Source organism: Ranitomeya imitator, chromosome 10 (genome assembly GCF_032444005.1).
Source record: "Ranitomeya imitator isolate aRanImi1 chromosome 10, aRanImi1.pri, whole genome shotgun sequence".
Classification (NCBI taxonomy): Eukaryota; Metazoa; Chordata; class Amphibia; order Anura; family Dendrobatidae; genus Ranitomeya; species Ranitomeya imitator.
In genome coordinates, this window is record NC_091291.1 from 137954824 (window position 1) to 138026707 (window position 71884).

The window sequence follows — 71884 nt, forward strand, 5'->3', positions numbered from 1 at the left end:
CCAAACAGTTCCAGTTTGATTTCATCAGACCATAGGACATTCTCCCAGAACTCCTCTGGATCATCCAAATGCTCTCTAGCAAACTTCAGACGGGCCCGGACATGTACTGGCTTAAGCAGTGGGACACGTCTGGCACGGCAGGATCTGAGTCCATGGTGGCGTAGTGTGTTACTTATGGTAGGCCTTGTTACATTGGTCCCAGCTCTCTGCAGTTCATTCACTAGGTCCCCCCGCGTGGTTCTGGGATTTTTGCTCACCGTTCTTGTGATCATTCTGACCCCACGGGGTGGGATTTTGCGTGGAGCCCCAGATCAAGGGAGATTATCAGTGGTATTGTATGTCTTCCATTTTCTAATTATTGCTCCCACTGTTGATTTTTTCACTCCAAGCTGGTTGGCTATTGCAGATTCAGTCTTCCCAGCCTGGTGCAGGGCTACAATTTTGTTTCTGGTGTCCTTTGACAGCTCTTTGGTCTTCACCATAGTGGAGTTTGGAGTCAGACTGTTTGAGGGTGTGCACAGGTGTCTTTTTATACTGATAACAAGTTTAAACAGGTGCCATTACTACAGGTAATGAGTGGAGGAAAGAGGAGACTCTTAAAGAAGAAGTTACAGGTCTGTGAGAGCCAGAAATCTTGATTGTTTGTTTCTGACCAAATACTTATTTTCCACCATAATATGCAAATAAAATGATAAAAAAACAGACAAAGTGATTTTCTGGATTTTTTTTTCTCAGTTTGTCTCCCATAGTTGAGGTCTACCTATGATGTAAATTACAGACGCCTCTCATCTTTTTAAGTGGTGGAACTTGCACTATTGCTGACTGACTAAACACTTTTTTGCCCCACTGTATATGCTGGGATCCTCCACTAGATATTGCGAGCAATTACCCCTTCTTCTATTAAAAAGCCGTGAATAAACAAATTAAAATTAGTAAAAATCTGACAGGTGTGAAGTAGGACCAGGACCTGAGCTGCTGGGATTTGTCAGCTCCCGTTTCTCTTTTTATACAAAAGAAAATTAAGTTATCTCCAATCTCCCGGCGGCTGATTTCTATAAAATTGGATCTTGGGAACCATGCAAAGTAGGGGCTGACGGCTTTTCTTGTAATTTCCAACATGTACTCCCGCCATACAGTGCCAAGATAATACACAGCAAATAAAAGGCACGGCCAAAGAAATAAAAGGAACTTTAAAAATTCCCAAAATAATTCAATTAAAGACATATCATACTATTGCATTATTTTTTACTATGTCTTTAAGATAATACACAGTCCGCATAATACAGGCATACAGTGCCAATATAATAGACCGCCCTTACCACAATGCCATATAGAGCCAAGATAATTATACAGCCACTTAATACTGCCATATGGAGCCAATATGATATACAACCACATAATACCAGCATATAGTGCAAAGATCATCTACAGCCTCATAATACAGCCTTATATTTCCAAGTGAATACACAGCCCCTATAACAACACCATAGAGTTCCAATATAATATACAGTTCGCATAATAGTGCCAAGGTAATATACAGCCCAAATATTAGCCATGGTATTATACCACCACATGTAGCCCACATAATGGTGCCATATAATGTCAAGATATTAATATACATCCATATAGTGTGCATATAATAAAATACAATCCACATAATCGCACCATATTGAGCCGAAAAAAATAATGTTCAGCCCACATAATACCGCCATATAGAGCCAAATGATTATGCCGAGCAGCACTAACATTACCAGCAGAAAATGTCCAAAGAAAGATTGATGAACACAAGACGCAAGTCCCGAGATTATGTATAGAGCTTTCCCCTCCCTGGACACAGAGCCTTCTAATACCGCCATGACGGGATAAAAGCTGAAATCAGAGTCACGTGGAGATATAGTGTAGGGCCCGTTCACCTCTATGGAAAAACCTTTTATGACTGTACAAGCCAGAGCCAGAATACAGCCATGTGCAGACCCTGAATATACAGCATGCAAAGACTACTGCGGTATAAAGAGTCAACGTATTACCGCCATATAGTTCCGCTATACCACTGCAAATCAGTAACATTCCCAATCTCTCCATATATTGCTGGGTTTAGTTTTGCTCGTTTCCCATCACTATCTGGACCAAGGACGATTATTTAGTCTCAACAGTTCTTAAAACTGTGTTCACACTGCGCGTCAATAAAACGCACCTCCACCGCAACGCGTGAACACCGCCTAATACCAGCATAATAAACGCACCAAACAAAGAACATTCCATAAAAAAATGCCATTTATATTTAACACACGGACACGGGGCAATAAAAAAAAATTACATACCAAAATATGTTTGACTTAATTCTAATTTTTTTTTTTTAAAAAAAAGGTAAAATATCGTCATTAAATATTTATAGGGAAAGGAAACCACATGCGCTACTTTATTCTGCAGAAACAAATATACGGTATATATTTTTACTGTATTTTTAAAAAATAATTCTAATATTTTTTATTTATTTTTTTTAAAAATACAGTAAAAATATATACCGTATATTTGTTTCTGCAGAATAAAGTAGCGCATGTGGTTTCCTTTCCTATAAATATTTGATGACGATATTATTTTTACCTTTAAAAAAATTTAAAAAAAAAAGCAAAAGTCAGCGACTGCCGGAGCCCAGATCCTCTTTCCCCATCTCCTGAATCAATCCTCCCGGTGTCTCGCCCGTGGCTGATAATTACCGCAGCCCGTCTCTTATCGGGAGGTAAAATAATAAGGCCACTCGTGGCTTCTCTTCACCGTCAGCTGTCAGAACGGCCAAGAAAATTGCTCATTACACGGCCAACGTGCTGAATACAATGGACTGGAGCAGCCGGGGGAAGGGGGATCACAGGGAGATTTTACCAATTATTAGGATAGAACAAGACAGGAAAGGTGCACACTCCTGTCCTCCCTGTATTGGTACAGAATAAAAAAAAACTTAGTTAAAAATTAATTTTTTAATAGCCATTGTGTGTTAGAGTAAACCTGCTCATGCCATAAAATTCAAAGAAAAAATTGTTATAAAAAAAAAGTAATAAAAAATCAAGTATTTACTTTAAAAAAAAAAAAAAGGTTTGTTTGATCTAGAAAACCCCTTTTAATACAGATTTTTTTTTTTTCAACTTGGATACGAAAGTGAATCAACTTCGAAATCCACATCCAAAGAATATTTTGAAGCTTTTTTTGATGCAGATTCTGAAGCGGATTCCTTATAAATTCCACACTTCTTTTTTTTTTTATTTTTGCTGTATGAAAAACGCTGCGAACAGTACGTGTATGTTTTATGCATTTTTTTTTTTAATTTTCATTTTTTTTATGCAATCAAATGCTTTTGAAAAAGGAGCAGTAGCCAGACGTCCGTCATTATTCCTTCCGCTCTTGATGGCGCTGTCGGAGATGGCCGCGCACTGGTCTCCCCAGTGAGGATGAATGGAGCTTGTCGGTGTCCCAATGTCGGGGGCGAGCAGAGCTGGCGACTCTCCGGGATCAGATCAGAAACCTCTCCTGAAGGTTTTGGCTTGGGACATAAATCAATATCTGACAACTTGACAGCAATGCAGCTGTAAGTAACGCACATTTATATGCATAGATGCAAGAATTCTTACATAGACTTTTCTCTTTAAAAAAAAAAAAAAAATCCACTTCCAAAAACTGCAGAAAATTATCTTTTTTTTTTTACCCTTTTTTGTGCCCGGGGCATTTTTTTCTGCAATCGATGCAGAAGCAAAATTTTCACATTTTTTTTTTTTCTTTCAGGCAGAAATGCCTCAAGAATTGACTTGTTGCTCTTTATGGAATGTTCATACTGATCGCTTAAAATTTCACAAAAAAACCTCTCTGTATATACCATAGGGTGAGGGTATACAGTTATATGATTGGGGGTCTCTGTGTATAGACCATAGGGTGAGGGTATACAGTGATGGGAATAGGGGAATCTGTGTATATACCATAAAGTGAGTGTATACGGTTATATAATGGGGGGGGGGTGGTCTCTGTGTGTATATACCATAGGGTGAGGGTATACAGTTATATGATTGGGGGTCTCTGTGTATAGACCATAGGGTGAGGGTATACAGTGATGGGATTAGGGGAATCTGTGTATATACCATAAGGTGAGTGTATACGGTTATATAATAGGGGGGGGGTGGTCTCTGTGTGTATATACCATAGGGTGAGGGTACTACAGTTATATGATTGGGGGTCTCTGTGTATAGACCATAGGGTGAGGGTATACAGTGATGGGAATAGGGGAATCTGTGTATATACCATAAGGTGAGTGTATACGGTTATATAATAGGGGGGGGGTGGTCTCTGTGTGTATATACCATAGGGTGAGGGTATACAGTTATATGATTGGGGGTCTCTGTGTATAGACCATAGGGTGAGGGTATACAGTGATGGGATTAGGGGAATCTGTGTATATACCATAAGGTGAGTGTATACGGTTGTATAATAGGGGGGGGGGGTGGTCTCTGTGTGTATATACCATAGGGTGAGGGTATACAGTTATATGATTGGGGGTCTCTGTGTATAGACCATAGGGTGAGGGTATACAGTTATATGATTGGGGGTCTCTGTGTATAGACCATAGGGTGAGGGTATACAGTTATATGATTGGGGGTCTCTGTGTATAGACCATAGGGTGAGGGTATACAGTGATGGGATTAGGGGAATCTGTGTATATACCATAAAGTGAGTGTATACGGTTATATAATAGGGGGGGGGGGTGGTCTCTGTGTGTATATACCATACGGTGAGGGTATACAGTTATATGATTGGGGGTCTCTGTGTATAGACCATAGGGTGAGGGTACTACAGTTGTGTGATTGGGGGTCTCTGTATGTATGTACCATAGGATGGGGGTATATAGTGGTGTGATTGGGGGCTCTGTGTGTGTATATACTATAAGGTGAGGGTATACATTGGTGTGATTGGGGGTCTTCAGTTAGTGAGGGGTCCGCCTCTCCTGTCTGTGGTAGTACATGCCCAGTTTGTCTCTGACCAATCACAAGCCGGTGGACGGCCCGGTGCCACCTGCACAGCGGCCATTGTGCATAGTGTAGAGCTGCCTGTGGGCACCGGATACATGAGACGGCCGCCATGTTTTGTTTTCAGAGCTGATCATACTTTTTTCTCCGAGATTAGCGGCGCCTGTGTTCCTGTGTTGTCCCCACCACTTATCCTCTGGGTATAGCCAGTCGGTGTTGTACGTGGCCACTGCCGCCGGCTGCTCCAGTATCCTCTGTGCCCCGCAGATGGGCGCTGTCACCCTGTGACTGTGGGCGACGTTCTGCTGACTGATTTTACTTTCACATCCTAATAATAAAAATGTTCCTTTTTTTCCTCTCCCATAAAACATATATAATGTGAGTCCTGCCTCCATCACATCTTTATTCTCCTCCTCCCTTCATGGCGCCGATTCTGTCATCTGCATGTGATTGGGAACCTCACTGGCTCTCACAAGATCAGCAGATTCCCCTCCTGAAATACTCTGTGCTGCAGGGTCCGATATCCCTCCTCCCACTATGGCTATAAAGTCTCAGAGCCCTGTGCTCTATGATATATCTTCTATATATATAATTGTCTAAGGGTTTTTCTGTCTCTCTGTCTGTCCTGGAAATCCCGCGTCTCTGGTCGAGGCCGCCAGGCCTCGACCAATCAGCGACGGGCACAGCGACGATGATGTCATAAAGGACGTAGACATCCCGCGTCTCTGCGACCAATCAGCGACGATGTCATAAAGGACATAGACATCTTGCATCTCTGATTGGTCGAGGCCGCCAGGCCTCGACCAATCAGCAACGGGCACAGCGACGATGATGTCATAAAGGACGTAGAAATCCCACGTTTCTGATTCAGCGACGGGCACAGTATCGACGTAGATGTCATAATGGTTGCCATGGCAATGATGATGTCATAACAGTTGCCTCGACCAATCAGCAACGGGCACAGTCTGCCGCGAATTCTGGAATCATCATTATCCATATACTACGTGGACATGCATATTCTAGAATACCCGATGCGTTAGAATTGGGCCACAATCTAGTATATCTATAATTGCCTAAGGGGTACTTCCGTCTTTCTGTCGGCAACTTCCGTAACGGAAATCCCGCGTCGCTGATTGGTCTCGCCAGCTGCCTGTCATGGCTGCCGCGACCAATCAGCGATGGTCACAGTCCGATTAGTCCCTCCCCTACTCCCCTGCAGTCACTGCCCAGCGCCCGCTCCGTAATCCCCTCCAGTCACCGCTCACACAGGGTTAATGCCAGCGGTAACGGACCGCGTTATGCCGCGGGTACTGCACTCCATTACCGCCGCTATTAACCCTGTGTGTCCCCAACTTTTTTTTACTATTGATGCTGCCTATGCGGCATCAATAGTAAAAAGATGTAATGTTAAAAATAATAAAAAAACAAAAAACCTGCTATTCTCACCCTCCGTTGCCCAACGATGCGCTCGCGCCGGCCGCCATCTTCCATTCCCAGAGATGCATTGCGAAATTACCCAGAAGACTTAGCGGTTTCGCGAGATCGCTAAGTCATCTGGGTAATTTCGCAATGCATCCTGGGAACGGAAGATGGCGGCAACAGCGTGCGCATCGCCAGAGTTTCGCTGGATCCCAGGTGGTGAGTATATAACTATTTTTTATTTTAATTATTTTTTTTTTACAGGGATATGGTGCCCACACTGCTAAATACTGCGTGGGCTGTGTTATATACCGCGTGGCTGCTATATACTACATGGGCAGTGTTATATACTCCGTTGGCTGTGTGATATACTCTGTGGGCTGTGCTATATACTACGTGCCCTGTGTTATATGTTATGTGGGCTGTGTTATATACTGCGTGGGCTGTGTTATATACTGCGTGGGCAGTGTTATATAGTATGTGGGCTGTGCTATATACTGCTTGCCCTGTGTTATATACTGCGTGGGCAGTGTTACATACTGCGTGGGCTGTGTTATATAGTACGTGGGCTGTGTGATATACTGCGTGGCCTGTGTTATATACTACGTCGCCTGTATTATATATACTGCGTGGCTGCTATATACTGTGTGGGTTGTTATATAGTATGTGGGCTGTGTTATATACTGTTTGGTCTGTGTTATATACTGCTTGGCCTGTATTAACACATCAGGTATTCGACAATATGTATGTATGTATATAGCAGCCACATAGTATATAGCACAGGCCACGTAGTATTTGCTATATACTATGTGGCCTGTGCTATATACTATGTGGCTGCTATATATATATATATATATATATATATATATATATATATATATATATATATATATATATATATATATATATATATATATATATATATATATATATATATATATATATATATATATATAGAGTAAAACTAATCCCAAACTGTTCTTCAACTATATCAATAGTAAAAGAATAAAAACTGAAAATGTAGGCCCCTTAAAAAATAGTGAGGAAAGAATGGTTGTAGATGACGAGGAAAAAGCTAACATATTAAACACCTTCTTCTCCACGGTATTCACGGTGGAAAATGAAATGCTAGGTGAAATCCCAAGAAACAATGAAAACCCTATATTAAGGGTCACCAATCTAACCCAAGAAGAGGTGCGAAACCGGCTAAATAAGATTAAAATAGATAAATCTCCGGGTCCGGATGGCATACACCCACGAGTACTAAGAGAACTAAGTAATGTAATAGATAAACCATTATTTCTTATTTTTAGGGACTCTATAGCGACAGGGTCTGTTCCGCAGGACTGGCGCATAGCAAATGTGGTGCCAATATTCAAAAAGGGCTCTAAAAGTGAACCTGGAAATTATAGGCCAGTAAGTCTAACCTCTATTGTTGGTAAAATATTTGAAGGGTTTCTGAGGGATGTTATTCTGGATTATCTCAATGAGAATAACTGTTTAACTCCATATCTGCATGGGTTTATGAGAAATCGCTCCTGTCAAACCAATCTAATCAGTTTTTATGAAGAGGTAAGCTATAGGCTGGACCACGGTGAGTCATTGGACGTGGTATATCTCGATTTTTCCAATGTGTGTAATGTGTGTAAATGGGTTAGTAACTGGCTTAGTGATAGAAAGCAGAGGGTGGTTATAAATGGTATAGTCTCTAACTGGGTCGCTGTGACCAGTGGGGACCGCAGGGGTCAGTATTGGGACCTGTTCTCTTCAACATATTCATTAATGATCTGGTAGAAGGTTTACACAGTAAAATATCGATATTTGCAGATGATACAAAACTATGTAAAGCAGTTAATACAAGAGAAGATAGTATTCTGCTACAGATGGATCTGGATAAGTTGGAAACTTGGGCTGAAAGGTGGCAGATGAGGTTTAACAATGATAAATGTAAGGTTATACACATGGGAAGAAGGAATCAATATCACCATTACACACTGAATGGGAAACCACTGGGTAAATCTGACAGGGAGAAGGACTTGGGGATCCTAGTTAATGATAAACTTACCTGGAGCAGCCAGTGCCAGGCAGCAGCTGCCAAGGCAAACAGGATCATGGGGTGCATTAAAAGAGGTCTGGATATACATGATGAGAGCATTATACTGCCTCTGTACAAATCCCTAGTTAGACCGCACATGGAGTACTGTGTCCAGTTTTGGGCACCGGTGCTCATGAAGGATATAATGGAACTAGAGAGAGTACAAAGGAGGGCAACAAAATTAATAAAGGGGATGGGAGAACTACAATACCCAGATAGATTAGCGAAATTAGGATTATTTAGTCTAGAAAAAAGACGACTGAGGGGTGATCTAATAACCATGTATAAGTATATAAGGGGACAATACAAATATCTCGCTGAGGATCTGTTTATACCAAGGAAGGTGACGGGCACAAGGGGGCATTCTTTGCGTCTGGAGGAGAGAAAGTTTTTCCACCAACATAGAAGAGGATTCTTTACTGTTAGGGCAGTGAGAATCTGGAATTGCTTGCCTGAGGAGGTGGTGATGGCGAACTCAGTCGAGGGGTTCAAGAGAGGCCTGGATGTCTTCCTGGAGCAGAACAATATTGTATCATACAATTAGGTTCTGTAGAAGGACGTAGATCTGGGGATTTATTATGATGGAATATAGGCTGAACTGGATGGACAAATGTCTTTTTTCGGCCTTACTAACTATGTTACTATGTTACTATACATACATACATACATACATACATATTCTAGAATACCCGATGCGTTAGAATGGGGCCACCATCTAGTATAATTATATGAGAGGATTGGTGAAAAAATACCTAAATATTCGTATGAATGAAGCAGCGGCCATGTTATAGCCCCGTTCAGCACCCCCCTCTGATTTTAGAACACGACCTGATGAAATATAAGTCTTACACCTAAACATGTGGTCTTCATAGTGAGGATCGGCCTCTGTGACCAGTCACCCGTTCTTAGGTTACCCCGGACTCGAGTTACTTGTTGAAGCCGTGGACAAGAACAATCGATGAAATCCAAGCCACAAAACGTCCATGTTAACTTAAACTTTTGACTGAGCAAAGAAGCTGAAATTACCGGCGGCGCACAAAAGGCTCCGGCAACACAAAACCCTTCATGTTGTCCTCATAATCAAGACGGAAGAGTCAGGAGCCGCAGACCGGTGCAGGGGGACGACCACAAGTGGGGACAAGACGGCTTCCCCATTTCTAGATGTGCACTGACCTAATACCGTAGTGTGACAACTTCTTGAAAAACCTCCAGAAGTGTCAGTGTAGGGGGCACAGGGACATCTAATTCCTGATACCTGAGGACCACAGAGACTCTGTCCAGAAGAAGTCACAAATGGTTTCCATAATAAATAATCACCTTATTCCACCACAATCCGTATATTGTACCAATTTCTTACCCTACAGGCACCGCCATGGGGCAAATACTTGGTCCATGATTTGCTACTTTAGAGGCAGCAATGAGATTACAATAGGGTTCCATACTGTGCACTGTACAGGATAAAATCGGCATTGGTCTTCCAAAGTACGTGGCCTGGACTTCTGGCCTGAAGCCTCAGGTGAGCACCACTGCCTGTGGAGACCCACGTGAGCACCATGCCTACAGACCAAGGTGAGCACCATTGCCTGTGGAGACCCACGTGAGCACCATGCCTACAGACCAAGGTGAGCACCATTGCCTGTGGAGACCCAAGTGAGCGCCATGCCTACAGACCAAGGTGACTACCAATGCCCACAGACACAGGTGAGCACCACTGCCTGCATATTCAGGTGGCCACCACTGCCCGCCGGTCCAGGTGAGCACCACCACCAGGGCTGTATTTGCCACTAGGCACTTGAGGGCACGTGCCTAGGGTGGCAGGATGCGGGGGGGTGCACTTGAGCAAGGTTTTTTCTTTTTTTTTCATAAGTCCGGGGTCAAGTGCCTGCCTCCTCCCTCCCTCTTCCAGCCTCCCTCCTCCCCCCCCCCCCCCTCCTTGAAGACCCATACTCACCTTCCTCCAGCGGTGGCTGCAACTCTCTCAGCGCCGGCAGCGCGTCCTGTGTTCAGCGGTCAGGTGGTACCGCTCATTAAGGTGATGAATATGCGCATATTCATCACCTTAATGAGCGGTACCACGTGACCGCTCATACAGGAAGGAAGACGCTGCAGAGATGCCAGGAAGTTCTGCACCGCGCGGTGAGTGGTGGGTATGACGGGAGGAGGATGGGGGAGCCATGCACGCAGGGTGAGAGGATGGAGGAGCCATGCACGCAGGAGAGAAGGATATGGTAGCCATGCACGCAGGGGAGGAGGATAGAGAAGCCATGCACACAGGGTGGAAGGATGGGGGAGCCATGCACACAGGGTGGGAGGATGGAGGAGCCATGCACGCAGGGTGGGAGGATGGGGGAGCCATGCACGCAGGGTGGGAGGATGGAGGAGCCATGCACGCAGGGTGGGAGGATGGGGGAGCTACGCATGCAGGATTGGAGGATGGAGGAGCCATGCACGCAGGGTGGGAGGATGGGGGAGCCATGCACGCAGGGTGGGAGGATGGACGAGCCATGCACGCAGGGTGGGAGGATGGAGTATGAATACTGGGCCCTATAGGGGGGACACAATGTAAGAGGACAGTGTGAAGAGGGGGCCGATATAGAAAGGAGAGGTCAGTGTGAAGAGCATGTACCATAAGTGGGACAGTGTGGGGGTCATATTTTGTGCAGACAATATAGTGAGGGGCAATTTTTCATTCAGGAGCATTCTAATGACACTTGTATCTTTAAGGGCGTCATGTGGAGATTTTCTGCAAAAGAATGGAAAATATGGAAGTCTGCAGAGACGGCTGTGGATGACAAAACTCATCATGGGATCTGGACAAGATGAAGAAAAGAAGAACGGCTCCAGAGACGACGTCATCTATAAGGTACCTTGATGTAAATGTTATTTGTGATACTAACACTCATGTTTTTATTTGTTAGGAGCATTAAAGGGGATGTCCAGGTTTGCAATTAGTCTGCAGTCATTATTTGTGACTGCAGACTACTGAGTTCTCACAGTGCGCACTGCATGCTGTCAGGATTCTCTTGTGCCAGCGATTTACATTAATGCGGTCACGTGCTGACTAGACATATGTGACCTCAGTCAATGAAAATGAACTGATCGAGGCCGGGCACGTCTAGTCGGAATATGGCCAGAAGTATACAAATCACATGCTTGTGCTGACATGACTGTCCACCGGCAAGGGAGAATCATAAGTGTGCAGTGCATGCGTTGCGAGAATTCAGAAGCTGCGATGTCAGGATTTAGCTCTGCAGGTTCCAGTAGTCGTCACATGGACACTTCACTCATATGTGACTTTCATACTTATGGTCCTGTGACAACGAGCTTCTCTTCTGCTTCTCTGTTTTTCACTGATCATTGAGAGCATTGGGGAGAGGAGCTCGTGGGCACATGACTAAGTCTGAATTCTTGCCCCTGGTGCCAGAAACCCTAGATACACCTCTGCCGGTATGCCACTGCGAGTGGTGATTACCGGATTCGGTGGAGGGATGTGTGTGTACAGGCAGTGAGGCAGGGACTGAGGGTGTGCACAGCCAGAATGGAGACCCGGAGACTGCCCGTCCCTGTCTACGCCGTAGCCTGGAGCCTCATTATCATAGGAATATGTCAGGTAATTGTTTTTCTAAAGCTTTATAGTGTAGTTTTAGGTCAGAGAGGGATTTTTAGGGATGAGCTAGGAAGGTGCATGGACAGGTAGTGATGGCTACTTGCGGACGTGCAGAAATTGCGGTTTTGCACTTGCGGTGAGACACAAACACTGCTGGCAGTGTTTTTTTCCATTTCTGCAAGTACCGCATTTGCCGGATCGCGGCAAAACCACAAGTGCCGCACATGTCCGCAAGTCCCATAGGGAATAAATGAGGCCGAACGCACTGTTGCCATAAGTGATCCGTTACACGGCAGATGCGGAAAAACTGCCGGATCTGCTGCAAAAGGCGACTTTCACATCAGCGATTTATGGCAAAGTCACTGCGGATAGTGTCATACTCACCAAAGGGGAGGCAGCGCTAAAAGTGCCTAGGGCAGCAGAAACTCTAAATACGGCCCTGACCACCACCCATCAACCAAGTGGCCATCTTTGCCATATGAAGACTCAGGTGTCCGCAACACAATGGGGCAGAAGAGACCTCAGTTGAAGTGGGATGAGGGTTAGGTCAGTATAGGGTTTATATATTTTTTTCTTCTCTTTGGGGCACAAAAGTGGCAATGTGTGGGCAGAAGTTAATGTTTTGGAGTGCAGGTGGAGCAGCATTATTACATTTTAGGTGGCCTAATAAGCTTTAAAGGGGCACAGATATGCCCGTATTACAGCCTAGAGGGCAGAACGAGGGCACTGCTACTATCTATGGATCATTATTAATATGTGGGGACACAATCAGTAGTTACTATGTGGGACACTACAAGACGCACTGCACAGGTCACTAGTACTCGGTGGGGTTCAAAAAATAGCAGCGATGTTTGGCAGGACATAAGAATGGGCCATAAAAGTGTGTTTGATCACGGAGGATGTGGTGAAAGTGAAGACCCCTCAATAATTAGAAGAGTCATCCAGCCCCCAGCATTGTCCTCATCCATAAAGGTGCTGTCACACTGCGGTCAGGCACCCGTTCAGTGGCCGCATCGGGACTTAGGTCCGAACCCCCCGCAAAATGGGATTCAGACATTTGCGCTGACATAGTGAAGGTGCGCTCTGCCGAGCAGGATTTTCGGGCGTTTACGCCTACTAGAGGCGGACACTCAGAGTAGAGCGCACATTCACTCTGTCAGCACCATTATAGTCTATGGCCCTGTCGGCGCATACGCCAAAATCCTGTTTTGCGTGTGGGTTCGGACGCAAGACCCAACGGGGCCACCGAACTATGGCCGGGACGCAATGTTAAAGCACCCTGAGTAACCTATATTTATAATACAGGGGAGTCGGGTTAGACCCCAGGGGAGCAAACAATGGTGCCCGATATCTAGAACAGACCAGCAAAGTGTCTCTACCGGAGACCCTGGGGGTGAAACGAAACATTGGTGTCTCTTCAAGGAGATTTCCATCTGACAGCGCCCCTGGTGTGCTTTATTGATTGCCGATAATCTGATCCCAGATATTTGGAGACCTCCACTAGCTCTCGCCCCTCCAGGGTTTAGCACCAGGAATACGATGCTTCGCCTTTCATGGATTTTATGTAAATAAGTTGGTTTATAATCCATGTGAGGAAAGAAAGTAAATGAGCGACGAGAAGCAGATGGTCCGAAAATCATCTCACCAAATTAGTGTAATCTGGTTAAGTGACCCATTAAAGTAAGAATTGTGACCTCCAGTCCACAAGGGGCACTAACAAGTCCAGACAATCGATGGAGAAACAAAAGATCTATCTACATCCAGCCTGAATGATAAACACCTGACAACGTGGAATTATAGTTATATTCTTGTACATAGGGGCAGTATTATAGTAGTTATATTCTTGTACATAGGGGCAGTATTATAGTAGTTATATTCTTGTACATAGGGGCTGTATTATAGTAGTTATATTCTTGTACATAGGGGCAGTATTATAGTAGTTATATTCTTGTACATAGGGGCTGTATTATAGTAGTTATATTCTTGTACATAGAGGGCAGTATTATAGTAGTTATATTCTTGTACATAGGGGCAGTATTATAGTAGTTATATTCTTGTACATAGGGGCAGTATTATAGTAGTTATATTCTTGTACATAGGAGCAGTATTATAGTAGTTATATTCTTGTACATAGGGGCAGTATTATAGTAGTTATATTCTTGTACATAGGGGGCAGTATTATAGTAGTTATATTCTTGTACATAGGGGCAGTATTATAGTAGTTATATTCTTGTACATAGGGGCAGTATTATAGTAGTTATATTCTTGTACATAGGGGGCAGTATTATAGTAGTTATATTCTTGTACAAAGGAGCAGTATTATAGTAGTTATATTCTTGTACATAGGGGCAGTATTATAGTAGTTATATTCTTGTACATAGGGGCAGTATTATAGTAGTTATATTCTTGTACATAGGGGCAGTATTATAGTAGTTATATTCTTGTACATAGGGGCAGTATTATAGTAGTTATATTCTTGTACATAGGGGACAGTATTATAGTAGTTATATTCTTGTACATAGGGGCAGTATTATAGTAGTTATATTCTTGTACATAGGGGCAGTATTATAGTAGTTATATTCTTGTACATAGGGGTAGTATTATAGTAGTTATATTCTTGTACATGGGGTAGTATTATAGTAGTTATATTCTTGTACATAGGGGACAGTATTATAGTAGTTATATTCTTGTACATAGGGGCAGTATTATAGTAGTTATATTCTTGTACATAGGGGACAGTATTATAGTAGTTATATTCTTGTACATAGGGGCAGTATTATAGTAGTTATATTCTTGTACATAGGGGCAGTATTATAGTAGTTATATTCTTGTACATAGGGGCAGTATTATAGTAGTTATATTCTTGTACATAGGGGACAGTATTATAGTAGTTATATTCTTGTACATGGGGTAGTATTATAGTAGTTATATTCTTGTACATAGGGGCAGGATTATAGTAGTTATATTCTTGTACATAGGGGACAGTATTATAGTAGTTATATTCTTGTACATAGGGGACAGTATTATAGTAGTTATATTCTTGTACATGGGGTAGTATTATAGTAGTTATATTCTTGTACATAGGGGCAGTATTATAGTAGTTATATTCTTGTACATAGGGGACAGTATTATAGTAGTTATATTCTTGTACATAGGGGACAGTATTATAGTAGTTATATTCTTGTACATAGGGGCAGTATTATAGTAGTTATATTCTTGTACATAGGGGCAGTATTATAGTAGTTATATTCTTGTACATAGGGGCAGTATTATAGTAGTTATATTCTTGTACATAGGGGCAGTATTATAGTAGTTATATTCTTGTACATAGGGGCAGTATTATAGTAGTTATATTCTTGTACATAGGGGCAGTATTAGAGAGATTTTCTTTAAACTAGGATAACCTGCAGTTCTAGACTTGGTCCACAGCTTTAGCAGCCAAAGGAGTTGCTCGCCCCGTTCTGAGTACTATGTGACTTTTTTCTTTTGCTTTAACTACACAAGGAAGTGAATTCTACAACGGTTTCATTTTCATAGAAACAAGTTGAGTTTAGTTCCTTATCTGGTGTGAAAGTGCAATCTGGATCAATCGCTGCTGTCCTCCTCAGATGAGTTTTGGGCACAGGCCCTCGATGATGCGGCCGGTGCGGTCCCTGCTCTCCGGTGTCACTGCGTAAATCTAAGTAACGCCGGGAACATCCACTAGAGGGCACTAGACCCTGCAAGAGTTTTCTGGCCTCGTAAACAAAGTTCTGTAACTTTTTGTTTGTTTCTCATGGTTTTCACCATCCCGGCTTGTGGTCAGTAAATGAGCACATTACATTAAGTCTTGCAAGGATTGTGTGGTCCTGTAGGAGTGATGGAGGGGGAGGTTCCTTGAGATCTCACATGGTTTAATGTGTTTTATATTAATGCATGTCGCCAAGGGTAATACCCACTGGGGCTGCAGTCTAGCCTAGGTAGGGTTAATTGTAATGGCCGGCCCAGTTGGGGAGGGAGAACTGAGAGGTCGTGTGAAGTGACAGCAGCGGTCTCATGTAATAGGGACAATGTGGTTCTAATACTTGGGGCAGCGGATTGCTGACAATCCCCTTCTCTGATTCCATTTACTGGTTGGGGAACCTTGAGACAGATGTCGGGGGCCTTGGGAAGACTCGGCCTGTGAAGCTACAGGATAAGATGAACTCAAACTCTTAGAGGCCGGTGGTGATGGAGAAGAGTTCCTAGTGCTAGGGAAGATAGCAAGAGGGATACTCTACCCTTACCGAGAACCAGGGCTGAAGTTGTGACTGGTACCTGTGGGAAAGACGACAACCCGTTGGGCCTTATCCTCTATGCCTGTTTGTAAAGACTGACAGTTGTCAAGAGTTTGATTGTTTTATGAGTCTGGTGTCCTCTGGATTTATTGCTTCTGAGGTTCCAGAAGAGAAAATCCTGGAGCTAGTAGAGGCCTGTGTGCCAGAAGTGTGACGCACACGGGGACACGTGTTGCCTGTAGAGTGCCATAGCCAGTGGGAGCAATCGCTCGCCCACCACTACCTCCCATGGAACCTTTACAGTCTGGTCTGCAAAACACAAGTACACCCGCCTATACTTGTTGGAGCACAAAACGCAACCTGAACAACAGTGACACCTTCAGGAAATAGAGTAGTATTACAAGCTCCAGCCAGGGCACAGGATCACAATATGGGATAAGGACTGGGACCTTTACCTTTTACGATTTGGTCGGCCTTGTTTTCTATAGAATTTGTAATAAAGATTCTATTGTTTCTCTGGACTTTTGCAAGCCAAAACATATGTATAAACACAAAAAAGGGAAATAGAACTCTTAAAACAAGCAAAGATGCAAGACTACACATCCTGCTTCCCCAGGACACTGTGGACAGGTCATAGTCGGACAATATGATAAAAGAACCGGCCAGAGAGGTAAACGTGGAGAAGCTTCACGTGGAGTTGGACACCTTGTCCTGCATACAGTACAGAGCAAAAGTTTCGACACACCTTCACATTTAAAGATTTTTCTGTATTTTCATGACTATGAAGATTGTACGTTCACACTGAAGGCATCAAAACTATGAATTAACACATGTGGAATTATATACTTAACAAAAAAGTGTGAAAAAACTGAAATTATGTCTTATATTCTAGGTTCTTCAAAGTAGCCACCTTTTGCTTTGATGACTGCTTTGCACACTCTTGGCATTCTCTTGATGAGCTTCAAGAGGTAGTCACCGGGAATGGTTTTCACTTCACAGGTGTGCCCTGTCAGGTTTAATAAGTGGGATTTCTTGCCTTATAAATGGGGTTGGGGACCATCAGTTGTGTTATGCAGAAGTCTGATGGATACACAGCTGATAGTCCTACTGAATAGACTGTTAGCTGCTTTTTTCTTGCCATAATACAAATTCTAAGTAAAGAAAAACAAGTGGCCATCATTACTTTAAGAAACGAAGGTCAGTCAGTCCGAAAAATTGGGAAAACTTTGAAAGTGTCCCCAAGTGCAGTGGCAAAAACCATCAAGCGCTACAAAGAAACTGGCTCACATGAGAACCGCCCCAGGAAAGGAAGACCAAGAGTCACCTCTGCTTCTGAGGATAAGTTTATCCGAGTCACCAGCCGCTCAGATTAGAGACCAGGTCAATGCCACACAGAGTTCTAGCAGCAGACACATCTCTACAACAACTGCTAAGAGGAGACTTTGTGCAGCCGGCCTTCATGGTAAAATATCTGCTAGGAAACCACTGCTAAGGACAGGCAACAAGCAGAAGAGACTTGTTTGGGCTAAAGAACACAATGAATGGACATTAGACCAGTGGAAATCTGTGCTTTGGTTTGATGAGTCCAAATTTGAGATCTTTGGTTCCAACCACCGTGTCTTTGTACGATGCAGAAAAGGTTAACGGATGGACTCTACATGCCTGGTTCCCACCGTGAAGCATGGAGGAGGAGGTGTGATGGTGTGGGGGTGCTTTGCTGGTGACACTGTTGGGGATTTAGTCCAAATTGAAGGCATACTGAACCAGCATGGCTACCACAGCATCTTGCAGCGGCATGCTATTCCATCCGGTTTGTGTTTAGTTGGACCATCATTTATTTTTCAACAGGACAATGACCCCAAACACATCTCCAGGCTGTGTTAAGGGCTATTTGACCAAGAAGGAGAGTGATGGGGTGCTACGCCAGATGACCTGGTCTCCACAGTCACCAGACCAGAACCGCAGAGTGAAGGCAAAAGGGCCAACAAGTGCTAAGCATCTCTGGGAACTCCTTCAAGATTGTTGGAAGACCATTCCCGGTGACTACCTCTTGAAGTTCATCAAGAGAATGCCAAGAGTGTGCAAAGCAGTCAAAGCAAAAGGTGGCTACTTTGAAGAACCTAGAATATAAGACATAATTTCAGTTGTTTCACACTTTTTTGTTGAGTATATAATTCCACATGTGTTAATTCATAGTTTTGATGCCTTCAGTGTGAATGTACAATTTTCATAGTCAATGAAAATACAGAAAAATCTTAAAACGAGAAGGTGTGTCCAAACTTTGTCTGTACTGTACGTTGGATAGTAAATCATCCAAAATTACTCACTTAGAATAAGGTTCATTAGCCTTCTGACTGAGCACTCCGCCTGTTAGCCACAGGTGTTTTTAATCCCAGCAGAACCCTCCCCCTCCACAGAGATATAGATTTTAGTCTAACAGAGGATCCATGTTCCCATACAGATGAAGACTTTATTCTAAGTGAGGAAAGGCATTGCTAGGCCCTGGTATACGAGAAATACCTTATCGTGGCTACCAAGTACACATGAATTGGCCAATTTATGCGCTAAACTCTCAATTTTTCATATTTCTAGTGCAGTAATGCAATTCAATTTTCATTTTTTATGTTTGCAGTTTTGGAGCTACAGTGTGCTGACTTTTTTGTTTGAGTGACCGTGAATGCAAGTCCCATCTTTTGATCTTAAGCAGAACGTCGTGCTGTTCTCCTTCCCATCGTAGGGTGGACGATCCTTCAGTAGTTGGATACAGCAGTCGGACCCTTTTCATTCTTCCCGTGGTTCTCCGGGCTGGTGGCATCCAAAGCCGACCACCACTGAGTTTCATGAACTGCAGAATGCGTTTTTTTTTTGTTTTTTAAGAGTTTATTTTTTTTTTTAAGAAAGCCAATTTTTGCCATAAATTTTCGATTTCATGTCCTAATGTAGTAGAGGTAGCAACAGCCCCCATGATAAAAGGCAGAGGTAAAGCCACATGGGTCACCTGAGCCGCTGAGGATCAGGTAAAGGCCCCGGGGCTGCAGCCATCAGTCTTTATGATCCAATACAAAAACATTAGTTCTTCATACACCTGATTGAAAACCAATTTCTGATCCGTCCTATGTGATAATGAGCTTATATAGATACAGGAGGTTCTCCTACAGTATAGAGGACGGAGGCGGCCATCGGACGCCTATAGATAAGTGCACTGCGCTATAGGGATCACCTACTGACACGGAGACTGTTGTACAGCAGAAGCCGGGGATATAAATACGTAAGAAATCCTAAGAAAGTGCTAAAAATATGGTGAAGATATTTAAGGGACAGTAGAAGTTCATATACACTGTATAGACGGTTCCTCTGGACTTCAGGCTGTAGTGTCAGGATATACAGGGGTAATGCCTGGAGTATAACGCCCCCTGTGGGCTGGGGGTGGACATGCTCTTCCATAATCCACGAGGTAGCAAGCGCGGTGTCAGAGGTCCTACAGTCACTGCTCCGTGGGATTATCCAGTTCTTGGAAAGTGTCCTCGATCACCTGCCACAGGCAGCTCTCCAGAGGGAAATCATTGTCCACCAGGTTAACCAAGAAGTAATTATCATGAATGTACTGGATGATCATGCGGGACGGAGACTCCTCTTCATACAGTTTAGCCCACTGCTCGATCCACAGGGCAAAAGCTTCATCCTGGAGACAGGAAACAATTACAAGGGATTACTGATCCTGTATTATACTCCAGAGCTGCACTCACTATTCTGCTGCTGCAGTCACTGTGTACATACATTACATTACTGATCCTGAGTTACCTCCTGTATTATACTCCAGAGCTGCACTCACTATTCTGCTGGTGCAGTCACTGTGTACATACATTACTGATCCTGAGTTACCTCCTGTATTATACTCCAGAGCTGCACTCACTATTCTGCTGGTGCAGTCACTGTGTACATACATTACATTACTGATCCTGAGTTACCTCCTGTATTATACTCCAGAGCTGCACTCACTATTCTGCTGGTGCAGTCACTGTGTACATACATTACATTACTGATCCTGAGTTACCTCCTGTATTATACTCCAGATCAGCACTCACTATTCTGCTGGTGCAGTCACTGTGTACATACATTACATTACTGATCCTGAGTTACATCCTGTATTATACCCCAGAGCTGCACTCACTATTCTGCTGGTGCAGTCACTGTGGACATACATTACTGATCCTGAGTTACCTCATGTATTATTCTCCAGAGCTGCACTCACTATTCTGCTGGTGCAGTCACTGTGTACATACATTACTGATCCTGAGTTACATCCTGTATTATACTCCAGAGCTGAACTCGCTATTCTGCTGGTGCAGTCACTGTGTACATACATTACATTACTGATCCTGAGTTACCTCCTGTATTATACTCCAGAGCTGAACTCGCTATTCTGCTGGTGCAGTCACTGTGTACATACATTACATTACTGATCCTGAGTTACCTCCTGTATTATACTCCAGAGCTGAACTCGCTATTCTGCTGGTGCAGTCACTGTGTACATACATTACATTACTGATCCTGAGTTACCTCCTGTATTATACTCCAGAGCTGCACTCACTATTCTGCTGGTGCAGTCACTGTGTACATACATTACATTACTGATCCTGAGTTACCTCCTGTATTATACTCCAGAGCTGAACTCGCTATTCTGCTGGTGCAGTCACTGTGTACATACATTACATTACTGATCCTGAGTTACCTCCTGTATTATACTCCAGAGCTGCACTCACTATTCTGCTGGTGCAGTCACTGTGTACATACATTACATTACTGATCCTGAGTTACCTCCTGTATTATACTCCAGAGCTGCACTCACTATTCTGCTGGTGCAGTCACTGTGTACATACATTACATTACTGATCCTGAGTTACCTCCTGTATTATACTCCAGAGCTGAACTCGCTATTCTGCTGGTGCAGTCACTGTGTACATACATTACATTACTGATCCTGAGTTACATCCTGTATTATACTCCAGAGCTGCACTCACTATTCTGCTGGTGCAGTCACTGTGTACATACATTACATTACTAATCCTGAGTTACATCCTGTATTATACTCCAGAGCTGCACTCACTATTCTCCTGGTGCAGTCACTGTGTACATACTTTACATTACTGATCCTGAGTTACCTCCTGTATTATACTCCAGAGCTGAACTCACTATTCTGCCGAGTTTCTACCAATAGCAGACAGACACCGCACCAACACCTGAGCTCCTATAATGGAGGGGCAGTTCGGTTGATATACACCTGATGACCACTGTAGATAGTGGACACTGAACCACCGGACCCCTCAGTAACTCAGCAGCGCCCCCTTACCTTCCAGAACATGAAGCTGACCGGATCCACCACTGTTGGCTGTATAATCTCACGGCCGGGAAAAATGCCCCAGGTCACAGCGTTTGGCTGCAGGTCGGTGGAGTTTGTGATATTTTTCCCCTGCAGAGATAGAAGAGTTAGTTACCGTTTGTCTCCTCAGTCGGGGCACAGTATTATTGCGATGGATGGAGCCGTACCTGCACGTTCACTATGTGGTAGTTGACACGAGGTTCGTATCGTTTCAGCACTTTGATGAGAGCAGTCACCGTCTCACTGGAGGTGAAGAACTCCATATACGCCTGTGCCGAAAAAAAAGAAGAATCATCGAAAAGCCACAGCCAAGAAGATCTCCAGAATGGCCTAATCCCACCCAATGCCAAGCAGCTGCAACTAAAGCTGGAACATCAGACGATGGGGAATCCACTGCCCTCTACTGCCAATCACAGTATACGGACCCCACCAGCATTTTATAACCTTTCACCCCATCAGCCCCTAAGAGAACACGCAGGTATCAGAATAATCTCTATATTTAATGGCCACAATCCAGAACTAATGGATAGTGCACTGCATGACCACTAGTGATGACCAAGTACACTCATTGCTCGGATTTCCCCTAAGCATGCTCGGGTGGTCTCAGAGTATTTGTGACTGTTCGGAAATTTAGTTTTTGTAGACGCAGCTGCATGATTTACGGCTGCTAGCCAGCCTGAGTACATGTGGGGGTTGCCTGGTTGGTAGAGAATCCCCACATTTATGCAAGCTGTCTAGCAGCTGCAAATCACGCAGCTAGGGAGACAAACTAAATCTCTGAGCAGTCACAAATACGCGGAGACCACCCAAGCGTGCTCGCGCAAACCCGAGTAAAGAGTATACTCACTCATCACTAATGACCACCTCTCTAAAAACTTCTACAGAAGTGGTAGCGTGCATGCTCAGCAATAGAGCATGGATGATCTGGAGTCCAATCACTGGATCTCCCAGCAATCTCAAGAACAGACTTCCTAAAGTCCTACATGAATGGAGCAGTGAAGCGCATGTGCCTTCACAAACCGTGAATGAACAGGTAGTCGCGCATGCGCACTAATGCTCCCCGTTTTTGTGGCTGGTTGGAATGCCACCAATCATATTGCACAGGTGAGAAAGGCCGATAGTGGACTGTCACCCTACCTTCTGGAAGACGTAGCCTCGGCTCGGCCCCCATCCTACCACAGGGTCTGTTGAGGGTTTCCCGTTCACATTCGGCTGGGAGTTAATGGTCAGGATCCCCCTTTTATTAACTTTCTCCAATTCATCCTTTAGTAAATTGGTTTCTGGAGCCAGAGGGTCGTCGTTCCAAGGAAGACAAGTCACCTGGAGAGGACGGAGGGCCACGTTAGAGGTCTCCTCCACCACAAGGACACTGACCTCGTCCTTAGGATCAGAGTTTCGGGGCCTGACCTCACCTTGTGGCCGTTCCGGTTGGGTTTTCCAGTAATGTATGAGGTGAACACCTCGAAGACGCTCTCCTCGCTACTCTGCTCCTCGCCCCACATCTTCAGTAACTGATCCCGAGGAGACTTGCTCTTCAAGTAGAAGAGGTAGTAATCCTTCAGCTCCCCAAAGGCCGGAGAGGAAGAGTTTCCCCTAAAAAAATAAATAAGAAAACTCAGACTGACCTCCCGGGAGGATGGAGAAAATTGGCACTCTCTTTGGTCAAGATACAAACCAACGTCCATTGGGGAAGTCATCCCACTCCTGTGTCCGGTGAATATAGCTCTTCGGGCGAGAGGCCCAGAAGATCGGACGCACGTCTTCTTCCCTTCTCTTGGGGTGAGCGCTCACCGCCCAGGGCAGGGGTCGTCTGTGGAGACACAACCCACAAGGGTAATCCACTGTTACCTTATATCGTAGTGCTAGAGGATCCAAAAATAAATGACAGCTCAGGATTTGGGCAGCACAGGTTGGCCAACAACAAAAAAACAAGTTATCCCTGATCCACAGGAGAGGTAATAACTTGCTGGTCGGAGGGTGATCCGCGACATGGTCTGCCGGAAAAAGCAGAGCACAGCATCCCATAGGCAATGAGAGGAGTGGAGGAGTCTCCGTACACTATCGCAGTATATAGCACAAGTCACGTATTATGTACCGACCACCTACCGCGGATCCTCCTGCCACAGGCCCAGCCGCCGGAGAACATCGATGGTGGCCACCTCCCGGTTGAGTGTATAGAAGTGTAAGCCATGCACCAGGCCGCTGTCCAGCAGTTCCCGGCACATGGATACGACAAGGTCAATGCCGTAATTCCTGATGGCCGCGTCGTTATCTTTAATCGGCTCAATCACATCCATGATTTCTTGCGGTATTTCCAGTTTGGAAAGTTTAACCAATTGTCGCAAGGAACCATATCCCTGTTGGAGAGAAGGGCAAAATGTGTTACATATGGAAGGGGAGAACACGTCATCTAACAACTCAACATGCAAAAACAAAAAATAAGAAAGGACACCTGGATTGGAAATATTCCCGGCAGGATAGGACATGCGATGCCGATCACCCGGCAATCCTTTACGAACTGTAGGAAGGTCTCTGACCGGAAGAACAGCTGAGTGATGATGAAGTCGGCTCCAGCGTCCACCTTCTCCTTCAGGTGTCGGAGATCAGAATCACAGCTCTCGGCCTCAGGGTGTCCTTTAGGATAACCTGTACAGATAGAGACAGATTCTAGTAACACCGCCACTCACCTTCTACACCAATAAGACCTTATACGTAGGGAAGTACCGGCCACACAGATGTCAAAGTAGTCATCAAATTCATTGCGGATGTGCTTCACTAAATCCACCGCGTAATTAAATCCTTCAGCTTCTTCTTCCCACTCCTCACCAAGAGGATCTACAACAGAAAAGGTTCACGATCAAACAGGAAAATGTTATATTAGTTATATTCTTGTACATAGGGGCAGTATTATAGTAGTTATATTCTTGTACATAGGGAGCAGTATTATAGTAGTTATATTCTTGTACATAGGGGCAGTATTATAGTAGTTATATTCTTGTACATAGGGGCAGTATTATAGTAGTTATATTCTTGTATATAGGGGCAGTATTATAGTAGTTATATTCTTGTACATAGGAGCAGTATTATAGTAGTTATATTCTTGTACATAGGGGGTAGTATTATAGTAGTTATATTCTTGTACATAGGAGCAGTATTATAGTAGTTATATTCTTGTACATAGGAGCAGTATTATAGTGGTTATATTCTTGTACATAGGGGCAGTATTATAGTAGTTATATTCTTCTACATGGGGGCAGTATTATAGTAGTTATATTCCTGTACATAGGGGCAGTATTATAGTAGTTATATTCTTGTACATAGGGGCAGTATTATAGTAGTTATATTCCTGTACATAGGAGCAGTATTATAGTAGTTATATTCTTGTACACAGGAGCAGTATTATAGTAGTTATATTCTTGTACATAGGGGCAGTATTATAGTAGTTATATTCTTCTACATGGGGGCAGTATTATAGTAGTTATATTCCTGTACATAGGAGCAGTATTATAGTAGTTATATTCTTGTACACAGGAGCAGTATTATAGTAGTTATATTCTTGTACATAGGGGACAGTATTATAGTAGTTATATTCTTGTACATAGGGGACAGTATTATAGTAGTTATATTCTTGTACATAGGGGCACTATAATATATAACAAGTTATCGGTATATACCCCCTCGTAGAGCCATTATGTTCTTCAGCCCGTTGCGTTTCGCCTTCTGGAGATGTGCTGTAATCTCCTCCTTGGTTTGGGTACAACACGTCATGTGCAGAATGGTCTCCAACCCACAGAAATTCACGGCTGTACTTGCAATGATCATGGAGGAGGTTTCTTTGTCAGAACCAGGGTCCCCAGCGGGGTGCCAGGTCACATCGATGAAGAGGGGGCCCCCAGAACCCATGCGATCAAACCTGTAATGTGAAGAACTTATAAGATGAATCCAGATACAACCCCCCCGGAGGATCACCCCGCAGTGCGGCCATTTCTCTCACACCTGGAGATGAGGTTGACAGCGCCACTTGCTGTTCGCGGTGGGAAGAATTCCAGCGAAAACCACTTGTCTCCCGCTTCGACGCGCCGGCGCATTTTATCCCGCAGACGCTCGTGCCGCTCTACGTCAAGGACTGGAGTGGAACAGCGGGAACTCTCCTTGGAGTTTTCGGTGCTGCTACAGCTGGCGCTGCCGCCATCAGCACTGTTCGCCTTCACCATGGTGGGCACCAGAGAACAGACCTACAGGGGGCAGGTTAGTGAAGAAGAAAAAAAAAAAAAAAGTTTTATCCCAGATCTCTGTTACTGGAAAAGCTAGGAAAGTCGTGTGACCCCGTAGAGCATAGACTGTTTCCAAACTATGGGAATCTCTGAGCGCCTCACACTCCGGCACGGCGCTGACTCCCGGGGATGGTGCACACAGTGATGTGATGATCGCCTGATGCAGCGGAGGACGATATCACCAATCTCAGGTTCATCTCCCGCACTGGTGGTGTTAGACTTTAGCCCCTGAGTCATCACTACGCCGGGGTCCTGCGGTTCATACATAGCCGACATGTGAGAACTTTCACTGAAGCGGAAAGTCAGGAAGCCGGACTGAGCGCTGTCTGTAGATAGGACCTGATAAGGGGCCACAGGTGACGTGTCCCAGGCACGGACCGGAGATTTGGGGGAACCTCCACCATTACATCAGACATGGCCAGGAAGAAGCGCAGGGACCGGAGATTAGGGGGAACCTCCACCATTACATCAGACATGGCCAGGGAGCCGTGCAGGGACCGGAGATTAGGGGGGAACCTCCACCGTTACATCAGACATGGCCAGGGAGAAGCGCAGGGACCGGAGATTAGGGAGAAACCTCCACCATTACATCAGACGTGGCCAGGGAGAAGTGCAGGGACCGGAGATTAGGGGGGAACCTCCACCATTACATCAGACGTGGCCAGGGAGAAGTGCAGGGACCGGAGATTGGGGGGAACCTCCACCATTACATCAGACGTGGCCAGGGAGAAGTGCAGGGACCGGAGATTAGGGGGGAACCTCCACCATTACATCAGACGTGGCCAGAGAGAAGCGCAGGGACCGGAGATTAGGGAGAACCTCCACCATTACATCAGACGTGGCCAGGGAGAAGCGCAGGGACCAGAGATTAGGGGGGAAACCTCCACCATTACATCAGACGTGGCCAGGGAGAAGTGCAGGGACCGGAGATTAGGGGGAGAACCTCCACCATTACATCAGATGTGGCCAGGGAGAAGCGCAGGGACCAGAGATTAGGGAGAACCTCCACCATTACATCAGACGTGGCCAGGGAGAAGCGCAGGGACCAGAGATTAGGGGGAAACCTCCACCATTACATCAGACGTGGCCAGGGAGAAGCGCAGGGACCAGAGATTAGGGAGAACCTCCACCGTTACATCAGACGTGGCCAGAGAGAAGCGCAGGGACCGGAGATTAGGGAGAACCTCCACCATTACATCAGACGTGGCCAGGGAGAAGCGCAGGGACCAGAGATTAGGGAGAACCTCCACCATTACATCAGACGTGGCCAGAGAGAAGCGCAGGGACCGGAGATTAGGGGGAAACCTCCACCGTTACATCAGACGTGGCCAGGGAGAAGCGCAGGGACCGGAGATTAGGGGGAAACCTCCACCGTTACATCAGACGTGGCCAGGGAGAAGTGCAGGGACCGGAGATTAGGGGGGAACCTCCACCATTACATCAGACGTGGCCAGGGAGAAGCGCAGGGACCGGAGATTAGGGGGGAACCTCCACCATTACATCAGACGTGGCCAGGGAGAAGCGCAGGGACCGGAGATTAGGGGGAAACCTCCACCGTTACATCAGACATGGCCAGGGAGAAGTGCAGGGACCGGAGATTGGGGGGAACCTCCACCATTACATCAGACGTGGCCAGGGAGAAGCGCAGGGACCGGAGATTGGGGGGAACCTCCACCATTACATCAGACGTGGCCAGTGAGCTGTGCAGGGACCGGAGATTAGGGAGAACCTCCACCATTACATCAGACGTGGCCAGGGAGAAGCGCAGGGACCGGAGATTAGGGGGAAACCTCCACCCTCACATAAGATGTGGCCAGGGAGAAGCGCAGGGACCGCCGCCGAATTCTGTGCCAATAGCGACCAATGAGTTCTGCTTCCTAGCAGTCACTTGTGCAATGAGATTGTCCCAGACCCCTAACAAAGACCACCAAGGCTCCGATTCATTAAACATTTTTCTGACACAAAACAAACAGCTCAAACTACTGAACATTTTTGTAAAACTTTTTGGAAGAATGGGGGAGGCCTAGGTGAAATTCATCACAACTTATGTCAAAAACGGTAGAAATCTGCTCCAGCCCCAGAGCGGAGTGAGGGTCCTGCGGAGGAAGCCAACATCTTCGTGAATTCGGTGCCTCGCTCTCCCTTCATCAACACTGGGGTACAAGACACCAGCCTGAAGAATTGGGGCCGAAAAGGTTAATATCAAAGGCCCACCATAGAAAAAGGGAAAACCGCTTACATAGCAATTCCATAAAGCAATTTCTTCCATTAGATGCTGGAAGAAAACTCCATGTGGCTCTAAGAAGCATGAAACCTACAAATGCGGCCCCTTAGGAAAAGTATTGGGTGGGCATCTTGCATCTGCACCACCAGTTGTATGGGGGAACCTATTGGGGTCTGGCTGCACGTGGCATCTAATGCCAGCAACACTTCACAATTAGGGGTCCCAAAATGGAGCGGAGAGAAGGGGCTGCTATTTAAAGCGCCGGCGGTGACACCTGATCTTTCTGTCCTGAGGTGTTGAGCTCCTGATCTGGGTGACAGGGACTTCTAGGGACTTCTGTGCTCAGGTACTTAGCAGGTTGTGAAGGACAAGAGAGGAGGGAAAGGGTTAATCAGACAGCCCCATTACGCAACCACTACTTGTACCATATGTGGGTCACAGGTGGCGGCACATTTAACCATTTGTAGTGTGAAGCAAAGCTGCGCAAGAAGACGAGGGGCCGGAGCGGGGGACAATTACTAATAGTGCAATTACTCGGTCAAGTCACAAAATCATCTCCAAGAACTACACCGTGCAATTCAGGGCAGTGCGCTGCTGTGAGGGGACGCTGGGGGGCTTCCCAGGATAGATTGAAGATTTGTGATTGCTGTCAGTGAATGGAGGTCTTAATCACGGCCGTCTGACACCGCTTGTTACAGTAACTTACCATCAGCGGAATCTGGGAACCCACCATACTGGACATCTCAGGATGGGGGGCACAAGGTGGGCAGCAGAAAGCACAATTAAAGGGGGTATTTAAGCCGCAGACATTTTTGGCATATCCATGTCTGATCGATTCAGGAAAAGTGAGAAATGAGACATATATGTGCACCGGACACTACTACTACCACCAACAGATACCAGGGAATCACCGCAGAGTACGGCAGACCCCACCATAGCCACACTCACAGCCGCAGACCCCACACGCAGCGTACCTGCAGAGCCCACCATAGCCGCAGACCCCACACACAGCATACCTGCAGAGCCCACCATAGCCGCAGACCCCACACGCAGCGTACCTGCAGACCCCCACCATAGCCGCACTCACAGCCGCAGACCCCACATGCAGCGTACCTGCAGAGCCCACCATAGCCACACATACAGCCGCAGACCCCACACGCAGCGTACCTGCAGAGCCCACCATAGCCGCACTCACAGCCGCAGACCCCACAATAGTCGCACTCACAGCCACAGACCCCACACGCAGGGTACCTGCAGACCCCACCATAGCCACACTCAGCCGCAGACCCTACACGCAGCGTACCTGCAGACCCCAACCATAGCCACACTCACAGCCACAGACCCCACACACAGCGTACCTGTAGACCCCACACACAGCATACCTGCAGACCCCACTATAGCCACACTCACAGCCACAGACCCCACACACAGCGTACCTGTAGACCCCACACACAGCGTACCTGTAGACCCCACACACAGCGTACCTGTAGACCCCACACACAGCGTACCTGTAGACCCCACACACAGCGTACCTGTAGACCCCACACACAGCGTACCTGTAGACCCCACACACAGCGTACCTGTAGACCCCACACACAGCGTACCTGTAGACCCCACACACAGCGTACCTACAGAACCCACCATATCCGCAGACCCCACACACAGCGTACCTGCAGACCTGACACTACTACTACAAGTAGCTGCAGATTCTGCGAGAAGAATTCTTCGCCCCCGGGGTTTATCTCGGGATCTCCTGCTGCCAGTGGGATGAGCGCCTTTCAGAAGAATACCCATACTACGAGTCTACAGGTGAGGAACGAGGACACTACAAGTCACAGGATCCACCTGCTCCCCCGCTATATAACCACAAGTAATCCAGGCGGCCGCTGGGGAAAGTAGGTGAGGAGTCAGCCGAGTCCTGGGGCCAAGTCATCAGGTGTGGTGATAGGATTACACGGTCACAGCCGAGCGAGCCTGAAAGGAATGCTGCCAACAGCGGGCACTGCGCCACTCATCAGGGCATCGATCACACGTCTAGACGATCCTCTGGGAACTTCACATCCGCTGCCCAAACCGCGCTCCTCTGCTGTTTGCTACAATGTGTCAGTATGGAGAACAGAACCATCAGCTGTAGTAAACAAGGATTAGTGGCAACATGTTGATCAGTGGGGCCCAACTGCTGGGACCACCGGCACTGACCAGGGCACTTTTACTCCGTGCGACCTCTTCTCCATGGTGGGCTTTTCTCTGCAGCCCCGTAATGAATGGCGCGGTGGTTGGGCGTCAGACCTGCGGTGCCATCCCTATAAGTGCAGGTCCCAGATGTCGGACCCCCACTGATCAGCCAATGATAAAGGGGATGTCTAATGAGAACAAGCTAGTCTGCATGCGGACTTATTCTGGATGTGACCGCTCACATTTACTGACAGCAAGCAGAGATCTTACACTGAGGAATTGGACAGTTTGATAATGTAAGCAGAGCACGTAATACAAGACGCCGACTGGGAGAGTCTGCAGACACGGTGCCGTGGTCGCCCTCCTGCTAAGCATTTTGGTCTTACGGGAAAAAAAGAATAATATACGATATATTATCTCCATGCATGTAAATGTCGCTGCAATGGCCCTTTAAAAATGTGTATAAACCTGCCTGGGAGGGACAAAGCCCTTTAAGAAAAAATAAAAATGGAAAAAATGCACACAGGAGCTTTCTGCTGGGACTTGCTGATTTTTAAAGGGCCAGGAACCCTAAAATTGGCAGCTTATGATGGTGCAAGTGTCCCAGCACTGCAGATAGAGGACATAGATCATAGATGTATGATGGAGTCTCAGCCCAGCCTCGATATGGCGGATAGCACAGGACAACACACTGCACTCACCGCAGGACAAGTGACATTTACTATCCCTTTAAGAAAGGGACTACTATGAAATCTGTGTATTTTTATGGCAGCTCTTGTTGTGGCGCTTTGGTAATCAGGACTCTGCCCTGGCATCGATGCCCGGCGCCAGCTGCCAAGTGTGACACAAGGGAAAGTTTTCATAACGGAGTTGTACAATGCTGCCGATCGGAGATGGTGAAGGTGCCGCACACGACCAGGGCCCCGACACCTATATATAATGGGGTCTGTCAACAGCGCTGCATGGAAACATGGATGAATCTGACTCCAGCAGTTTTATCAGTCTGCAAAGATGGAGCAACTGGTAAGTGAACGGCAGCCAGATACAGAGAACCTGTACTCACTTAAAGGCTGCCGTCACACTAGCAGTATTTGGTCAGTATTCTACATCAGTATTTGTAGCCAAAACCAGGAGAGGAACAATTAGAGAAAAAGTATAATAGAAACACATGTACCACTTCTGCATTTATCACCCACTCCTGGTTTTGGCTACAAATACTGATGTAAAATACTGACCAAATACTGATAGTGTGACGGCAGCCAAAGGGGTTGTGGCGGTGTAAAAAAAAAAAAACAAACAAAAAAAAAAACAAACCTACCCCCCGTGCGCCAGCTCTGCCTCCAGTCTGCAGCCAGAGTCGGGGATCTTGTACGCCTACATTGGCATCACCGCTGAGACTAGCGATTGGCTGCAGTGGTCATGTGCACCATAGGATGTGACAGCTACAGAGAGGAAGGGGTTAAGTAACACTAATTTTTGTGTCCACAGATTAAGCCCCTGGAATAAAAGGGTTTCAATAGGACTGGTAATATATTCCTAATTGCTGGACCCCCACTGATGAAGAGAACAGCTCTGTACGGCCCCATGTGGAGTACGGGCAGTGCCAGTGCGGCTCCATTCATTCTCTACCAATGGAGCGGAGGTGATCTCAGGATGGGTGGAGGTCCCAGCGGTCGGACCCCCAACAATCAGGAAGATATCCGCTCTCTTAGCCATAGGGAAAGCCTTACTCACTTGATACAATCCCTTTAATACCGGTCAGAATACATTACACCTTTGTTACAATTGTATCCGGCCTGGAGAATGAAATCACTTTACGTCCCTGATCTCACATACAACGTATCAGTCTGGAGTCCAACTGTAACAAACCCTCAGCTGTGAGGAGTATACGGTCTGTACAGTCTATGGATGGAGATAAAAAAGTTCCTATAAGAAAGAGTTCCAGTGGGGGAGGGGCGGAGACGTTGTGTTTATCGAAGTAAAGTTTATTTCTTTTTATTTTTTTTTAATTCGTCTTGGGCTATTAGCTAACTTTTTTGTAGAAAATTCTTCAAAATGGCGCACGGAACGTATGAGAACGTATGAGAGTGCTGCAAAACCAAAAACTTATCTTTGTATTTAACTAGTTTACACAACTTTTCATAACCACAGGTGATGCCCCAGTGTAAGTGCAGGACGGTGCACAGCGGAGGGTGATGCCCCCCAGTGTAAGTGCAGGACGGTGCACAGCGGAGGGTGATGCCCCAGTGTAAGTGCAGGACGGTGCACAGCGGAGGGTGATGCCCCCCAGTGTAAGTGCAGGACGGTGCACAGCGGAGGGTGATGCCCCAGTGTAAGTGCAGGACGGTGCACAGCGGAGGGTGATGCCCCAGTGTAAGTGCAGGACGGTGCACAGCGGAGGGTGATGCCCCCCAGTGTAAGTGCAGGACGGCGCACAGCGGAGGGTGATGCCCCCCAGTGTAAGTGCAGGACGGTGCACAGCGGAGGGTGATGCCCCCCAGTGTAAGTGCAGGACGGTGCACAGCGGTGGGTGATGCCACAGTGTAAGTGCAGGACGGCGCACAGCGGAGGGTGATGCCCCCCAGTGTAAGTGCAGGACGGCGCACAGCGGTGGGTGATGCCCCAGTGTAAGTGCAGGACGGCGCACAGCGGAGGGTGATGCCCCAGTGTAAGTGCAGGACGGTGCACAGCGGTGGGTGATGCCCCAGTGTAAGTGCAGGACGGTGCACAGCGGAGGGTGATGCCCCCCAGTGTAAGTGCAGGACGGTGCACAGCGGAGGGTGATGCCCAGTGTAAGTGCAGGACGGTGCACAGCGGAGGGTGATGCCCCAGTGTAAGTGCAGGACGGCGCACAGCGGAGGGTGATGCCCCAGTGTAAGTGCAGGACGGCGCACAGCGGAGGGTGATGCCCCAGTGTAAGTGCAGGACGGCGCACAGCGGAGGGTGATGCCCCAGTGTAAGTGCAGGACGGCGCACAGCGGAGGGTGATGCCCCAGTGTAAGTGCAGGACGGCGCACAGCGGAGGGTGATGCCCCAGTGTAAGTGCAGGACGGCGCACAGCGGAGGGTGATGCCCCAGTGTAAGTGCAGGACGGCGCACAGCGGAGGGTGATGCCCCAGTGTAAGTGCAGGACGGCGCACAGCGGAGGGTGATGCCCCAGTGTAAGTGCAGGACGGTGCACAGCGGAGGGTGATGCCCCAGTGTAAGTGCAGGACGGTGCACAGCGGAGGGTGATGCCCCAGTGTAAGTGCAGGACGGTGCACAGCGGAGGGTGATGCCCCAGTGTAAGTGCAGGACGGTGCACAGCGGAGGGTGATGCCCCAGTGTAAGTGCAGGACGGTGCACAGCGGAGGGTGATGCCCCAGTGTAAGTGCAGGACGGTGCACAGCGGAGGGTGATGCCCCAGTGTAAGTGCAGGACGGTGCACAGCGGAGGGTGATGCCCCAGTGTAAGTGCAGGACGGTGCACAGCGGAGGGTGATGCCCCAGTGTAAGTGCAGGACGGTGCACAGCGGAGGGTGATGCCCCAGTGTAAGTGCAGGACGGTGCACAGCGGAGGGTGATGCCCCAGTGTAAGTGCAGGACGGTGCACAGCGGAGGGTGATGCCCCAGTGTAAGTGCAGGACGGTGCACAGCGGAGGGTGATGCCCCAGTGTAAGTGCAGGACGGTGCACAGCGGAGGGTGATGCCCCAGTGTAAGTGCAGGACGGTGCACAGCGGAGGGTGATGCCCCAGTGTAAGTGCAGGACGGTGCACAGCGGAGGGTGATGCCCCAGTGTAAGTGCAGGACGGTGCACAGCGGAGGGTGATGCCCCAGTGTAAGTGCAGGACGGTGCACAGCGGAGGGTGATGCCCCAGTGTAAGTGCAGGACGGTGCACAGCGGAGGGTGATGCCCCAGTGTAAGTGCAGGACGGTGCACAGCGGAGGGTGATGCCCCAGTGTAAGTGCAGGACGGTGCACAGCGGAGGGTGATGCCCCCCAGTGTAAGTGCAGGACGGTGCACAGCGGAGGGTGATGCCCCAGTGTAAGTGCAGGACGGTGCACAGCGGAGGGTGATGCCCCAGTGTAAGTGCAGGACGGTGCACAGCGGAGGGTGATGCCCCAGTGTAAGTGCAGGACGGCGCACAGCGGTGGGTGATGCCCCAGTGTAAGTGCAGGACGGTGCACAGCGGAGGGTGATGCCCCAGTGTAAGTGCAGGACGGCGCACAGCGGAGGGTGATGCCCAGTGTAAGTGCAGGACGGTGCACAGCGGAGGGTGATGCCCCAGTGTAAGTGCAGGACGGTGCACAGCGGAGGGTGATGCCCCAGTGTAAGTGCAGGACGGTGCACAGCGGTGGGTGATGCCCCAGTGTAAGTGCAGGACGGCGCACAGCGGAGGGTGATGCCCCAGTGTAAGTGCAGGACGGTGCACAGCGGAGGGTGATGCCCCAGTGTAAGTGCAGGACGGTGCACAGCGGTGGGTGATGCCCCAGTGTAAGTGCAGGACGGCGCACAGCGGAGGGTGATGCCCCAGTGTAAGTGCAGGACGGTGCACAGCGGAGGGTGATGCCCCCCAGTGTAAGTGCAGGACGGCGCACAGCGGAGGGTGATGCCCCAGTGTAAGTGCAGGACGGTGCACAGCGGAGGGTGATGCCCCAGTGTAAGTGCAGGATGGTGCACAGCGGTGGGTGATGCCCCAGTGTAAGTGCAGGACGGTGCACAGCGGAGGGTGATGCCCCCCAGTGTAAGTGCAGGACGGCGCACAGCGGAGGGTGATGCCACAGTGTAAGTGCAGGACGGCGCACAGCGGAGGGTGATGCCCCAGTGTAAGTGCAGGACGGTGCACAGCGGAGGGTGATGCCCCAGTGTAAGTGCAGGACGGCGCACAGCGGAGGGTGATGCCCCAGTGTAAGTGCAGGACGGTGCACAGCGGAGGGTGATGCCCCCCAGTGTAAGTGCAGGACGGTGCACAGCGGAGGGTGATGCCCCAGTGTAAGTGCAGGACGGTGCACAGCGGAGGGTGATGCCCCAGTGTAAGTGCAGGACGGCGCACAGCGGAGGGTGATGCCCCAGTGTAAGTGCAGGACGGTGCACAGCGGAGGGTGATGCCCCAGTGTAAGTGCAGGACGGCGCACAGCGGAGGGTGATGCCCCCCAGTGTAAGTGCAGGACGGCGCACAGCGGAGGGTGATGCCCCAGTGTAAGTGCAGGACGGTGCACAGCGGAGGGTGATGCCCCAGTGTAAGTGCAGGACGGCGCACAGCGGAGGGTGATGCCCCAGTGTAAGTGCAGGACGGCGCACAGCGGAGGGTGATGCCCCAGTGTAAGTGCAGGACGGCGCCCCAGTAATATGGCAGCGGGCGCGCGGCTGCTCTCGGGACGTTGGTCTTCGGCTCCGCCACACTCAGTTTCCCTCCCTGGCGGATACAGAGTCGCTCTGCGGACGCCGGACCCCGGCTCTCGCTGCGCCGGTATCTTTGGGGTCTGCAGCCGACCATGTGCCCGGAGATCTGGGCTGTACAACGCCGCAGAATAGGTTGTCGATATAGAAATTATTATAATTTATACACGAGAGTAATTGTAATTCTGTGGGACTACAAGCACCAGCAAGCTGCAGAAACCACTAGGTGTACATGTCATGCTGGTGCTTGTAGTCCCCCAGCTGCAGACCAGGAGCGCGTCACATTCATTCAATCCCCCACATTGTAAGTGAGCCAGTACAGACAGGAAGAGCCGCACAGAGAGCCGCCCCGTGTGCACGGCCCATCCCCGCTCTCACCTCGCTCTCCCGCTGCCGCCGGCCCAGTCCTCGCTCCCGACAGCCGGCAACGCGCATTAAACCTCTCGTGACGTCATGGGCAGAAGCAGCTGCAGGCAGCACGTGACCTCACAGCGCGAGCACCATAGCGCCGCCTCCTTAGGGGCGGGGTGTTCTGGACTGACACGATGATCACGTGAGCAGGCCTGGGCGTGTCCTGCGGGTGCCTCTCTCTGGAGGGGGCTGCTAGGGGCTGTGGTCATGTGACAGCGGCTGTGTGACAGGAGGGGGGGGTCAGAGAAAGATGGCGACGTGCGGGGGCTCCGGGTGCTGCTGCTGCTGCTGCGGAGACCGGGAGAGCCGCACCCCGGAGGAGCTGGTGAGGCCCGGGGAGCAGGACATTGTTAGCAGGAGGCGGGGCTGGGACTGCCGCCATTTATTGCCATGGTGATGGTTCCATATGTCATCCTCATCCCACATAATGGCCAGATATATGGCATCCCATAACCTGCCCCTCGTCACATCCCATAACCTGCCCCGTCACATCCCATAACCTGCCCCGTCACATCCCATAACCTGCCCCGTCACATCCCATAACCTGCCCCGTCACATCCCATAACCTGCCCCGTCACATCCCATAACCTGCCCCGTCACATCCCATAACCTGCCCCGTCACATCCCATAACCTGCCCCGTCACATCCCGTAACCTGCCCCCGTCACATCCCGTAACCTGCCCCCGTCACATCCCATAACCTGCCCCCGTCACATCCCGTAACCTGCCCCCGTCACATCCCTTAACCTGCCCCCGTCACATCCCATAACCTGCCCCGTCACATCCCGTAACCTGCCCCCGTCACATCCCGTAACCTGCCCCCGTCACATCCCATAACCTGCCCCCGTCACATCCCATAACCTGCCCCCGTCACATCCCATAACCTGCCCCCGTCACATCCCATAACCTGCCCCCGTCACATCCCATAACCTGCCCCCGTCACATCCCGTAACCTGCCCCCGTCACATCCCATAACCTGCCCCGTCACATCCCGTAACCTGCCCCGTCACATTCCATAATCTGCCCCCGTCACATCCCATAACCTGCCCCCGTCACATCCCATAGTTCCTAAGTCACATCCCATAACCTGCCCCCGTCACATCCCATAACCTGTCACCCCTCCCATCAAATCCCATATTCACATCCTAAAATCCATATCTCCCACCAGTGGCCCTGGGTGACATATTCCTACTTGTCCTCCTTCTCCTCTCGGCCCTGGACACCATGAACCCTTCTACCATCGTCATCTGCAGAGTTTACCCCGCACGCCTCCATCCTGCCCCCCACACGCCTCCATCCTGCCCCCTGCACGCCTCCATCCTACCCCCCGCATGCCCCCATCCTGCCCCCCACACGCCCCACCGTGCCCCTGCATGCCCCCCGCATGCCTCCATCCTGCCTCCATCCTGCCCCCCGCACGCCTCCATCCTGCCCCCACACGCCTCCATCCTGCCCCCACACGCCCCCATCGTGCCCCCCCGCACGCCTCCATCCTGCCCCCACACGCCCCATCGTGCCCCCGCACCCCCATCCTGCCCCCCCACACACCCCCATCGTGCCCCCCCCCGCATGCCCCATCCTGCCCCCCGTACGCCCCATCCTGCCCCGGCACGCCCCATCCTGCCCCTGCATGCCGCCATCCTGCCCACCGCACGCCCCCATCCTGCCCCCCGCACGCCCCCATCCTGCCCCCCGCACACCCCCATCCTGCCCCCCGCACACACCCATCCTGCCGCCCGCACGCCCCATCCTGCCGCCCACACGCCCCATCCTGCCGCCCACGCCCCATCCTGCTGCCCACACGCCCCATCGTGCCCCCGCACGCCCATCCTGCCCCCCGCACACCCCCATCGTGCCCCCCCCCGCACGCCTCCATCCTGCCCCCACACGCCCCATCGTGCCCCCGCACCCCCATCCTGCCCCCCACACACCCCCATCCTGCCCCCCGCACGCCCCATCTTGCCCCCCGCACGCCCCATCTTGCCCCCCGGACGCCCCATCTTGCCCCCCGCACGCCCCATCCTGCCGCTGCATGCCCCCATCCTGCCCCCCGCACGCCCCCATCCTGCCCCCCGCACGCCCCCATCCTGCCCCCCGCACACCCCCATCCTGCCCCCCGCACACACCCATCCTGCCCCCCGCACACCCCCATCCTGCCCCCCGCACACCCCCATCCTGCCGCCCACACGCCCCACCGTGCCCCTGCACGCCTCCATCCTACCCCCGCATGCCCCCATCCTGCCCCCCACACGCCCCACCGTGCCCCTGCATGCCCCCCGCACGCCTCCATCCTGCCCCCCGCACACCCCCATCCTGCCCCCCGCACACCCCCATACTGCTGCCCACACGCCCCACCGTGCCCCTGCACGCCTCCATCCTACCCCCCGCATGCCCCCATCCTGCCCCCCACACGCCCCACCGTGCCCCTGCATGCCCCCCGCATGCCTCCATCCTGCCCCCCGCACGCCCCCATCCTGTCCCCTTAGTGCTTTCTTACTGCACTTCAGCCCTATTATACTGCACCATCCCCAGGCGACCCTCTACAATCACTTGTTAAGTTTGTGCCGCTGATACCAGGAGCCAGAGCGTCCCCTAAAAATGGCTGCCAAGCTGGTGCCCAACAAGTGCCCCCCATAATGCTGTTAAGTAGATGGTGTCCTTGGAGGTAGTGGTATCCAAGCAATGCTCTCAAAAATAATCCTGTGAAAGAGTGCCCCCAATAGTTATAGTGCCGGCCCAGTGCCCCCAATAGTTATAGTGCCGGCCCAGTGCCCCCAATAGTTATAGTGCCGGCCCAGTGCCCCCAATAGTTATAGTGCCGGCCCAGTGCCCCCAATAGTTATAGTGCCGGCCCAGAGCCCCCAATAGCTATAGTGCCGGCCCAGAGCCCCCAATAGCTATAGTGCCGGCCCAGTGCCCCCAATAGTTATAGTGCCGGCCCAGTGCCCCCAGTAGTTATAGTGCCGGCCCAGTGCCCCCAATAGTTATAGTGCTGGCCCAGTTCCCCCAATAGTTATAGTGCCGGCCCAGTGCCCCCAATAGTTATAGTGCTGGCCCAGAGCCCCCAATAGTTATAGTGCCGGCCCAGTGCCCCCAATAGCTATAGTGCCGGCCCAGAGCCCCCAATAGCTATAGTGCCGGCCCAGTGCCCCCAATAGTTATAGTGCCGGCCCAGTGCCCCCAGTAGTTATAGTGCCGGCCCAGTGCCCCCAATAGTTATAGTGCTGGCCCAGTTCCCCCAATAGTTATAGTGCCGGCCCAGTGCCCCCAATAGTTATAGTGCTGGCCCAGAGCCCCCAATAGTTATAGTGCCGGCCCAGAGCCCCCAATAGCTATAGTGCTGGCCCAGTGCCCCCAATAGTTATAGTGCCGGCCCAGTGCCCCCAATAGTTATAGTGCCGGCCCAGTGCCCCCAGTAGTTATAGTGCCGGCCCAGTGCCCCCAGTAGTTATAGTGCCGGCCCAGTGCCCCCAATAGTTATAGTGCCGGCCCAGTGCCCCCAGGAATGATCAGTGTCCCAAACGGTAATGCTGCCCCCAAAAGTATCTGTCAGCCAGGATTCCCTCGTCAGTCCTGGTCATCAGGTCCTTGCGCGGATTCTGAAGAAACGCGGATCTGCAGGATTTCTCCGAGACTTTCTTATGACAGACTAGATTTACAGATTCCGCACGAGTTCTGGGGTCTTCATCCATTAGGTTATATTGGAGCGGACCCCGACAGTCCACAGAACGACTGTTAAACTGGCGGCCGCTTGATGTGCGTCCTAGTGCTCGGCTGCATGTGGCCACCAACAGATCAGTACCAGTAGCCACTTGGCACAGGATAGGGGGGAACTTACTGATCCTGCAGTGGCCCCCCAGCAATCCTAAAAACGGGGCTCTTGGGAACGGGGCCGAGGTCAGGTGTGTGAACGCTTCTGTATTGTCTATGGGACCACCAGAGAGGGGGCGGCTGCAGAGCTCATCTGTTTCGGGTAGTCCCATAAACTCCACTGTGCAGGGCCCGATTTTTGGGATCAGTGGGGGGCCCGATTTTTAGGATAAAAAAAAAGTTCTAACTTTTACTTTTATGTTTGTCTTTCAGACTATTTTAGGCGAAACTCGCGAGGAAGATGAGGAGATCTTGCCCCGTAAAGATTATGAAGTAAGGATGTCTGATTTATTGAAGACACAAAGGTGTGCCATGTCCTTGTATACAACTTAGACTAGGCACTTGTAATATAGGCTGGATGTGAGCTCTGTGTGTCTCTCCCAGTAATATAGGCTGGATGTGAGCTCTGTGTGTCTCTCCCAGTAATATAGGCTGGATGTGAGGTCTGTGTGTATCTCCCAGTAATATAGGCTGGATGTGAGCTCTGTGTGTCTCTCCCAGTAATATAGGCTGGATGTGAGCTCTGTGTGTCTCTCCCAGTAATATAGGCTGGATGTGAGGTCTGTGTGTATCTCCCAGTAATATAGGCTGGATGTGAGCTCTGTGTGTCTCTCCCAGTAATATAGGCTGGATGTGAGCTCTGTGTGTCTCTCCCAGTAATATAGGCTGGATGTGAGCTCTGTGTGTCTCTCCCAGTAATATAGGCTGGATGTGAGCTCTGTGTGTCTCTCCCTCCCAGTAATATAGGCTGGATGTGAGCTCTGTGTGCCTCCCCCAGTAATATAATAATAATAATTTTTATTTATATAGCGCCAACATATTCCGCAGCGCTTTACAAATTATAGGCTGGATGTGAGCTCTGTGTGTCTCTCCCAGTAATATAGGATGGATGTGAGGTCTGTGTCTCTCCCAGTAATATAGGCTGGATGTGAGGTCTGTGTGTCTCTCCCAGTAATATAGGCTGGATGTGAGGTCTGTGTGCCTCTCCCAGTAATATAGGCTGGATGTGAGCTCTGTGTGTCTCTCCCAGTAATATAGGCTGGATGTGAGCTCTGTGTGTCTCTCCCAGTAATATAGGCTGGATGTGAGCTCTGTGTGTCTCTCCCAGTAATATAGGCTGGATGTGAGCTCTGTGTGTCTCTCCCAGTAATATAGGCTGGATGTGAGCTCTGTGTGTCTCTCCCAGTAATATAGGCTGGATGTGAGCTCTGTGTTTCTCCCAGTAATATAGGCTGGATGTGAGGTCTGTGTGTCTCTCCCAGTAATATAGGCCGGATGTGAGCTCTGTGTGTCTCTCCCAGTAATATAGGATGGATGTGAGGTCTGTGAATATCCAGGATGTTGCTCTCTTTATGTACTTGTGTATCAGCACAGCTTCTATCCTGCACTTATTCTATCTTCATGTGTTTTCCACCCATCTGCAACATGTTTTCTCTGCCCTCCCTAAGACTATGCATGCTTTCCCTAACCCCCCCCCCCCCCCCCCCCCCATGCCATGAGTAGAGAATGGGACAGCAGCCAGAGCGGTCGGATGCAGAAAGTTGCTTATCTTTGGATTTAGGAAGCAAAGAAACAATACAATTCTATGAGAAGACGTACATAGTCTTTATCTGCATCTTCACCATGATCTGTGGGAACTGCACAATAATTGCTCGGCAGCGCATTCTTGTCCCTCAAGGCTTCTGTGGCTGTCATGTCTTGATCTTCTGTATTGCAGTCAGTAATCTGTCTTATTCCCTCTGTGCTGCAGAGTTTGGACTATGACCGATGCATCAATGACCCCTACCTGGAAGTGCTGGAATCCATCACGCACAAGGTAACGTAATGAGGGGAGGCAGGATACCATCCATCCAGGGTGATGCGAGGACGAGCACAGGTGGAGATTTGCCTTCATGAACCCCCAGCTCAGATCAATTAAGGAGTTGGCACCCCGTAACAATGTATCACTAGTCCTTAGGTTGGGTTGCAAGAAACTAAGTATCGATGCTTAACGTGGAGTAATATAGCCGGGCAATATTAGGAAGAACTGGTATAATGTCAGAAGGCTCAGTGGCGCTGCAGCCCTGGTGCCCCAACACGTTTCACCCAGCTTCATCAGGGGAATGTCATGGCAGGAGCGGGGAGGTTCATCAGGGGAATGTCATGGCAGGAGTGGGGAGGTTCATCAGGGGGAATGTCATGGCAGTAGCGGGGAGGTTCATCAGGGGGAATGTCATGGCAGTAGCGGGGAGGTTCATCAGGGGGAATGTCATGGCAGTAGGGGGAATGTCATGGCAGTAGCGGGAAGGTTCATCAGGGGAATGTCATGGCAGTAGGGTGAATGTCATGGCAGTAGCGGGGAGGTTCATCACGGGAATTTCATGGCAGTAGCGGGGAGGTTCATCAGGGGAATGTCATGGCAGTAGCGGGGATATTCATCAGGGGAATGTCATGGCAGTAGCGGGGATATTCATCAGGGGGAATGTCATGGCAGTAGCGGAGAGGTTCATCAGGGGGAATGTCATGGCAGGAGTGGGGAGGTTCATCACGGGAATTTCATGGCAGTAGCGGGGAGGTTCATCAGGGGGAATGTCATGGCAGTAGCGGGGAGGTTCATCAGGGGGAATGTCATGGCAGTAGCGGGGAGGTTCATCAGGGGGAATGTCATGGCAGTAGCGGGGAGGTTCATCAGGGGGAATGTCATGGCAGTAGCGGGGAGGTTCATCAGAGGGAATGTCATGGCAGTAGCGGGGAGGTTCATCAGAGGGAATGTCATGGCAGTAGCGGGGAGGTTCATCAGGGGGAATGTCGGCAGTAGCGGGGAGGTTCATCAGGGGGAATGTCATGGCAGTAGCGGGGAGGTTCATCAGGGGAAATGTCATGGCAGTAGCGGGGAGGTTCATCAGGGGGAATGGCATGGCAGGAGTGGGGAGTTAAAAATATATAATATATACTTAATTGGCCGGAAACCATTAAAAAAAACAAACAACCCTGGGGTATTTCCCATTTGTGTCGTTGGTACTGGTATCATTATTATTTTTGATAATGGTGACATCGGTGTGGTGCTATTTTTTTTTTTTTTTACAGAATTGCTTAGATGCTGATTGGCTAAAAAAAGGAAAAGCCCAAGTGCAGATTGTTGCAAGGTGTCCGTCTAGGTCTGCACTGACACACTGTAACGCCCCCTCATCACACTGAGCAGGGCTAGGTCAGCGGGGGCTTCCACCATTGCAGGCAGTGCTCTTGCCCTCCTTATACTATGATTTATTTCATGCGGTTTTGTTCTTCTGTTTTTCTGCTCCGCTGACAGAAGTCCCGGCGGTACGAGGCGCTGCGGTGGATCATGGTGTTTGCGATCGGCGTGTGCACAGGACTGGTAACGTTCACTGTTTTTTATTTTTCAGTGGCTTGTTTTTTTGTTTTTTTTTTTTTACAGTTTGCACTGACTTCCCGATGGGGACCACATAGGAGCAGAGATGCAGTATAAAGCATGGTGACAGAAGGCAGCGGCCGCAGCCTCTCATAGGGGGATGGAGAAAGGTTTCAGATTGCCGTAGACTCCAGTGGACAATGCAGCAAGCTGGAGTCACTGATCATAGGAAGCGGCCATTGGGATGAGCACCTCTGTGGGATACATAGGCTTAATCTAGACAGTGGGGTCCGGCCACTGGTCCCGGTAGATGAGGACGCCTGTAATACGAGTCGGGTCGGTCACATTTCCCTCTGACACCTCTTCCTCTCTCCGCAGGTCGGCCTGTTTGTGGATTACTTTGTTCGCCTCTTTTCTCGGTTTAAGTTCAGACTGGTACAAGGCTGTATCCTTCCCCGAGATGCCAGAGGGGGCGCTATATTGGCCACCATTATGTCTGCACACCCCAGGGTTTTATATACCCAAGGGCTCTTGTGTTAAAGGGTCCGTGTTACCCAGTGCAGCCGTTTGTGGCGCATCTTAGCGGTTTCCTTAACCCGCCGCCAGCTGTGGAGGAGTGCACGGACCGGGGATGTCTCGCCCTCTCTCTGCTGGAGCTTCTTGGATTTAACTTGACTTTTGCCTTTATTGCGACGTTATTCGTCCTCTTACAGGTAATTTCTCATAAGCCGTGAAGTATGGGGGGCGCTGAGGAGCGCAGGGTCTTATCCCAGTCTTTATGTTCTGTAGCCCGTGGCCGCCGGGTCTGGAATTCCTGAGATCAAGTGTTACCTGAACGGTGTGAAGGTCCCAGGGGTGGTCCGGCTCAGGACACTCGTCTGCAAAGCTCTGGGGGTCTTGTTCAGTGTGTCTGGAGGTAAGGACAGCGGCGTCTCTTGGACAACACAGGAAGCAAATGATGGCACTCAATGCCAGTCAGCTGCAGCAAAAGCTGGAGAGATATCGGCGGATTTACTGAAGCTTTGAAGCCACATGTTGTGCGTCGGACGGTTCATCAGTAGAACATGTTCCCGTATCCTCACTGCTGTTCTGTATATAACGCTCCATCACGTTCCTATGTTTTCAGGACTTTTCGTAGGAAAGGAAGGACCGATGATTCACAGTGGAGCCGTTGTGGGGGCAGGGTTGCCGCAGGTGAGATCTTCCAGATGCCTCCAGACAATGTAATGATGGCCAGAGGTGATCTCGATCACATCCTTAAAGGGGTCCTCCGGCGCCGCTCACTTCTTCGGGGGTCATTAGCGGCACTGATGATGGAGAACCCCCTTAATGTTTCTGACATTTCTGTATTTCCGTCTTAGTTCCAGAGTATCTCGCTGCAGAAGATCCGCTTTGACTTCCCTTACTTCCGCAGTGACAGGTGAGGTGTTAATGGTTTTGGCTGAGGGTCTTGCTACATTGGGGTCTTTTGTCTCCGTGGACAGCTGCGCAGCCTGGAAGGGACTATCCACTGCCTATTAGTGTATCAGGATATCCCATACGAGACCCCCTCTATGACCCAGGTCAGACGGCCACATTAAAGTATGGGCTTGATGCGACGTGTTCTATGGTCGCCCGCTGTGTAACACTGCATGCAATGATCGTCAGCCCAGAGATTGCCGCGTGTCCGCTGCCCCCCATACCTGGGGGTTGTCATCTGCTCCCACCCGGGAAGGTGCTGATGTCCTGTACTCTACCTACAGGGACAAGAGGGACTTTGTGTCCGCCGGAGCCGCTGCGGGGGTGGCCGCTGCTTTCGGTGCTCCAATCGGGGGGACGTTGTTCAGTTTGGAGGAAGGGTCGAGCTTCTGGAATCAGGGACTGACATGGAAAGTGGTGAGTAGGACGTGTCCGGTGCGGGAAATGGGGGGATGAGGCTTCGGGGATCAGTGCTGGTTCTCCAGGTGCTATATACATTCTGGAGTGCTGCCTGCCCTCTTTTATTGAGATATATATATATATATATATATATATATATATATATATATATATATATATATATATATATATTCTATATGTGATTTGCCAATCTCTCTCCTCTCCAGCTCTTCTGCTCCATGTCCGCCACATTTACATTGAATTTCTTCCGATCTGGGATTCTGTTTTCAAGCTGGGGATCATTCCAGGTTCCAGGGCTGCTGAATTTTGGGGAATTTAAGGTGTGTATTCTATTAGTGGCATCATTATCTGTAAGTATTTAAAACGGATTGTTATGCAAAGCATTTTTTACTATAATTTATACAATTTAAGCACACTCTATACTGTTTAGCCCTATTTTCCCAGATCTTGAGTTACATCCTGTATTATACTCCAGAGCTGCACTCACTATTCTGCTGGTACAGTCACTGTGTACATACATTACATTACTGATCCTGAGTTACCTCCTGTATTATCCCCCAGAGCTGCACTCACTATTCTGCTGGTGCAGTCACTGTGTACATACATTTCATTACTGATCCTGAGTTACCTCCTGTATTATACCCCAGAGCTGCACTCACTATTCTGCTGGTGCAGTCACTGTGTACATACATTACATTACTGATCCTGAGTTACCTCCTGTATTATCCCCCAGAGCTGCACTCACTATTCTGCTGGTGCAGGCACTGTGCACATACATTACATTACTGATCCTGAGTTACATCCTGTATTATACACCAGAGCTGCACTCACTATTCTGCTGGTGCAGTCACTGTGTACATACATTACATTACTGATCCTGAGTTACATCCTGTATTATACTCCAGAGCTGCACTCACTATTCTGCTGGTGCAGTCACTGTGTACATACATTACATTACTGATCCTGAGTTACATCCTGTATTATACCCCAGAGCTGCACTCACTATTCTGCTGGTGCAGTCACTGTGTACATACATTACATTACTGATCCTGAGTTACATCCTGTATTATACCCCAGAGCTACGCTCACTATTCTGCTGGTGCAGTCACTGTGTACATACATTACATTACTGATCCTGAGTTACATCCTGTATTATACTCCAGAGCTGCACTCACTATTCTGCTGGTACAGTCACTGTGTACATACATTACATTACTGATCCTGAGTTACCTCCTGTATTATCCCCCAGAGCTGCACTCACTATTCTGCTGGTGCAGTCACTGTGTACATACATTTCATTACTGATCCTGAGTTACCTCCTGTATTATACCCCAGAGCTGCACTCACTATTCTGCTGGTGCAGGCACTGTGCACATACATTACATTACTGATCCTGAGTTACATCCTGTATTATACACCAGAGCTGCACTCACTATTCTGCTGGTGCAGTCACTGTGTACATACATTACATTACTGATCCTGAGTTACATCCTGTATTATACCCCAGAGCTGCACTCACTATTCTGCTGGTGCAGTCACTGTGTACATACATTACATTACTGATCCTGAGTTACATCCTGTATTGTACCCCAGAGCTGCACTCACTATTCTGCTGGTGCAGTCACTGTGTACATACATTACATTACTGATCCTGAGTTACCTCCTGTATTATACCCCAGAGCTGCACTCACTATTCTGCTGGTGCAGGCACTGTGTACATACATTACATTACTGATCCTGAGTTACATCCTGTATTATACCCCAGAGCTGCACTCACTATTCTGCTGGTGCAGGCACTGTGCACATACATTACATTACTGATCCTGAGTTACCTCCTGTATTATACTCCAGAGCTGCACTCACTATTCTGCTGATGCAGTCACCGTGTACATACGGTCAGACTTCTCCGTCAGTTCTTGGTTAGTCTCCGGGGTGACGCTCCCCATTAGGAGCCTCCACGATCCTCGGGACATTTCTTATTGTTGTGATGTTTGTCCTTCTCCTTTCTTAGTGCTCGGACTCTGATAAGAAGTGTCACCTGTGGACGGTGGTGGATTTGGCCTTCTTCATTATTATGGGGGTGGTCGGGGGGCTGCTTGGAGCCACATTTAACTGCTTGAATAAAAGACTAGTGAAATACCGGATGAAGAACGTGCACCCCAAGCCGAAGCTGATCAGGTAACGGTGCCGCACGGCCAGAGTCCAGAGAATCCCCCTGTGTGTGACGCCATGACACCGCTCCTTCTCTTCCAGAGTCTGTGAGAGTCTCTTGGTCTCTTTAGTCACCACCGTCATTGTCTTTGTGTCATCGATGGTTCTGGGAGAATGTCGCTCACTGTCTCCCCCTACTGACTGGAATAACGGCAGCATCGCAGTGCAGGTACTCCATCATTATTGATATGGACTGGATCGGGGTTCTCTTAATTTTTATCCTTCTTATTCTCATTCTTTCCTCTCATCCTGCACAAAAGGGTCTCTAGATATTTCGGTGTAGGCCCCCAGGTATCTTGACAAAAGCCCCCAGGTATCACTACATTTTTTTTTCTTGCCATCCTCCCACATGTCTTGGTGTCTGTGGCCCAGGCCTCCTACCCCCCACCAGATATCTTGGTAACTGTGGCCCAGGCCTCCTACCCCCCAACAGATATCTTGGTAACTGTGGCCCAGGCCTCCTACCCCCCAACAGATATCTTGGTAACTGTGGCCCAGGCCTCCTACCCTCCACCAGATATCTTGGTATCTGTGGCCCAGGCCTCCTACCCCCCACCAGATCTCTTGGTGTCTGTGGCCCAGGCCTCCTACCCCCCACCAGATATCTTGGTTTCCGTGGCCCAGGCCTCCTACCCCTCAACAGATATCTTGGTGTCTGTGGCCCAGGCCTCCTACCCCCCACCAGATATCTATCTTGGTAACTGTTGCCCAGGCCTCTTACCCCCCCCACCAGATATCTTGGTGTCTGTGGCCCAGGCCTCCTACCCCCCACCAGATATCTTGGTGACTGTGGCCCAGGCCTCCTACCCCCCCACCAGATCTCTTGGTGCCTGTGGCCCAGGCCTCCTACCCCCCACCAGATATCTTGGTTTCTGTGACCCAGGCCTCCTATTCCCCACCAGATATCTTGGTGTCTGTGGCCCAGGCCTCCTACCCCAACCACATATCTTGGTGTAGGCCCTGTAGGTATCTTAGCTAGGACCCCCTGGCTATCTTGGCATTGGCCCCGGCCACCTCCCTCATTGTCTACTATCTCATCTCTGGTCCCCCAGGTATCTGAGCGCTGGCCGCTCCCCAACTTATCCCCCCTGACATACAGCACAGCTGAACCCTACGTTCCCCCTCCCGATATCTCATCGCTGACTCCCCAGAGGTTTTGAACCAGTTTCTCCTTTTCTATTTTTTAATTCTCCTCATTTAATAAACGGCATAGCTGGGACCCCCAACAAAATCACTCACATGGTGTGGTCCTTTGTTAATGGAGCCTCAGTTGCTTTCCGAATTCTGCTGCTTTTTCCCCTAGAACAGTCGCTGATTCCCTCCCGATTTTCTTTCTTTTTGTTGGTCGTGCCAGGTCTCATCTTCTGAAGAAGTGAATTCCAGCATCAAAACCTTCTTCTGCCCTAACAACACCTACAACGACATGGCAACGCTGTTCTTCAACCCCCAGGAGTCGGCCATCTTGCAGCTCTTCCACCAGGACGGTCAGTGTGTGGATCCTCCGCCAGGCCGGCACGGGGGCCGTGTGCAGTGGTGTGAAGGCTCGTGTCCGTCTCTTGTGTTCCAGGCACTTTCAGCCCCGTCACTCTGTCTTTCTTCTGCTGTATGTACTTCCTCCTGTCCTGCTGGACGTATGGGCTGTCTGTCCCCAGCGGCCTCTTCGTCCCTTCCTTGCTTTGCGGCGCCGCCTTCGGTCGCTTGGTTGCAAACCTCCTGAAAAGGTAGAAAACACAGAGCAGCAGCGAGGTTTCGCCTCGTCCCGGCGCTTCTTCAGTCGGTAACTTTCTGTCTTCCTGTCCTAGTTACCTGGGCCTGACTCACATCTACTCCGGGACGTTTGCCCTGATCGGAGCCGCCGCCTTCCTGGGCGGTGTGGTGCGGATGACGATCAGCCTCACGGTCATCCTTATTGAATCCACCAATGAGATCTCCTACGGATTACCCATCATGATCACATTGATGGTGAGGAGCGACGCTGCGTCATCATAATTCACATAGTGTCCTATGCTCTAGTCACATCCAAAGCTGCACCATGAGAGCTAACAGTGTGATCGCAGCTTCTGATGTGACGTGGGCATTAAAACCACGATCTTGTGTTTTGTGGACAGCTTAAAGGGGCTGTACAAGATATGAATAATGTGGCTGCGTTATTCCAAAAAATAGCGCCACCTGTCCGCAGGTTGTGTCTGGTATTGCGGCTCAGCTCTATTGAAATGATAGGGATTGAGCTGCAGTATCACAAGCAACCTGTGCACAGTGGAGGCGCTGTTTTTAGAAGAGAGCATCCTCTTTTTCAAGGATTTGACCTGATTTTGCACGTGGCGCTCTGTCATTTCATGGCTGTAGTCGGACTCAGTCGCTGAGAACTTATTTCTTTTCAGGTCGCAAAGTGGACCGGCGATTTCTTCAACAAAGGCATCTACGATATTCACGTGGCGCTGAGAGGCGTCCCCCTGCTGGAGTGGGAGGCGGAGGAGGAGACGGACAAGTAAGGGGCTCCGTATGATGGGAGTTGTAGTCCTTCTGCATAGGTGTCGGGTTGTTTTTGGTTCTGTTCTGGGAGGAGAATGTCCCCATGGGTAACACAGACTTGTGTGACCGTAGATTGAGGGCCTGCGACATCATGGAGCCCAATCTGACATACGTGTACCCCCACACCCGGATCCAGTCCTTGGTCAGCATCCTGCGGACCACCGCCCATCACGCCTTCCCCGTGGTGACCGAGAACCGAGGGAACGAAAAGGAGTTCATGAAGGGAAACCAACTGATCAGCAACAACATCAAGTTTAAGGTGGAGACGCCTGCGATGGGGTCACGTGGGGCTGCGTTATACCCGGGGGGGTCACAAACCTCTGCTTGCTGGAGGTGAACGTGAACAGCCATTGCTGCAATGTCCCTGCTGGGCCGCTTTGTGGCACAGCCTGCGGATACTTTGTATGAGATGGGAATACCCGGTGCATTGGAACGATGACGTATAGGCGCACACCCGGCCGCCCCTTTATGCTTTTCCTTATGAGACATTCCCTTTATGGTTAAGTTAGGACTCTCCTGGTCTGAAGATGAAGGTTGCACTAATCCAGACTATTGTCCTTCTTCTAGAAGTCCAGTATCCTGACCCGCGCCGGCGAGCAGAGGAAGAGGAGTCAGTCCATGAAGTCCTACCCGTCCAGCGAACTGCGGAACATGTGTGACGAGCAGCTGACCGCCGAGGAACCGGCCGAGAAAGAGGATATGCTGCAGCAAATGCTGGAGCGGAAGTAAGAAATGTCACCCCCTACCTGGTGGGCAGTGTGGCAGTGTTCATCCTGTCCTGCCTGATGCATGAGGACAAGTGATGGGTAGTGGGGGGGGGGATGTCCTGGTGTGAGCCATTGATAGTGGTCGCCCAGCTCCTAGGAGGACGTGAGGACACATAATCATTGTAACCCATGGCGTTCCTGTGCCCCCAGGTACACCCCGTACCCGAACCTGTACCCCGACCAGTCCCCCAGTGAGGAGTGGACCATGGAGGAGCGCTTCCGGCCTCTGACGTTCCACGGCCTCATCCTGCGCTCGCAGCTGGTCACGTTATTAGTGAGGGGCGTCTGTTACTCCGAGACGCAGTCGGTAAGTCTTGTCGTTCCTGCGCCCGTCTGTGACTCCGTGTCGGGTTACACTTTATGACCTTCCATGGACCCTTTCTATTTTTTAGAGCGCCAGCCAGCCGCGCCTCTCCCACGCCGAAATGTTGGAGGATTATCCCCGGTACCCCGACATCCACGACGTCAACCTGACGCTCCTTAATCCACGGATGATTGTGGTAAGACTCGGAAGCCATATGCCGTTCTGCCACACGGTGGTACTGTGCCACACGCAGAAGCCTCTGTCAGCAGGGGGCGCTGCTTTATGGGGGCAGCAGGAGATGATGGCAGAATGTGGCCTTTGTCTGCATTTCTTCTCTGACTTCCTCTCCTTGTGTCGCAGGACGTCACTCCCTACATGAACCCGTCACCGTTCACGGTGTCGCCGAACACCCACGCCTCCCAGGTGTTTAACCTGTTCCGAACCATGGGCCTGCGGCACCTGCCCGTGGTGAATGCAGTGGGAGAGGTAAGTGATCGGGGGGTACTAACTTTCACATGTTTCTTATGGAACAGTTGATGGACAGTGTCACAGCAGCGGTTACAGGCGTCGAGCCTGACCCATAATGGTAGTCTCGCACATCAGGTTGTTCGCTGGGCTGTCATTTAGTATTTGCAAGGTGGAGGTCTAATTGGAAAACCCCTTTAAATTGATCTTGGACCTGATTAGGCTGGTGTACTTACTGTGAATTCCATGTCAGAATAGTTACATGATCCCGATAAGCTCATAAAATGCCCGTTTTCATTATCAGGAGCTAATTGTGACTATAGGGCAGGAAAACGTTGTAAAGGGATTGTACAGGGCCAAGGTCTTAATGAATTTAATAATGCACGCAGCTTTTATAGAAATGTCTGATGACGGATCTGCTTTCATGGCGGAAATAAAATGCACAGAATATGGTAAAGTTGGTTTGCGCATTCTTTCCAGAAAGCAGAGGACCCCTGTAATTTGTGCATTTAGTTCACAGTTCCTGAGCGTTATTTTTAATCTTGCAGTACCTGATTTTGAACAGTAGGTGGCAGCAAACTCCTGTTATCGATTTCCCTCTGCAGATTGTGGGAATAATCACTCGGCACAATTTAACCCACGAATCCCTGCAGTCGCGGCTGCGGCAGCACTACATGACGTCCTGATGCCGCCATCCTGCCTGAACTAGGAACTCGTCAAGTAACTGGAACCCCAGGTCCGCCGGGTGGCTGAGGTTTCCAAAGACTCCTCGTGGGACTTCTGCCATAATGAAGACGCGCTCCTGACCCTGCACCGTCGGTTACCTCCATCTATAAGTACTGGGATGTACCCTGGGTGCAAGTTACAATCTGCTCCGGCCTTAAAGGGACACTGCACCCTCCAAAAGTCCCGCGCCCCCTACAGCAGCCATAAACCAACAGCTTCCGACCTGACACAAGGACCGTATTCGCAGCGCCGTTCATTCCGGTGTGTGCGCAGCCATCCCTGTCGCTCGTCGGCCGTTGCAAAACTACAACTCCCATCCTGCGTCCTGCTGGGAGTTGTAGTTTTGCACCAGCTGTAGCCTCGCAAGCGCTGCTCTATGTACTGCTGAGCACGGAGAAGCCTGAAGTCGTCCTCTGCATGAATAATGGCTGCGCAGAGCTGGATGCATATTGTATCTCCACGCACTGTTCTTAAAGGGGAAGTCCAGGTCCATTGTTACCTGCGCGGAATGTCCTTGCATTGCTCGGCTTATTGCACAGCAGCAGCCGCCATTCATGTGACATCCCGCGTTCTCCAGCGTCGCTCCAGGTCATTTTCTGTCCCCTGTAAATGATGCATTCCCACGGCCCCTGCATTCCCGTTCTCTTGGGGTCCTGGTACTTGGGCAGGATTCAAGGGCATTCTGTAATTTGTAGTTCAGTAAAGCCTGTATTTTTGCTTTCCTGTTAAAGGGGTGGTCCAGAACTTTTACATTGAAGGCCTTCAATCAGCGGAACAGTCCCAGACAACCCCTTTAAATGTTTTCAGGCACCTACCCCAGGCTGAGAACACTTCAAAGGGTATGCTCATCTCAGTCAGTGTTATCTCCGGGGGGTCCGATCTCTGGGACCACCACCCGTACTGAGCATAGAGGGGCCGCAGCGCTGTGTCCCCTTCACAAGTTCTCCAGGCTGGGAGCGTCACCCAGATGAAGCCATTCTGTGGAGGATGGAAGCCACTTCCCGTTAATCTGACCTTGGGGTCTGAGAAAAGAGACCCCCATTTACTCCTAGCAATGCACTTATTGACGTGCGGACACCCTTTAACCCATTGGTGGCCGCACATTCCCTGGGCTCTCGGCATGGGAGCAGAGTTGTCGGACTCTACCGGGCCTTTAAGTGTATAGTGAGAGATATGAGCTGGCGACTGATGACCCGGTTACCGCGCTGCTCGCCCCTGAGCCCGCGGCTATGTCAACGGTTCAGTGGTGGAAGACGGGATGTGCGGGATTGGGGGCGACTTTCCGTAATGTCTGTGACCCGGCGCTGTGAGCTCCTCCGGCCGCGGCGGGCGCCATTATCGCTCCAGTCATGGATTCATTACATTTCGGACCAGCGCTTTTTTTCTTTATAACGGCAGAATATTTATTTTTTGCTGAAATGTCACAAATCCGTCCTCTGACTCGCTGCCACTGGACGCTGGTCAGACATTGATATTAACCCTGACGAGCCTGGATAGATTATCACTCGCACACCACCCGAACCCAACAATGGGGGTCCCAAAGTCACCTGCGTGAATGGAGTGGTGGTCCCATGTGCGCTCCATGGGCCTGGGACTTCGTCTTGGCTCCGTTCACACAGAGTCTTTAGGATCAGTGGGAGTCCGGTGTCCATACATTTCTCCCCAACCCTGTGGATAAGTGATCCAGGTGCTGTTATGTAGCTGCCCCCCGGTCTTGTAGCTGCCCCCCGGTCTTGTAGCTGCCCCCTGGTCTTGTGGCTGCCCCCCGGTCTTGTGGCTGCCACCCGTGCCAGTCTTGTGGCTGCCGCCGGTCCCAGTTTTGTGGCTACCGCCGGTCCCAATTTTGTGGCTGCCGCCCGTGCCGGTTTTGTGGCTTCCACCCGTGCCGGTCTTGTGGCTGCCTCCGGTCCCAATCTTGTGGCTGCCTCTGGTCCCGGTCTTGTGGCTGCCGCCCGTGCCGGTCTTGTGGCTGCCTCCGGTCCCGATCTTGTGGCTGCCGCCCGTCCCGGTTTTGTGGCTGCTGCCCGTGCCAGTCTTGTGGCTGCCTCCGGTCCCGATCTTGTGGCTTCCGCCCGTCCCGGTCTTGTGGCTGCCGCCGGTCCTGGTTTTGTGGCTGCCACCCGTGCCAGTCTTGTGGCTGCCTCCGGTTCCGATCTTGTGGCTGCCGCCCATCCCGATTTTGTGGCTGCCGCCGGGCCCGGTTTTGTGGCTGCCTCCGGTCCCAATCTTGTGGCTGCCGCCCGTGCAAGTCTTGTGGCTGCCTCCGGTCCCAATCTTGTGGCTGCCGCCCGTGCCAGTCTTGTGGCTGCCTCCGGTCCCGGTCTTGTGGCTGCTGCCCGTGACGGTCTTGTTGCTGCCTCCGGTCCCGATCTTGTGGCTGCTGCCCGTCCCGTCCTCGCCATTCTCGCTCATGTAACCATGTATTGATAATAATGAACCACTAATTACTCGTTTGCACTAATCGTTGTTCTCATCGTTTGTTCGTTTCCTCGTGTAGACTTATTTTTGTATTTAATTTAATTTGCCGTTCTTCAGTATTTTCCGCGCCCGTCTCAATAAAAAGAATTAAAAAACCGTCTCCAGCTCTGACTCCGGCGCCCGCGGTGCGGCTGTAACGCTTCTCCAGACTCCACCAGAATTATATCATCCTAATAAACCTCCAGTAACCTCTGCGCTTTTCTCCTACTGATTCTTGGGTTTTCTTCTCCATTCACATCCTCAGCGGCGCATGATGGTTGGATGAAGTGAGACATATTTATTGGTTTCCAGAGGTTTCCATTCACTGACAGCAATCAGATCTATAAACAATAAAGCTATGAAATCGGCTATCTTTTGTTTTAGCTCCTATGCACTGAGAAAATCTCTGCTTGCTGTGAATGACTGGAAACCTTTATCATCATGAGCTGCTCCCCTGGGGTGCAGAGGTAAAGACTAGGGATAAGTGGAGCCGTGGAAGGTCAAGTTCAGCCGAACTTTAGTCCGAAGTTCAGTTACCGGATCTTGACCCCTCGAGCCCATATAGGTCAGTGGGGACCTGAACTCTATAATGGTCGTAGTAAAGGCTAGGGGGCTGCAAAATGGGGGTACCCCGCAAACAAATGTGGATAGGAAAACGACTTAAAATAACATAGAATAAAAAACTAATCGAAGTGGAGCAGCGCCTTGTATGTGTACTTTACTGTACTTTTTGATAAATAAGAGGAACCCCACGTCATTTTTTTATTTTTAATGTCCAGCCAAGGGAAAGCACACAGCTGTGAGCTTGCCTTATTATGCTGGGAAGGAGCCAATATCAGCCCCAAGTTGTCTGCTTTGCCTTTTGCTGGTTATTAAAAAAAAACCTAAAAAATGACATGCGCCCCCTCCACTATTTTTAATAACCAGCTAAGACAAAGCAGACAGCTGGGGATTGATATTTATAGGCTGGGTAAGGTCATGGATATTGGCCCTTTCCCAAACACCAGCCCTAAGCCGAACCAGAAATGTTGCATCCGTTAACTTTAGCCTCTTCCCAATTTCCCTGGTGTGTTGGCAATACGGGTAATGGTTTTTGGAGTTGACGTTAGCTGTTTAGTGTCTGCTGTCACCAAGCCCAGAGATGAGTAAGGGAGACGTGTCTGTCAGACACCCCCATTACGTGAATAAAGACTCCCCAATGTTAGGAGTCGAGTTTCCTCTGCTGCACAGGGGGAATCTTGATCCATGTCTGCTGCGGTCTCCCATTCTGCATCGGCTGCAGTGGGGTCTGCTCAGCGGAGGCGCCGCTCCCAGCGTCTTGCTGGGACTGATTCTGTGCAAAGGGTTACTGTTGCCTTTTCTGGCTCCCCTGTTGTACCCTGCACTGATCTGCGGCGAGCGGGCTTCTCTGGGACTAAGTCCTTATTTGCACACACTGAGCATGCCCAGGGCAAGATCTCCCGTTGGAGATCGAGGGTCACATGCTCAGGTACTGCAGCACATTCCATTGGTCCTCCAGGAAGGTCCTGAAAGGGCAAAACTTCAGTAGCAGCTTCCTGTGCTGCAACTATATAAACTGCGCATGACCGCACGGCCATGCGCTAGTATTGTCTTGATAATATGTGTGTGTGTTGTGAGTGAAAGTCGCTCTTTAAAATACCCTCCCTATTGGATGACTGTTCGCGGAAGGTGTATGTTTGCTATCTAGCGCCCGACTTATCCAACAGCACGTTACACACATAACAGCGTCTAGTTGCTGTGACCGCCTGTACGGCGCCGTGCGCTTCCTCTGCGCCTTCCTTACCCAAGCCTGGGTGGTTAGTGGCGTCCGTCAGTGCGGCACTGCATGCACTCTCGTGCCTTTATATACTATTTTAATAGTTTCCTTACACACCCAGTTGCGGTGTTGTGCCAGCAAGTGTCTAATCGGACTTCAATCCTGTGTTGGGGTTGTGTTCGCTGACGTCTTGCTCGCGCTCTATGTGCGGTACCGCGGTCCTGTGACTCAACAGGATCGCTTCCTTCACGCAGGGTGAAGTTAACCCGTGCGTGTATACTTATAGTACCGCCATATAGTCCGTCTTACTAGCAGCAGGGTTTTTACCTGCACAGTGGACCTCGGACTGCGAACGCACCTAGTTTCATATCTTCTATACTTGGTGCGTTCAGCCAGTCCATAACACCCGACATTCCCAGATTCGCCCATTTATTATTAACAACTAATCCTGGAGCTCTGACATCATCCATAATACATTCAGCGATTCTCTCCTGCAATCTACTGAGCGTCGTTCTGAGCTGGGGCTTCACAGGTCACTGGCGGTCAAGTGTCGCCCATGGGAGAATTTAGAGAATTACTGGACCTTGTGGGAACCACAATGGATTACGTCAGAGCTGCAAGGATTGACCTCAACCCCAAAATCCCATTAGCCCAATTTCCACTGCACCAGGAAAATCGGGAAGAGCCGAAGTTAAGGGACAAAATTTGCGCACCTAATGTATGGCCCTTCCCAACCTATTATCAGCCCGTAGCTGTCTGCTTTCCTTAGCTGGTTATTAAAAAAAAAAAAGAGGGGGACCTCATGTAATTTTTTTTAAATTATTAATTTTACATTGTCCCTACGCTAATCAGAGCAAAAAGGCGGCCTCATCCGAGATCCGGTGTTTATACAGACTGGTCACGTGTTACACTGGCTCATCACAGCCATGTCAGTACTTGGCTCTGCAAGTGCCCACTGCCTAAAAGCTTCATCCACTGCTGAACTCGAACAGTAAAATGGAGATCTGTGAAAAAGTCCGTATTTGGAATTCCGTACCAGACACTAGATATCTGTATGAACCCCAAACTTTACAGTTCGTGTTCACTCATCCCTACTAATGACCACAGCCGCAGAGCCGGCACTGCATCAGGGCCGGGGTGCAGAGGTAATGACCACAGCCGCAGAGCCGGCACTGCAACAGGGCCGGGGAGCAGAGGTAATGACCACAGCCGGGGACTACATCCCTACTAATGACCACAGCCGCAGAGCCGACACTAAATCAGGGCCAGGGAGCAGAGGTAATGACCACAGCCTCAGAGCTGACACTACATGTCACGCCGTGAGCGGCGATAAAGGGGCAGGACAGCGTACTGGGACCCGAACCTGTCCCTACCACTAAAATGGGGCCCTGGCTTTCCCTTATCTCAGGGGTACCTATGATGGTTAAGAGACCTGAGCCGCCAACGTATCCCTGTCTCCTGAGCAGGCCCTATCAGTGGCGCCCTCTCCCCCCAAAGGAGGTGGACTGCACCAGTGTAATAATACAACAAATAACAGGGTATACAGACAAGGTAACTAAAAGTCTCAAACTCACCAAATGCTCACACAACCACAGAGGGTACACATAGAAGGGAAGAGAAGGAGAAAGCTAGGAAGGAAAACAGGTTTAACATGCAACCAAAACAGCAGACACCAATCTCTAAATAAACCTCCAACACTAAGCTCCTTCAACCTCCAAGCCAGGCAGTAGAACTGATCACTGACAATAGCTGAAGTCAGGACTGGGTCTATATACAGGATCAGATTACAAAATCCACTTCAGCTGAGAGAGATCCAGCTCTCAGCAATAAGGTTAACTCCTGCACTGCTGGCACAAAGCAGCCAGGTCAGAATATAGGTGAAGAGCTTCTGTTCACTGTGTGTGAACGAGGCCCAGAGCGCTGCGGTTCTCTGGAACCTCTCTGTCGCGGTAGCCCCGTGACAGTAACCCCTTCTACGAGGGACCTCTGGAACCTCAGGACCAGGTTTCTCAGGATGAGCTGTATGAAATGCCCGAACCAACCTAACCGCATGGACATCGGCAGCAGGTACCCACGTCCTCTCCTCAGGACCCTACCCTCTCCAGTGTACCAGATATTGTAGGGATAGACTAAACGAGAATCCATAACCTTGGAAATCTGGAACTCGAGATTTCCATCAACAAGGACCGGAGATGGAGGTGAAGGGGACTGATTGGATGATGCCACAACCTTTCTGAGTAAGGAGCGATGAAAAACATGGATCTTAAATGACTGAGGCAAAGCCAGCCGAAAAGCAACAGAATTCACGACGGCCACAATCCTATAAGGGCCAATGAACCTAGGGCCCAATTTCCACGAGGGAACTCTCAGCTTAATATTTTTTGAGGACAACCAAACCCAATCACCCAACCACAGGTGCGGACCTTCCACACGTCTCCGATCAGCTGCATTCTTATATCTGGAACCCATCCTCTTTAATTTATCAAGAACCCCTTGCCAAACGGACGTGATGGATGAAGAAAACCTCTCCTCTTCAGGAACACCTGAGGAATCCCTCCTATTGAATGAACTAGATTGAGGATGAAAACCATATGCCCCGAAAAATGGGGACTTACCAGTAGACTCATGAGTACGATTGTTTATAGAAAATTCAGCTAGCGGTAAGTGTTTAACCCAGTCCTCTTGATTCTCTGAGATGAAACACCTGAGATAAGTCTCAAGATTTTGATTTACGCGTTCAGTCTGACCATTGGATTGAGGATGAAAAGCTGAAGAAAACGACAAATGAGTCCCCAGCCGGCTGCAGAAAGCCCTCCAAAACTTAGAAATAAACTGCACCCCCTGGTCTGAGACAATATCTGAAGGAACACCATGCAGTCTCACAACCTCCTTAATAAAGACCTGTGCCAGAGTCTTAGCATTTGGTAATGCGGGGAGCGCAATAAAATGAGACCTCTTGCTAAATCTATCAACTACGACTAAAATAACTGTATTACCCTCCGAAACCGGTAAGTCAGTGATGAAATCTATTGACAAATGAGTTCAAGGTCTATTGGGAATCTCCAAAGGTTGAAGAGACCCAGACGGGCGAGAACGAGAGGACTTGGAACGCGCACACACACTGCAGGCAGCGACATATTCCTGTACATCATGTCTTACCCCAGACCACCAAAAACGCAGAGCGAGTAGGTCCGCGGTAACCTTACTTCCAGGGTGTCCGGCCAGAACCGAGTCATGATGCTCATTTATGACCCTGTGATGGAGATTAGCTGGAACAAAAAGTTTACGGACAGGCTGCTGGGGCGTCCCCCTGTGCCTCTACCACCTCTTTCTGAAGATCAGAATTAATTGCGGCGACTACTACACCCTTCTTCAGTATAGGACCTGGTTCACAATTATCCCCATCCCCCGGGAAATAACGGGATAACGCATCAGCCTTGACATTCTTATTTCCTAGCCGGTGCGTAATGTAGAAATTGAACCTGGTGAAGAACAGAGACCACCTTGCCTGCCTAGGTGTAAGACGCTTTGCAGATTCTAAGTACAACAGAATTTTGTGATCTGTGATCACTATGACTGGGTGAAGTGCTCCCTCCAAAAAATGGCGCCATTCCTCAAATGCCCATTTAATTGCCAACAGCTCCCTGTTACCAATGTCATAATTCTTCTCCGTAGGAGATACTTTTCTCGAGAAAAATGCACACGGACGCCACTTACTCGGAGAAATCCCCTGAGACAATACAGCTCCCACCCCTACCTCAGAGGCATCCACTTCTACCACAAATGGCTGAGTGATGTCAGGCTGTATTAATATGGGTGCAGTGGAAAAACACTTTTTTAAAGTTTCAAAAGCTTTACTGGCCGCACTGGACCATACGGAGAAATCCGTGCCCCTCTTGGTCATGTCAATGGTTTGGCTACCACTGAAAAGTCTTTAATAAATTTGCGATAGAAATTTGCAAAACCTAAAAACCTCTGTAAAGCCTTAAGGTCCTCAGGACGATCCCACTCCAAAACCGCCCTGACCTTAGCCGGATCCATACGAAAACCTGTGGAGGATAAGAAATAACCCAGAAACGGAATCTCTTTGACCGCGAACATGCATTTCTCAAGTTTGGCAAACAGTTTATTGTCCCTGAGTACCTGAAGGACCTGCCGTACATGATCCTGATGAGACTCGAGGTCAGGGGAATAAATTAAAATGTCATCGAGATATACCACCACAAACCTACCTATTAAGTGACTAAGTATATCATTGACAAAGTGTTGAAACACAGCAGGAGCATTACTTGACCCAAAAGGCATAACCAAGTTCTCGTAATATCCCTCTGGAGTATTAAACGCCGTCTTCCATTCATCCCCTTCCTTCATCCAAATGAGATTATATGCCCCCCTGAGGTCTAATTTGGAGAACCATTTAGCCCCCACAATTTGATTAAAGAGGTCCGGAATAAGAGGGAGCGGGAAAGAATCCCGGACCGTAATTTGAATCAATTCACGGAAGTCTAAGCATGGGCGTAACCCCCCGTCCTTCTTTACAAAGAAGAACCCAGCAGCAATGGGTGATGACGAGGGTCTGGATATGACCCTTGGCCAGACTCTCCGTGATATAGTCCTTCATGGCCTGTCTCTCTGGGGCTGAGATGTTGTATAGCCTACTTTTAGGCAATTTAGCACCAGGAATGAGATGTATGGCGCAATCATAAGGACGGTGTGGAGGTAGCTCTCGACTCCCCTCCTCAGAGAATACATCCTCAAAATCTGAGCTGAACTCTGGCAAAACCTGAGAACTCAACCCGGCCAGCCGAGTGCCCAGGCAATGTCCCTGACAAAACTCACTCCATCTAGTAATCTCCCGAGTCTGCCAGTCTAACACCGGGTTGTGTAACGTGAGCCATGGTAAACCGAGAACTACAGGCGACGGCAAACCCCCCAACACAAAACAATCTATTGACTCAGAGTGCAATTCCCCTATTTGTAGGCTCACCCCATGGACGATCTGAGTGAAAGTCCCCTGGCTCAAAGGTGCGGAATCAATGGCAATTATAGGTATGGGTCTAGACAACTCTTGAGTCTTAGGCCCATGTGCCTGAACAAACCCAGCATCAATTAAATTAAACCCTCCCCCAGAGTCCAGAAAGGCAGAGATATTGAACCTATTTTCACCAAGACGAATCTCGGCTGGTAGGAAAAATTGTGGTTTACCTAAGGAAGAAACTAGTACACCTGAGTTGCCAACCTCCCCGCAACCCGGGCTCAATAGTTTTCCGGCGGGTGTCTTCTAGAAGGACACACATTCACATAATGACCCCTTCTGCCACAAAAAAAACGTGCACCTTCCTTACGCCGTACTACTGCAGCCCCCTTAGAACGAGAAGCGCCACCCAACTGCATAGGTTCTCCTAGAGCCTCAGATTCTGGTGAGTCCAAATCTGAATTACCCTTGAATAGCGGCGATTCATTAAGTCTCTGGCGCAGGCGGCGGTCCACACGGATCGCAAGAGACATAGCTGCCTCCAGTGTGGTTGGTGTCTCCTGTAGAGCGAAGTCATCTTTTACTTTATCAGATAGGCCCTGATAAAATTGACTGCGGAGTGCAGGGTCATTCCACATTGTGTCAGTAGCCCATCTCCGAAACTCAGAGCAGTACTCCTCTACTGGCCGGTCTCCCTGTATAAGATGGCTTATTGTGGACTCAGCGAGGGAGACTGTTATGGACCTGGTGGTTAGGAGCACCCGGAACGACCTGATGGTTAAACTCACACAGGACAAGCTCTGGGTAGTGGGAGCTCTGCTGACCGCAACCCCTAATCCTATCACACAACTAGAAATAGCCGTGGAGCGTACCTAACTCTACCTAGACGCCTCTTCACAGCCTAAGAGCTAACTAGCCCTAGAGATAGAAAATAAAGCCTACCTTGCCTCAGAGAAATTCCCCAAAGGAAAAGGCAGCCCCCCACATATATTGACTGTGAGTAAAGATGAAAGTCACAAACACAGAAATGAAACAGGTTTCAGCAAAGGGAGGCCAGACTTACTAAACAGACTGAGGATAGGAAAGGTATCTTTGCGGTCAGCACAAAAAACTGCAAAAAGACCACGCAGAGTGTGCAAAAAGACCTCCGCACCGACTCACGGTGCGGAGGTGCCACTCTGCATCTTAGAGCTTCCAGCTAGCAAAGCAAAATCATGATAGCAGGCTGGACAAGGAAACAATGAACAAATAATTAACTAGCAGGGACTTAGCTTCTGCTGGAGTAGACAGGTCACCAGAAAGATCCAAGAGCGAACAGAACCAGTACAAGAACATTGACAGCTGGCATGGAGTAACGATCAGAGTGGAGTTAAATAGAGCAGCTAGCCTAAGACTAAACTAGGTCACCTGTGGAAGGAACCTCAGAACCAGCAGCTCCACTCACAGCCACCAGAGGGAGTCCATGAACAGAACTCGCCGAAGTACCATTCATGACCACAGGAGGGAGTTCGATAACAGAATTCACAACAGGAGACGCGGTCAGGATCATACACTTGACCTAAGGCTCGAAAAAACTCCTCCACGGTCCGTAACGGCAAAGCGTCAGCGGGAAGTGAAAATGCCCAGGCCTGAGGGTCACCTTGTAGGAGCGATACTACAATTCCAACCCTCTGCTCCTCTGAACCTGAAGTGTGAGGACGCAACCTAAAATACAATTTACAGGCCTCCCTGAATGTAACAAATTTGTCACGCCCCCCTGAAAACCTGTCAGGTAATGCAATTTTAGGTTCCAGCAAAGCTTGTGGAGGTGTAGCAACCCCTGCAGTGGCCACTGGAGTGCACTGTCCAACCGCCGAGCGGAGGTCAGCCACCTCTAGACTGAGTTGCTGCATTTGTCCAGCTAAAGCAGCAATCCATATTGGACCAAGAAAAATTTTCAAGGTCAGTGATACTGTCACGCTGTAAGCGGCGATAAAGGGGGAGGACAGCGTACTGGGACCCACACCTGTCCCTACCACTATAATGGGGCCCTGGCTTTCCCTTATCTCAGGGGTACCTATGATGGTTAGGAGACCTGAGCCGCCAGCGTATCCCTGTCTCCTGAGCAGGCCCTATCAGTGGCCCCCTCTCCCCCAAAGGAGGTGGACTGCACCAGTGTAATAATACAACAAATAACAGGGTATACAGATAAGGTAACTAAAAGTCTCAAACTCACCAAATGCTCACACAACCACAGAGGGTACACATAGAAGGGAAGAGAAGGAGAAAACTAGGAAGGAAAACAGGTTTAACATGCAACCAAAACAGCAGACACCAATCTCTGTAAATAAACCTCCAACACCAACACTACGCTCCTTCAACCTCCAAGCCAGGCAGTAGAACTGATCACTGACAATAGCTGAAGTCAGGACTGGGTCTATATAGAGGATCAGATTACAAAATCCACTTCAGCTGAGAGAGACCCAGCTCTCTCAACTCAGCAATAAGGTTAACTCCTGCACTGCTGGCACAAAGCAGCCAGGTCAGAATACAGGTGAAGAGCTTCTGTTCACTGTGTGTGAACGAGGCCCAGAGCGCTGCGGTTCTCTGGAACCTCTCTGTCGCGGTAGCCCCATGACACTACATCAGGGCCAGGGAGCAGAGGTAATGACCACAGCCGCAAAGCCGACACTACATCAGGGTCGGGGAGCAGAGGTAATGACCACAGCCGCAGAGCCGACACTACATCAGGGCCGGGGAGCAGAGGTAATGACCACAGCCACAGAGCCGACACTGCATCAGGGCCAGGGAGCAGAGGTAATGACCACAGCCGCAGAGCCGACACTACATCAGGGCCGGGGTGCAGAGGTAATGACCACAGCTGCAGAGCCAAGGTAAGAAAATGACAGCGCTCCATCCAGGTGTAATCCAAATAAGCAAATTTATTCAAGCCATCAAACAGCAACGTTTCGACCCTGAGGGTCTTTATCAAGCATACCCTGCAGTGCACACGTCCGGCTATAAATAGCATATGTGCCACACAGGGCACCAATCACTAGCAAGCCGCCCACCACCACATAATTAACATCTTACAAAAGTTAAAACAAACATCAAACATATACCTATTAAAAATCTCCCAGCCCTAGTATTGAACATGTATACATAAGGTAAATATTCCCCACTATTATATATAAATGCGCCATAAATCGTAGAGACTCCAGCTGTCAAGATCAGGTGACGCGGTCATCATGGCTATATCCTCCAATCGTCTCTCCTCCACATGGAAATGTAAACACCACGCTGCCAATCAATCCCAGGCTTTCATATGCGTCATGGAACATACCGACGCAATCAGAAGACTCCCTTATCCGGAAGTATCTTCGCAACCAGTTGGAGGACCTGTAACAAAAAACAGTGCACCCCTAGGTCATAACTAAGACGCCTCTAGCCACCAACTACAACGATCGGAGAGCGCAGGCGCATCACCGCTCAGGCCAGCCCCCCACATGTGACCACGTCGGGGACCAATCAAGAGCAGAGAGCGTCACACGCCCACCTCACGAAGAGTACGGGGCCGAGCAGAAGCATTGCCAGGACAACCGCAATGCTAGCACCATGTTACTCGTGCGTCCAACAACCAGCTAAACCCGGCGATGCAGCGACGAGGCAGCGCACACGGATCACCGCCTAGATCAGAACTCCACATGAAACCGAGTGGGGAACCAATCAAAAGCAGAGCCCGCGATGCACCCACCTCGCGCGGCGCACAGGATAAACAGCAGCGTTGCCAGGTCAACCACAACCTCGGCATTATGCGTACAGCGCCGGAATCCTCCAACCAGGTGATCCATGCAGAAGTATCTGGGAATCTCGGCGACCAATCCAGCTATTTGTATATGGATACAAAAAGGGGGGCATAAAGATGCAGGGGAAAGATACAACATATAGATAATAAATGAGTACCATCAATTCCACCGTATCTCACAACCCCATCACCATATTAGCTACCCCCATTTTCTTCCCCCCGGAGACCCAAACCAGAAGAATCACAAAATCTAACAACAAACCTACTATTAGTATTAATACAAATGTAGAAAAACAGTCGACTAGCATACTGTCACCAATGTGCAACAGTCGAAGGGCACAGGGAAGGGAACCCAATGTGGTCTCACATCACAGGTAAAATAGAAGTACACGAAATATCCCATCCTATTGACCGTCGACTAGCAGAATTCACCTAAGCACATAAAGAAAAACAATGGAACAAAAGAAAAAAATCAGGGAATATGAAACACACAATACATCACATGACCTAACTAGGCGACGGAGATATTAAAAACAGATACCGACGATAATAAGCCCACAATCCTACCGAACACAAGCATGTAAATTAAAGGGAACCTGTCACCCCGTTTTTTCAGATTGAGCTATAAATACTGTTAAATAGGGCCTGCACTGTGCGTTACTATAGTGTATGTAGTGTACCCTGATTCCCCACCTATGCTGAGAAATACATTACCAAAGTCGCCGTTTTCGCCTGTCAATCAGGCTGGTCAGGTCGGGTGGGCGTGTTCACAGCGCTCTTTTCTTCCCCAGCTTTCCGTTGGTGGCGTAGTGGTGTGCGCATGTCCAAGTTCCGAATTCCCTGCGCCCACGTGAAGACAGCGCGCGATCTGCGCTGTCATCCCTTTCATCGGTGGGGGCGGCCATCTTCCTGGGGCCGCGCGTGCGCAGATAGAGTGCTCTGCTGCACGGGGCTTCAGGAAAATGGCTGCGGGATGCTGCGCGTGCACACAAGAGATCGCGGCGGCCATTTTCCCAAAGCCGAGTTTGCATCTAAAAATGTGTCTAAAAATTGTCTAAAAATTGTATCTGTGTCGTAGAATGAGTCAGAGCGAATTGTAGTTCAGGGTATATTTGGTTCAAAGCCACATGGAAGGCCTCTAACTCCACGGAGGCACCCTCCCATACCACAAAAATATCAATGTATCGCCACCAGGCTCTGACGTGGCGCCAGAGGCTTGATTGGTACACGAACCCATCCTCCAGTACCGCCATATAGATATTTGCATAGGTAGGGGCCACATTGGACCCCATGGCGGTACCTCTCAATTGCAAGAAAAACTCATCCCCAAACAGAAAAAAATTCCGCCTGAGGATGAATTCAAGCAATGTGAGGATGAGTCGTGCACTCTCCGGGGCCACGTCAGAGCCCGATAGCATACATGAGACCGCTTCAAGCCCTTTATCATGTTCAATGGAGGTATATAAAGATACCACATCAAATGAAGCCAAAATGGTGGACTCAGAAATAATAACATTTTCAATCTTATTTAGAAAGTCCCCCGTGTCCCGGATATAGGACTTTGCTGATGTAGCGTACGATCTCAATACACGGTCCAAAAAGATTGCAACATTATTAAAGAGGGAGCCCCTCCCCGACACGATAGGTCGCCCCGGGGGATTGTAAAGATCTTTATGTATTTTTGGTAATACATATAGTACCGGGACTACCGGAGCCTCAATCATCAAAAAATCAGCCAGCTTGTGGTCAATGAGTCCCATGTCAAGGGAGTCACTGACCACAAGCTGTAATTCCCTCTGAAACTGGAGAGTTGGGTTACATGGCAGTTTCTCATAGACCGCCCCATCGTCCAATTGTCTCAAGATTTCTGCCCTATATTTGGCACTATCCATGACCACCACCGCCCCACCTTTATCAGCTGGTTTAATTGTTATTAGAGTATTATCAGCCAGAGCCTTTAGTGTGTTTCTTTCAACCAATGTCAAATTCTGAGCTGTGGTAGATTTAAAGTCCTTCTTCAATTTTTCAATATCCCTACGTACCAATTCAACATAAGACTCCACAAAATGATTTCTATTAGGTGGTTGAAAATTGCTTTTACAATATAGGCCCACCCCTTTCAGAGTAAAGCCATTCTCAATATTGTCTGTAGCGGTACTAGGGAGTTCAGGACTTTCTATTTTTTCAGAAAAAAAAGGTAGATAGTCTTAGTCTTCTGAAAAACGCTGGTAAATCTACCTCCAGTGAAAACCAGTCAGGGTTATATGAGGGGCAAAATGATAACCCTTTGGACAGTACCTTAATCTCAACATCAGATAAAGCAATAGACGAAATATTCACCACCAACTTCTTACTGTCACTCAGTTGTCCTTCATGTTCCTTGTTCTCATTGTGGCATTCCGTCCAGGTCGTTGCTCCCGAGATGTCCCTCCACTTCTTATGTTTACGGCCCCCTCTCCGACCGCGTCTCCGGGGGTGGTTTTGTCCACCTTCTCTTTGGATAAAAAATGCTGACGCTGTTGTGTCTGCTTGGACGCTCCAACATTCGAGTCATCCGTTGATTCTGAGTCGGCAGTAGTGAAACCAAAATTAGTCTGTTTTCTTACTTGTGGTCTTCTACGCCTCCTGGTTCCATTAGTCCTCTTGTTGCCATTATTTGAATACTGGCCCGGTCCCATCTGCCACGAGAAGACACGGCCCACCTTGTAATCGTCCACATCCCGGAACCATTTGGTTCTTTTAGTGGTCTCTATATCATTCCTGAACTTCATCAGGTTCTCCTCCATTTTAGTCTTAAGGGGGCCCCAATCTTGAACTGACAGCTGGGCCTTCACCTGCTCCTCCAGTTCCGTGATACTCTTCTTCATGATAATCATTTCTGCCTTCAAAAATTCAATGTTTAACAACATGACATCAAAAGCATACTTGTTGGTTATCGATTCAAATTTCATACAGAACTGGATATTTTCCGGTAGCAGAGTAGGTCTAAGATGTGGCCGCAGCCCCCGTGGGATCCTCCGTGCTTTAAAATACTCAGTCAGAGTTATGACATGCAATTCAAAGGAAATCAATCTCCTCCTCTCGTTTTCCAATTTTCTCCTCAACATTTCAATAGTGGGTTTGCTGAGAAATCCAGTATCAGTACTTGCGCCAGCCAAAATACAAGCCGCATCGTCATCGGTATATGAGAAGGTAATGGCATTCTCCAATTCACCCACCTCTGGAGTCATAGATCCTTCCGCCATAGCGGTGCAGTGCAGGTCAACCAGGTTCCAACAGTCCAAAGCAAACAAGATGGTTAACCGCACTTCACAAGCCGGAGCGCCCGTCCAGGTCCAGGGAACCCACTAGGACCGTCGAAGGCTCAAGGTAAGAAAATGACAGCGCTCCATCCAGGTGTAATCCAAATAAGCAAATTTATTCAAGCCATCAAACAGCAAACAGCAACGTTTCGACCCTGAGGGTCTTTATCAAGCATACCCTGCAGTGCACAGGTCCGGCTATAAATAGCATATGTGCCACACAGGGCACCAATCACTAGCAAGCCGCCCACCACCACATAATTAACATCTTACAAAAGTTAAAACAAACATCAAACATATACCTATTAAAAATCTCCCAGCCCTAGTATTGAACATGTATACATAAGGTAAATATTCCCCACTATTATATATAAATGCGCCATAAATCGTAGAGACTCCAGCTGTCAAGATCAGGTGACGCGGTCATCATGGCTATATCCTCCAATCGTCTCTCCTCCACATGGAAATGTAAACACCACGCTGCCAATCAATCCCAGGCTTTCATATGCGTCATGGAACATACCGACGCAATCAGAAGACTCCCTTATCCGGAAGTATCTTCGCAACCAGTTGGAGGACCTGTAACAAAAAACAGTGCACCCCTAGGTCATAACTAAGACCCCTCTAGCCACCAACTACAACGATCGGAGAGCGCAGGCGCATCACCGCTCAGGTCAGCCCCCCACACGTGACCACGTCGGGAACCAATCAAGAGCAGAGAGCATCACACGCCCACCTCACGAAGAGTACGGGGCCGAGCAGAAGCGTTGCCAGGACAACCGCAACGCTAGCACCATGTTACTCGTGCGTCCAACAACCAGCTAAACCCGGCGATGCAGCGACGAGGGAGCGCACACGGATCACCGCCTAGATCAGAACCCCACATGAAACCGAGCGGGGAACCAATCAAAAGCAGAGCCCGCGACGCACCCACCTCGCGCGGCGCACAGGATAAACAGCAGCGTTGCCAGGTCAACCACAACCTCGGCATTATGCGTACAGCGCCGGAATCCTCCAACCAGGTGATCCATGCAGAAGTATCTGGGAATCTCGGCGACCAATCCAGCTATTTGTATATGGATACAAAAAGGGGGGCATAAAGATGCAGGGGAAAGATACAACATATAGATAATAAATGAGTACCATCAATTCCTCCCTACCTATGCAAATATCTATATGGCGGTACTGGAGGATGGGTTCGTGTACCAATCCAACCTCTGGCGCCACGTCAGAGCCTGGTGGCGATACATTAATGATATTTTTGTGGTATGGGAGGGTACCTCCGTGGAGTTAGAGGCCTTCCATGTGGCTTTGAACCAAATATACCCTGAACTACAATTCACTCTGACTCATTCTACGACACAGATACAATTTTTAGACACTCTGGTTTATAGGTGTGGTAATAAATTAGAGACTGACATTTTTATTAAAGAAACGGACAGGAACGGGTTATTAGCTTTTAATAGCAATCACCCGAGAAGAATGGTTGGTTCCCTTCCGTGGAGTCAGCTCTTGAGAGTGAGGCGTATTGTGTCTGATGAGGAACAAGTGGATCTGAGACTTAGCGAGATGTGCAATAAATTCATCTCTAGGGGATATCTGGTAAGGGAGGTAACTAGGTATAAGAACAAGGCTGCTAGTTGCTCCCGTGTGAGTATCCGGAATAAGACTCGTGTCGAGTCTACAAATGACAGGATTCCTTTTGTATCAACTTACAATTCAGCAAGTAATCGTGTTGGGAATATACTGAGACGACACTGGACCCTGCTACAACGTGGTCTTCCTTTAGTTCCTAGTTTTGAGACTTTCCCCATGATGTCATTTAGAAGGGGACGCAACTTTAGAGATAGACTTGTGAAATCTGATATTGGGACCTCTAAAAGATCTATTCAAAGAACCTTAAGTTCAGTTAAACATGGGAATTTCCCATGTTTAGGCTGTTCTTGCTGTAACAACATGCTAAAGGGGGAGTTTTTTCACCACCCGCATACTGGAAAGAAGATTTTTCTTAAGGAGAGATATACTTGTGCTTCAAGTTATGTTGTATACATAATTGTGTGCCCTTGTGGACTCACCTATGTTGGTGAAACAACCATGGAGGTAAGGGCACGCATTAACAAACATAAGAGCACAGTGAGAACAGGGCTCACGGAATTGCCAGTCCCTAAACATTTTGTCGATAATAGACATTCAGTGAACCAACTTAGGTTTAGGGTGATAGATAGTGTCCCAATACTCAGGAGAGGAGGCAATAGACTACAAATTCTCAAGACTAAGGAACTTCGATGGATCTACACTTTGGGGTCATTACAACCTAAGGGCCTCAATATTGACTTTAATTTAAATGCTTGTGTTCGGTAGGATTGTGGGCTTATTATCGTCGGTATCTGTTTTTAATATCTCCGTCGCCTAGTTAGGTCATGTGATGTATTGTGTGTTTCATATTCCCTGATTTTTTTCTTTTGTTTTTTTGCATTGTTTTTCTTTGTGTGTTTAGGTAGATTCTGCTACAGTCGACGGTCAATAGGATGGGACATTTCGTGTACTTCTATTTTACCTGTGATGTGAGACCACATTGGGTTCCCTTCCCTGTGCCCCTCGACTGTTGCACATTGGTGACAGTATGCTAGTCGACTGTTTTTCTACATTTGTATTAATACTAATAGTAGGTTTGTTGTTAGATTTTGTGATTCTTCTGGTTTGGGTCTCCGGGGGGAAGAAAGTGGGGGTAGCTAATATGGTGATGGGGTTGTGAGATACGGTGGAATTGATGGTACTCATTTATTATCTATATGTTGTATCTTTCCCCTGCATCTTTATGCCCCCCTTTTTGTATCCATATACAAATAGCTGGATTGGTCGCCGAGATTCCCAGATACTTCTGCATGGATCACCTGGTTGGAGGATTCCGGCGCTGTATGCATAATGCCGAGGTTGTGGTTGACCTGGCAACGCTGCTGTTTATCCTGTGCGCCGCACGAGGTGGGTGCGTCGCGGGCTCTGCTTTTGATTGGTTCCCCGCTCGGTTTCATGTGGGGTTCTGATCTAGGCGGTGATCCGTGTGCGCTCCCTCGTCGCTGCATCGCCGGGTTTAGCTGGTTGTTGGACGCACGAGTAACATGGTGCTAGCATTGCGGTTGTCCTGGCAACGCTTCTCGGCCCCGTACTCTTCGTGAGGTGGGCGTGTGACGCTCTCTGCTCTTGATTGGTTCCCGACGTGGTCACGTGTGGGGGGCTGACCTGAGCGGTGATGCGCCTGCG

General features: G+C 49.2%; 2 protein-coding genes across 3 annotated transcripts; one reads left to right on the top strand and one right to left on the bottom strand.

Moving 5' to 3' along the window:
* Positions 1-18833: 18833 nt before the first annotated feature.
* Positions 18834-36317, bottom strand: MTHFR (methylenetetrahydrofolate reductase). Of its 2 annotated transcripts, none has more exons than XM_069741406.1 (12): positions 36195-36317; positions 25760-25998; positions 25438-25676; positions 24488-24598; positions 24216-24409; positions 23870-24120; positions 23439-23573; positions 23176-23356; positions 22901-23083; positions 21931-22032; positions 21734-21853; positions 18834-20065 (listed from the first exon to the last, which is right to left on the bottom strand). In XM_069741406.1, the coding sequence occupies exons 1-12, from the start codon at positions 36249-36251 to the stop codon at positions 19868-19870; spliced, it is 2010 nt and encodes a 669-aa protein (XP_069597507.1). In that variant the 5' UTR covers positions 36252-36317; the 3' UTR covers positions 18834-19867. The 2 variants fall into 2 exon arrangements, with proteins under 2 accessions (XP_069597507.1, XP_069597508.1); XM_069741407.1 differs by lacking the exon at positions 36195-36317 and adding an exon at positions 31755-31839 and having other exon boundaries at positions 19278-20065.
* Positions 36318-36348: 31 nt separating this feature from the next.
* CLCN6 (chloride voltage-gated channel 6) lies at positions 36349-55000 on the top strand. The gene is made up of 23 exons (XM_069741405.1): positions 36349-36552; positions 40310-40369; positions 41847-41912; positions 43386-43451; positions 43824-43890; positions 44052-44158; positions 44235-44361; positions 44572-44639; positions 44807-44865; positions 45188-45320; positions 45530-45643; positions 47335-47501; positions 47577-47703; positions 48889-49018; positions 49102-49255; positions 49337-49496; positions 49916-50022; positions 50139-50325; positions 50634-50791; positions 50984-51140; positions 51226-51333; positions 51498-51623; positions 52208-55000. Exons 1-23 carry the CDS (start codon positions 36478-36480, stop codon positions 52286-52288), a joined length of 2604 nt encoding a protein of 867 aa, XP_069597506.1. The 5' UTR covers positions 36349-36477; the 3' UTR covers positions 52289-55000.
* Positions 55001-71884: the final 16884 nt, after the last annotated feature.

Bases quoted from the DNA above. Each gene is read 5' to 3' on its own strand.
- MTHFR (XM_069741406.1), bottom strand. From the start codon at position 36,251: ATGCGCGTTGCCGGCTGTCGGGAGCGAGGACTGGGCCGGCGGCAGCGG. The intron at 24,410-24,487 runs GTACTTCCCTAC...CTATCTGTACAG, and splicing joins CTTTGACATCTGTGTGGCCG to GTTATCCTAAAGGACACCCT. The intron at 23,084-23,175 runs GTGAGGTCAGGC...CGTCCTCTCCAG, and splicing joins CCAACCGGAACGGCCACAAG to GTGACTTGTCTTCCTTGGAA.
- CLCN6 (XM_069741405.1), top strand. From the start codon at position 36,478: ATGGCGACGTGCGGGGGCTCCGGGTGCTGCTGCTGCTGCTGCGGAGAC. The intron at 51,141-51,225 runs GTAAGTCTTGTC...TCTATTTTTTAG, and splicing joins GTTACTCCGAGACGCAGTCG to AGCGCCAGCCAGCCGCGCCT. The intron at 51,624-52,207 runs GTAAGTGATCGG...TTCCCTCTGCAG, and splicing joins TGGTGAATGCAGTGGGAGAG to ATTGTGGGAATAATCACTCG.